The sequence below is a fragment of the Canis aureus genome, chromosome X (assembly GCF_053574225.1).
Source record: "Canis aureus isolate CA01 chromosome X, VMU_Caureus_v.1.0, whole genome shotgun sequence".
In the NCBI taxonomy this organism is placed as follows: Eukaryota; Metazoa; Chordata; class Mammalia; order Carnivora; family Canidae; genus Canis; species Canis aureus.
In genome coordinates this window covers 90319980-90391390 of record NC_135649.1, presented here as the reverse complement: position 1 = coordinate 90391390, position 71411 = coordinate 90319980, and the positions used below count along the sequence as shown (strand labels likewise).

At 51.1% G+C, this 71411-nt stretch overlaps 1 long non-coding RNA gene across 3 annotated transcripts; it reads right to left on the bottom strand.

The window, feature by feature from the left end:
• Positions 1-31184: 31184 nt before the first annotated feature.
• Positions 31185-69310, bottom strand: LOC144307827 (uncharacterized). 3 transcript variants are annotated; one of them, XR_013374527.1, is made up of 5 exons: positions 69125-69310; positions 61561-61718; positions 58572-58639; positions 54879-54924; positions 31185-32076 (listed from the first exon to the last, which is right to left on the bottom strand). It is a non-coding gene; the product is annotated as an uncharacterized LOC144307827 (long non-coding RNA). The 3 variants fall into 3 exon arrangements; XR_013374526.1 differs by lacking the exon at positions 69125-69310 and adding an exon at positions 62173-62478; XR_013374525.1 differs by lacking the exon at positions 69125-69310 and having other exon boundaries at positions 61561-62143.
• Positions 69311-71411: the final 2101 nt, after the last annotated feature.

Genomic DNA, 71411 nt, shown 5'->3' with positions numbered 1-71411 from the left:
CTGGCAGCCTCAGAAACCGGATGCCCTTGGCCCCCTGAGAATGGCTTGGCTCACTCTTCCAGTTCAACAGAGACTTAAATCGACAAACCAGGATGACTAATCAGACTAATGCAGAGTGATGCCAAACATTCCCACTAGCCTGACTATCACATTCTCAGCTTATGAGCAAATGACACGGGCAGCCACATTAGCTGACAGTGGCTTGGTGTTTAGAAGGAAGACGGGCTTAATTGGAGCATTAAGGGAGTTGCTGGAACCATACTAGATGGTGCATTCACCAAGTTGCCAGCAAAGTTGCTGAACTAGCCTTGGAAAGCAGGTAAAATCAGAGGGCAGCTGGGGAGCCAGACCAAAGCCAGGGAGAGCACCGGCTTCAACCGCCAACAGATGACACTCAACTCCTTTGATGGCTGCCGTCTGCTGGCAGTGATGTTCGGCCACTGTGGCTGCTGCCAGAAAGAATCCCCAGTCCCCCCTGGCTTCAGATTCCAATCTATGGCAGGTATATCTAACCGGCTGAGCCTGAGTTCACGTGGCCTACCATGAGGCATGTTGGAAAGGCCATCATCTTAGTTTGGGTTTCCCCAGGACATAATTCTGCGATAAGGATTTCAACACAAGTAGTTTCTTTGAGAAGTGACCCCAGGAAGTACCAGTAGGGAAGCAAGATACTGAGACAGGAAAAGGCAAAAGCCAGTCAAGGACACAGAATGAAGCAGGTCACCACTGTGGACAGCTGGGGACTACTCCCCAGGCACCTCTGGGAGGCAGTATAGACCCTCCTGGGGTTGCGCCACTTGAGGGGCGAACCCACTGGAGTCTGGATGCACCAATTCCCATCTGTCATTAGTTGAGGGTGGCCTTACCCCCCAGGGGATATCAACGTCCCCGCCAGTCCAGCCTGCCCTGTATGGAGTCACATGTGCTTACATTGGCACATACAAGAGCCGTGAGTTCCAAGTGCTTATGCGTGGGCACAACAGCATCTGCTGTAGCAAGTGCCATGCATTTTTAGTTCCTCGGAGTGACAGGGGGTCTGCGTCCTACCTAGATTCAGAGAAAGGAGGTTCAGATGCTGGACAACCAAAAATATAGCAACAACTATGAGTGGCTTTAATCCTCCAAATGCCCTTTCACTTGCTTGCTCTGGCAGCTGCCCCACCCAGCCCCCAGAACCACAGGAGTGACCACTTTTTAAAATGGCCACTGGGCTCTGCTAATTGGTCCAGAGTAGCATCTGACCCTAAGAAAAGTGGGCATGTGACATTCTGGAAGTATATGGAGGGGAGTTCTCGGAGTAAGTGCTGGTGGGAAAGTGAGGGAAGCCAAGGCGGGCTGGGCCACGGAGGAACTCGTGCTGCAGTGCCCACCACCGAGCAGAGGGGGCCTCTCAGAATTGTCCCAAGTTGGGGTGAGAGCCTTGGTCCTGTGCATCCCTAACAGATTGGTTAAATGCAAGCTGCCCTGGGGAGAAAGCTGAGGCAGCCCCCACTGGGGCTGTCGGTGAGGACAAGGCCTATCTCAGCTGGGGGAGCCAGTCCTGTGGTTTTGAAGGGGAGCCCAGGCAGCAACCACTACAGTGACCTGACTAGAGATCTGGCAGAAAAGCCTGGGTGAAGACTCTCTCCTAGCAGAGGGAGCATCTTGCCTAGCAAGTCATAACCACAGACAGGCCTTCCTTGCTTTATTGTGCCGCCCATTGTCGCACTTTAGGGATTGTGGGGTGTTTTTTTTGGGGTTTGGGGGGTGCCAAAGTTGAAAGTTCAAAAAATAAAATAAACATTGAATGTTTGTGGGAACCATGCATCAAGCAAGTCTGTGGGCACCATTTTTCCAACAACATTTGCTCACTTCATGTCTCTGTGTCACATTTTGATCATTCTTGCAATATTTCCAACTTTTTCATTATCATTACATGTGTTACAGTGATCTGTGGTCAGCGATTAGGATTCCCCGAAAGCTCAGATGATGGTTAACATTCGTTAGTAATGAAGTATTTTTTGTGTTAGATGCATGCACTGTTTATTAGACATACTGCCATTGCCCACTTACTAGACTATGGTATAGAGTAAACAACTTTTATGTGCACTGAGAAACAAAAAAGTTCATTTGACTCATTTCATTGTGTTATTGGCTTGATCGTGGTGATCTGAACTAGAACCTGCCTTACCTCCACAGTGTGCTGAAGGCTGGGCTGAAGGCTCGCTCCATGCTTAGTGCTCTGCAAGCGTCATCCTCCATTATCCCCGTCTGAGATTGGAACTGCGTCCCTATTTTACAGACTGAGAAACTGGAGCTTAGAGCCTTAAGGAACTGGCTCAAGATCATAGAGCTAACAAGTGGCTGAGCTGAGATTCGAAACACACCTCCTAAGTCTGGAGCTGGTGCCTTTAGCCTCTTTGCCCGGGCTGGGACTCGGAAGAAGCAAGGGAGGCACCTAGGGCCCGCTCACTGTCAAGGGCATGACCCTGGCAGTGAAGGCCTCCGTAAAGCTGTGCCCTTGGTGTGTTGCTCTAGCAGTCCCAGAGCCCTGCTATTGGCCCCTCGGCAGGGCGACCCTGCATACTCGAGGATCCCAAGGCAAGACCTCTTCCAAGAGGAGTTGCTCAGTGATGGAGCAACTGGAGTTGCTGGAGTTGCTCAGCGATCTCCACCATCCTCTGCTTCCAGGTATCATTTTTCTAGAAGTCTCCATGGCTGATGAGCTGCTGCTGCTTCTGTTGCTGCTTCTCCTTCTCCCTCCTCTTCTTTTAGATTTTTTCCAAACAGAGTTAAGATATGGGGTTAAATTTATTAATTTAGTGTTTCCTGATTCCCAATCACATTCTGGGGCTGCGTCCTAGGACATGTTCCTTCTCACCTTAGGTCGGCATTTTGGAGCTCATCCCTTCTCCAGTTGGCCCATCACAGATGACAAATCACACCAGCTCTGTGCACATTGCACTAACCTAACTGGGAGGGCAACCCTATAGCTACTACTTGGCAGACTGGAGGAGATTTCACAGTGGCCCCCGTATATGGACAGCCCCTGGTAATTCCTTTCCTGCCTATGAAGAATGCTCAGACCTCCCTGACGCCCTCAGCGCATCTCACCGTGGTTGTCACTGGCTCGCCGCTCTCCCCTCCGGGCCAGGTCCCTGGGGACCCTGTGGTGGATTGCGCCCCTCCCCCACCCAAGGGTGCTCAAGATATATTTCTTGAATGAAGATTAACGGGCCCTCCTTAAGAGTTTAGCTCAGGTGAAACTGCTGTCCTAGCTGAAGTGAAAACCCTGCCAGGCTTCCATCTGTTTTTAAATGATAGAAGGGCATTCCTACTCTTTGGGGAGAAACCGCAAGGATTTAATGGAATGCTCCAGCAATTGAGGCTACGGATGATCTGTTGACATGGTCTAAAGGGTTGTAGGTTGTTTAATGTCTTCCCGTACCATCAATTCTGCACTTTGTACCGACTCAGCAAATTGGTATGAATTTAGGCTACTGACAAGGACCTTGGAAATAATGTGGCTTCTGCAGGTTTAAGCAAGGGGAGAACTTGAAAGCAGTTCTGACAAAGTCTGAGATCAGAACCTCTGCAACCCAATACCTCTGTGGACTTGGCCCCAGATAGACCACAACAGCACATGTGCATTTCCTGCCTCTGGTGCCCCTGTCCAAGAGTTCCAAACCTGCCTCACGGTGCCGGCCCCCAGAGATTCTACAACCCTCACCTACCCCCCCATACTTCCCTCCAAATAGGAGGTCCCCAGAGCACCTCCAGGCCACCTTCCAACCATGGAGGCATTTATTGCTCATCTCCTTCATCTCCCTCATCTCCCTCATCTCCCTCATCTCCCTGTGGTGGGGCAAGCAGGTCTTGGCATTAGAAGCCTTGGGTGTGACTCTGGCTTGGCTATTGGTGACTATGACTCAACATTTCCCAAAGAAGTTCCACTGAGCAGTAGAATTCTATGACATAGTAAACAGGAATAGTGTATCAGCTAGCTATCACCACTGATGATGATGCTGTGTAACAAGCAACCCCTAAACTCAGTGGCATACAATGACTGGAATTTATTTTTCACTCATGCACCTGCCAGTTGTCTGGGACAGCTCTGCTCCATGTATCTTATTCTAGGGTCAAGTAGGGAGGGCTGGAAGCCCCTGGGGTATGTTCCTCTCTTGGAGAATGGAAAAGCCCAAAAGGCAAATGGAAACATACAATGTCTCTTAAACTATGGGCTGGAAATTGCCACACTGATACCTCCATCCTCATTCCATTGGCCAAAACAAGCACTGTGGCCAAGCCTTTCATCAATGAGGATGAGGAAGTTTACTCTTTCCATAACAGTTTAGAGAGGAAGAGTGGATTTTGTTGTATAATGACTTAATTCACTGCAAGTTGCATGGGAAAATGTTCTATGGTCAGATTAATTGGGGAAACAGGTTTTTTTTTAAGTGAAAAAGAGGGGAACCTGGGCATTTGAGCATTCGACTCTTGGTTTCAGCTCTGGTCATGATCTCAGGGTTGTAGGATCAAGCCCCACATCAGGCTCCAAGCTCAGCAGGGAGTCCTACTTGAGATTCTATCCCTCTTTCTGTCCCTCTGCCCCTGCCCCCCTCATGTGTGCACATCTGCGTGCACTCTCTCTCTCAAATAAATAAATAAATCTTTAAAAAAGTGAAAAAGAATTGAGGTTTTAGAGGTTGGGGAGGGGGTGTCAGTTTCTTTAAGACAGTCAAACAGTTGTCAGAGTCTTTAATGTATGTGCTTATTCCAAAGCTTCAACTGGGATATGTAGAATATGATGCTTTCTGACAGAAGTAATTTTAAGCAAGGTTGCTGGAGATCATGGGCAAGTCACCTAACCACTCTGAGTCCCAGGAGTCTAGGCTGTCTTAACCAGAATTATGATATCTGCCCCAGAGGGTGATCCAGCGAAGCCGTAAGATGAGGTGTGTGCTGCATTATAACACAAGGTTGGGTGCACATAGGTGCACATTCACTCTTCTGTTTGGTTCATCAAGAACCCCAGGGGGTCAAAAGGGGGCTCTTTAGCATGGGACAGGCCAAATCCTGGTCCCTGGGCATCTATGCACTGGGCCAGACAGGCACTAGGTGGTAGAGCTGGCTATGAATAGAAATAGAAAGTCCCCCGGCCTCAGATGATGTAACACCCATGAGGGGGCTCACAGATTGGAGATGAGTGTTAAGGGGTTACAAGGCTGTGGTGAGGTGTGAGGTGCTGTGCCAGCAAGCTGTGAGAAACTCTAGGCCAAGCTGCTATGACTACAGATAGGTCATGATGTTTCAGGGAAAGCTCCAGTGAGACGCCGGCCTGGAGTGACCCCTGACCCTGACCCTAAGGAAAGTCTAGGCCTCCAGATCAGAGATCGAGAGCCCCAGTCAGGTTGCAGAGGGCTATGGGAGCAGGAAGCCGTGGTTGTCATTATACTGTGGCTCTGGAGCATGAGCTGATTTTAGTTAAAACCCTACCTGTTCCCTGCACCTTCCAGAAAAGTGCCTTCTTTTGCATCTGCCTGACCCAAGCCAGTGGAAGGCCTGGTGCTTTCTGGCTTCATGTTTCCTAACAGGATCATCCCTTCCTGTAGCCTCCATGAACAACGAACCACCAGAGTCCTTAGCCTAAGGACATAGAGGCAGAAACAAAGTTCACAGGTTTCCATTCAGCTCAGGTACGAGTAGGAAATTCTCCATGGAACGGCAGGCTTCCCCTTCGTTACACATGTGGTTTTCATTTCTCTGTATAAAAAATAAAAAAGACTCCAGGTGCTATTCCAAATCTCACCCGCACACCCGCCCCTCCTTGGCTAGCTCCCAGCTGCCCAGGTCTGTAGAAGTGCCAGTGCTGGAGCCGACAACTTGCAGCATCTTCCACAACTGCCACAGCACGCCTAGCATTTCCTCTACCAAAAGCACTCCGGTATTTGTCTGCTGCACCTGTCAGGCTTATGACTCCTCCTTTCCTTGCCTGTCATTCTGATGAACAAGAATTGAACAATATTTGCAGGTTTCTTCCCCCTTGCCATTCACGGATCCTCGCTCTGAAGTCCCAGGACAGGTGTCTCAGAGGCCCACAGAGCTGCGCTCTGGGCCCCGGTGTCTCTGAGTCACAAAGATGGCATGAGATCAGCTGGTCAGGGATTTTTTTGTTGTTGTTCTTGTGTTTGCTTTTAGACTTTTTTTTTTTTTTAAGGAAACAGATACCACATCATTTTGCTTTAGGAAAATATCTGGGGAGGGAAATGAAATCCTGGGAATACACAGGTGGCACCGTGAAGCTGAAGACATCTCATTGGGGAGTGAAACTTAGAACCATGAGATCACCCTCTGAGTACCTCTTTGAAGGCAAGGTTGTTTGAATGAAAAGCAAGGTGTCTGGGTACGTAGGATCACCCAGTGACAGGAAGTAATAATGTGTTGTCATATGGTCACATAAGCGTTCTGATGAACACGGCCCCTGCAACAAAGCAGCCTGGGTTGCAATCCTAGTCCCACTACCCACAGCCATGCAATTTAGAGCATCACTCAATGTCTCTGTGCCTCAGTTTCCTGCTATACCAGATGTGGATGCTAACATACCCACCTCGTGCAATTATTAGGACAATTACATGAGTCAGGTTTTGTACAGTTCTTGCTTCGATGCCTGGTACGTAATAACACCGAGGGTTTGAGATAAAACTTCTGAAAGAGAGCTACCCTGAGAATATAACATGTGCCAACACCCAGGACGTGTTGGAAACACGGGAAGCGTTCATCTTTCTTATCATTATTTTGTCCTCACTGACCTCACACCACCTCCCTTTTCTCCACATTCGTATCTCTGCACTAATGACCTCTCACGCTGTGTTTTATATATTCCACTTCCTTCCTTTAAATGAGAAAATGGACAAAGAGAGAATATCCAATTCTAGGTAAGACAGCAGAGAGGACTTGCTTTGTAATGTCAGTGAAAACATGGAGTCAAAGGAATGAATCTACAACTGTAGAATTTGTGGTTGTCAATGAGGGGGGCCACTGGGCGAGGCAGAGGGGGCAGGGGTGAGCAGGGTGGAAGAGGAGGACTGAGGATGGACCTGAAATCCCTCCAGGAAGGCAGCTGCCTACTGAACCTTCCAGAAATGCCAGCCCCTACTGTGTGTTTCCCCGAAGTCACTCCCATTCCAAATGCAAAGCCGCACGTGCCCTGGACTACGGAAAAGGCCCCCAAACATCCCCTGACTGGCACACCACATAAGCCGCATCCCCGCAATAATGATGATGTTAATGGCCTTGGTAATAGCCACAGTGCAGCTGTTACTCGGCCGCATGCATCTTCGGAGCCTCCTAGGGATTGGCAACGTGCTAAGAAGTCGTAGCACAAGCATTCAAGAGCCATCAGCTGGTCAACGTGAACCCCACGAAGTGGGATCCTGCGTGCCCAGGGGGCTCTTAGGTGAAAAGGCAGGGAGAGAGGGCTGCTGAATTCAGGCCTGGGAGACCCTGGCACAAGGACCAGGGAGAGACTCTTCTAGATGATGGCACTCAGAAGAACCCTGCTGTCAAATCCCACCCGTGCCCCGACTCCTGGGGCCAGCTCCCTCACTGACCTCACGGCACAGGGCAGAGTCAGCCGCACCATCTCATGATCGGTGACTGGGGCAGAGAAGATTGTCGGGGGCAGGGGGGGCATTAGACCCAAATAACAGAAAATGCCAAGTCAGACTGTGTGAAGTTTCTTTCTCATGCAAATAGGGTCCACGGCTAAAAGGGTGGCCTCGCGAAATCACGAGGCTGTTGTTATCATCACACAATTCCTCGTATTACTGTATAGTTTGCATATGGGTGGAACACATACGATCATGAAGGTGCGGAGTTTGATGAGTTTTGACAAATGTGTACGTCATGTAAGCAACTGCCCCACCAAGATATAGGACATTTCCATTACCTCGGACAGTTTCTTCGTGCCCCTTTCTGGCTGCCTTCTACCCCTCATAGGCAAGCACTGTTCAGACACCTGTCACCATGGAGGGAGTGCTTTTGCCTGTCCTAGAATTCTCTATAAATGGAATGACACAGTATGTACTCCTTCGAGCCTGGTTTCTTTCACTCGGTGTACTATTTTGAGGGCTCCCCCATGCCGTCATGTATATCAATAGTTTGTTTCTTTCTATTCCTGAGCAGTATCCCATTGTCTGAATACATTACAACTTATATAATCACCCGTGGATGGAAATTGGGATTGTTTCCAGTTTGGGGCTATTATGGAAAAAAAAAAAAAGCTATCATGAACATCTCTCTGCAAGTCTTTGTGTGCACATAGGTCTTCATTTCTCTCGGTCAAATAGGAGTGAGATCGCTGCATGTAACGTAGGTATGTGTTTTGTTTTGTTTTGTTTTTTGGTATGCGTTTAATTGTGTAAGAAACTGCCAGTTTTCCAAAAGGGCTCTATACATCTTGCACCTCTACTATTCTCTGCATATGACTTCTGCCTCATGGTGTGATATGGCTGCTTGAACTCCAGTCATCACATCCTCATTCCAACCCAAAAGAAGGATAGTGGAGGAAATGTGCTTCTCTTGCTTTGATGGCACTCCCTGGAAGCTGCCCACAATACTTCTGCTGACATCCCATTAGCTAGAGCTTTGTACATGGTTACATCTAGCTGCAAGGGAGGCCGGGATATGTAATTTTTACTCTGGAGATTCATAAACCCAGCTAAAAATCAGGGAGTTTATTATTGGGGAAGAAGGGGATCTTGGATGTCGAGTGGCAAGAAGCGGCTTCTGCCAACACAGGTAGCTAGAAATTGGGTAGGGACCACTTCTGTCTTGTTCACAGACGCTTCTTCAGAACCCAGCCAGCCTTGGCTCACAGTACGAGTTGAGTAAATGTTTGTGAACAGGGAGAGGTGGGGGGTGGGGGTGGCCGGGGGGAGGAGGGAAGAAGAGAGAGAAAAAGTAGCCATAGGCAGCCAGCCCTACAACTTGAGAAAGTTCTCTAGGATCATTATGATCGTCTGACAAGAGGGTTGTTTTTAAAAGCCTCTCACAATTCTTCAATTTCTGAAGTTGTTTCAAAACACCTCTTGGATGCAATTAGATGCCATTGTTGAATTGTCAAGAGAGTCCTGCAGTGGCCCAGTAGGTAGGTAAGGTACGTTTTGACTTCTTTGTCGGATGGAGATAGTTGGGAGATTGTTACTCATTGTAGAGGAGGTCATGTGTGTGCCCGCATGCGCGTGCATGTGTGTTGGGGGGGCATGTGCACATGCTTGCACGCGCACAGCAAGGTTTCCTTGCACCTTTTCCTGTCTTTGTCTCACAATCTGTATAGTGATGACCGTGTTGTCATCCAGGGCTTGTGCCTTGGATATTAAAATGAGGACCAAAATCCCTAAGGGGAGGGGGAAAGGGAGCCAGGCGCAAGGTGGTTGCTGAGCAGAGCTGCAGACAGGCAGGCAGCGGGAACTTTTGCAAGAGGGGCTCGGTGTTTCCAGCCCGGTGCCCCTTCAGCAAACGAGGGGGTCACCGGGTTATGTTATTTTACGGTACAAAAGCAGATACGGTCCACTGCCTCCGCTCTACCCTGATAATTTTGTCTTCCTGGCGGGTTTGCCATCAAGGATCTGACATGCCATTAGGTTTTTATCTCTGTTGCCCAAGGAGGGGCAACGGTAAGCGAGGGTCTGCTTTTCATTAAAGTGAGACTGGTTGCACGAGCACTTCTTTGAACAAAACAACCACGGTTCACGACAAGGTTAGGGGAAGGCGGGGCGGAGGGAAGGTTATTAGTTATTACCTCTGCTTCCTTAGCCGGAGTGGGGGCTGCTCTCCTGGGGGGGGGGCGCGTGGCTGCTGAGAGCTAATTCTGTGCTCAGGCTGTGATCCCCAGGCCGGCCTAAGAAGTGGCGTCTTCTGTCCCCTGCCCCGTCTTCCAGCTGATTCTGGAACATCAGCTGTTACCCAGGAGGGAGTCGGCTGACACCGAGGAAAGCATTTCGCTCAGCCTGGGCCTGGGTTGGAGCCGCTTTCCTAGAGGTGAGAGGCTCAAATTCCCTCTGCCAGGGAGGCTCGCCCCATCCTGCCAGGGACACAGGCCTCCCACCAGCTCGGAGCTGCTGCCAGAGGTTCTCACCCCCAAGAAAAAGCGGTATCTGGGAGGGCCCGTGAGGAAGGGGGGAGGCCGGGGAAGAGGGGGCAGCCCAAACTGACTCTGCCCCTCCTGGAAGTGCCTGGTACATTCTAGGTCTTTCATCTTCATTGCTTTTCTCAGAGCAGAACAAACAAAACAAGCAGAGTCATCCATTCAGTAGCAGGTACTATGGTGGGGAGAAAAATCCTGCAAGGATTTCCATTGTTTCCTTTCAGACGCAGGAGATGATGTTGGTGTGAGGAGGGGTCCCAGCTGTTTGTGCTGCTTTCATGAACAGGCCGACTGACTAGTCATTTCTGATGAGGCCACTTTAGTCACCCCAGGTGCCCCAGGCCACCTTTTTTGGGGTTGTTCCCATCAGCAAAGTTACCCACTGTGCCAGTGATCAGTGTGGCACCTTGGCGTCCCCTGAACTTGTCATCATGGCTTAGGGAGGGTGGGATTGGAGCCCTCCTCCCCGGCCCCTGCCCCCATCCTCTCTCCTCCTCCACACTGCCACCCCACCCACTGCTGGGTGCAATTGAGAAGCACGGAAATCCCGGTAATCCCTGGGATATGCGGCTTACTTCACCCAAGAATTCCGCGAGCTGCGTCCTCTCCCTTGCAAAGTGAATTATAACACGAGCATAGAATATTGATTCCAGGCGTGTGGGATTTTAATCCTCAAGTTCCCATGAAGCGCTCCTGTCCATGGCGAATGGGCCCACCATCTGGGCACGTCCGAGCAACTGAAACAGACGAGCCCCTCCGGCCTCCGTCACTCACAGTCATTTGGGGGACCCCCGAGCGCCCCGCACCTGGCTCACATGCCTCCGCATCCCTTCTCCAGTCCTGCTGCAATTCTGGTTTGTGTTTCTGCGGCGCCCAACAGCAATGGGACGTCTTAAAATCCACCCCCCACCCCCCCACCCCCGCAGGCTGTCAGCAAAGCCCAAGCCAGGCAGCCGCCTTCAAAATGTCACCAGCCATTAACCATGAGCAGGGATGAATTATGCTCGTCGCCACCGCCAGGTGCACGGGGACGTGCAACCCGGGGCCGGGAGGGAGTTTCCAGCCCCGCCGCCCACCCCGCGCTGTCCCAGGAGCGCCAGCCGGGGGTTCCACACACACTGCAGCTCTCTTTGCAATTAGCTTGGGTTTTATCGGGTATTAAACGCCTGTGAGATTCCAGGCCTCGCACCCAGCCCCGTGATCCCAATAATTCCCCTTATTTCCTGGTTGCAGGTGACAGTTGAGAGGCTCGGAGCTGGTGGGTGCGCTGCTCAAGGTCACACGGCTTGCGCGGGGCAGGAACATGCCTGCTACAGGGATCTGCCTCCTATTTCTGACACCATCACACCCAAAAGCGTCTCTGTCGGTCTCCCACACAGCTTTGACGGCATGGCCCGGGCATATCACCAGGGGCCCAGCTCTTCATGATGAGAAACAGCTGGAGCCCAGAGAGGTTAAGTGACTGGCACCATAGACACGCAGCCTTGTCGTTGGCGGGACAGCGGGCCTTACACCTGGAATGCCACGGATGTTTATTGAGTGTCCGAGACCTGCCAGGTTGGCGCTGGCTTTGGGGACCCCCAGCAGAATAAGACACGGCCCCTGCCCTCCGGAGACTGACGGTCACGTGGGGCAGTCTGTGACATATGTGGTGAAATGCATTTCTAAGTGTGGAAAATGATCTTGCTGCACACGGTGTGTGAGGAAGGATCCCGGGGCTTGAGTGACAACTCCTTCATGGAGCAGGTGACATTTGAGTGGTACCAAGAGGATGAGGAACAATGAACTGGCAGCGAAGGCACTTCTCGGATGGCGCACTCGCCCGCCCCACGGGCCTTTCTGCGGGGTGGCCACTTGGCCGTATACATCATCGAGGGACCGTCAAGCAGCCTGCCCCGGCCTCTAACTCAGCGCTGTCCAACAGAACTTTCTATAATCATGAACATGTTCTAGAGCTGTGCAGCCTAACATGGTGGCCCCCAGCCACATGTGCCTACTGAACACTTGACATGTGGCTGGGGAGCCTGAGGAGCTGAAGTTTTAATTCTCTTTATCTTTAATTTATATTTCAGTGTAAATAGCTACGTGTGACTAGTGGCTCCCACAGAGGCCCACCCCCAGCAAAGAGGTGGGCGTGCAGACTTGACTTTGCCAGGGGATGCCAGACCGACCTGTGAGGGCAGTCACCCGACAGTTCTCTAGCGCCTGCAGACAGAGGGGCAGACGCACGGACCGGGCCCGGCCTTCACTGGTCTGTTCTGACTGGTCAGCGTTCCCTAGGGTCATATGACCTTTGGGACTAGGCCAATTGTCACCATGTCACCTCCTCCTGGCCCTATCCTTTCCTCTGCGAAACTGAAAGACAAGGTGCTATGAGAGACCCAGTCCTCATCTCTGCTCCAGGGTGACCAGCCCCCCAAGACACTCTCCTTGGGGGAATGGGCCCCTTCCATCTGGAGGCCAGCAAGAGGGCTGGATGCCCGTCCATGGTATGAAACCCTCCTATCTGCCCTAGGAGAGGCAAGGTGGGGGTGTGGGGCCCAGCTCTGGCAGGTAACAGGGCTGCACATGGTGCCCCAAGCTCAGGGCTCCAGGAAGGCACCAACTCCGTGTTGACAACAACCCATTGAGCACCCCACCCCACCCCGGAATAAATGCACCTAGCTATGCCCACTCTTTTCCCCTACGTGTTCACTGGGGCAATGTGGAAAACACAGAAACGAGAAGGGAACGGATCCAGAACCTGATTCCTGCTTACCACCTCGACCACTGGTGCCCTGCTCTAACCATCTGTTTTCACAACAGCCTCCTGATCACTCTCCCCGCTCCTGCCCCTGCACCTCTGTAGCCCATTCTCAACAGAGCGGCCAGAGGGATTCTTGAAGCCCTAAGCCCAACCTGGGCACTCCTTCCTCATAACTCTTCAATATCTCCCATCTAGGCACAGAAGCCGACATCCTTACAACAGCCTGTTGTAGCCCATACGGTCTGCCCCACCCTCCCTGGCCTCTCTGACTTCATCTATTACTCTCCCCATCCCCTGCCACAGATCTGCCCCAGCCACGCTGGCTGGGCCTCCATGCTGTTCCTGGAACATGCCTGGTACCACCTGCCTCAGGGCCTTTGCACTGACCATCTCCCCTGCCCGGCACACCCTTCCTTCAGATAATCGCTTTATTCAAGTGCCAACTTCTCAGTGAGGTCTTCCCTGGATGTCTACTTAGATTTGCAATGTCACCCCTCCCCCAACTCCCCATCCATTTCCCCTGATCTCTTTACCTTCCTAGTCTTATCACCATCCGCCATACGAGATTTTATTTACTGGGTTCATTACCTATCTTCCTCCTCTCGAATGTGAGCTCTACGAAGGTGGAGGAGGGGCGGGTTCTGCTGTGTACTCTGCTCCACTTTCCATGTCTAGAATGGTGCCCAGTGCAACATAGACCATCAGTAAATATCTGGGAAATAAAAGAATGAAGGAATAAATGGATGAAAGCTGCCCATATTTCATCACCCAAAAATAACCACTACTAAGGGTTGGCTCTATTTCCTTCCAGACTTTCTTCTACGGAGCCTCCTTTTGAGTGAGTTAAGTAGAAGTGTTGTGGTCTCCAAGAAAGCACTGAAGAGAGAGGAGGGAGACAGCTCCGTCAGGATCTGTCGCTGCCTGTGATTGCCTTGGGGGTGGCCTAGGCCTCATTCTGGATGGTTCAGAAGTCTATCTTTTTAGTTCTCTCAGGGATAATCAGACCCACTCTAACCAGACTCATAAGAACCTAATGAATAAGACCAAGGACCACTTCATTAATCCCTACCCCTCTCCAGTGAGCCTGCCATCAAAGAACACAGAACAGTACACTGGAAATCAGGGATTTTCCCAGAGGAGGTGAGCTTTGTTGATTGCCCACAGGGCTGCATTGAGATTTCAGGGACCTCCAAGCTTTCAAAAGATTATGATGCCCAGCACCATCCTATGTGTTATTTAGAATAAAAGAAATGCTCAAAAAAAAAAAAAAGAAAAGAAAGAAAAAAGAAATGCTCAACTATAAAACAGTGAAATTGCAATGAAAACAACATTCCAATTTTCCCCCTTATGACTTCAGTGCTTTTAAATATAGATATGCATTAAAAATTGAATTACTCCTCTTAACAATCACCTGTGTTCCTCCTGTTTTGTTGGTGGCTTAGACTTATGCTTGGGATTCCTGTGGGACAGTCCAGCTCTGCTTGTCTCCCCAGCATGCTTTTTTTCTACCCAAACAGCAAAAGGACCCTGATTTTTCCTATGGAGACTCCTCCCTCATTTTTAGCCAGCTTCTTCTGTGGGGACAGACTTCCCCTCCACCTCCAGAGACAGGGACAGTGAATTGTGAGGAGAAATTTGGTGGGGTTTCTCAGAAAGCCTCCTGGGCAGTGTGATGTGAAGAAACTTAAAAATCTGGTGCTGGGGAAACATACTATTATCATAAGGGGAGTCCTGCACAAATCGGGGCCATCATGTGGGGTTGGAGCCAACATGACATAATTCAGAGAAAACAGATAAAGAGAAACCAGGTCTTTGGTGCCATGACTCGTGCTACTAGGTCAAACTTTGCCTGAAGTCCACCTTTCAGTTCAATGTTTTTTTTTTTCTTTTCCACTTACGTGAGCCAATAAATTCTGTTTTGGTTTAAGTCAGTTTGAGTTGAATTTTCTGTCACTTAAAACCAAAAGATTTCTAACAGATACACCTTGAAAACAAGAATCATAGCATAGAGAATTGAACAGACTTTAACACCTTTCTAGATGTATTAAGACTGACACATTCTTATAACTTTTCCAAATCTATGACTATTGCTTCCTTTCTGTTAAGAGTCATATCATTTTGGTTGTGTTATAATTAATTAGTCACTTTATAAACTCCATGAGAACCAAAATGTTTGCCTGTTTTGTTTATTGCAGTAACTTAAAATAATGAGGGGCCCTTAGAAGGCACTCCATGTGTATTGGTTGGGTGTCTGAATGAATGAATGAATGAATGAAGAAACAGAGAAGAGACATAGGGCTAGTCTTCAAAATAATAAGATGGAAAATTCACCATATAACTTCAGCAACATACTTATAAACATTCTTTTAAAAAAAAAAAGATTTCATTTACTTATTCATGAGAGACACAGAGAGAGAGGCAGAGACAGGGGAAGCAGGTTCCATGCAAGGAGTCCAGTATGAGACTCGATCCCAGGACTCCGGGATCACGCCCTAAACCGAAGGTATATGCTCAACTGCTGAACCACCCAGGTGTCCCACTTATAAACATTCTTAATTCACTTATAAACATTCTTAATTCACAGAAGAGAATTAACATTGGCTGTGATCCTTCCTTAGGCTGGGTACAATTTGGGAGTGTTCATAGCCACAGAAGCTTTTTTTTTTTTTTCAGAAGCTTATTATTACACATGAACTCCCCACCACAAACACACACACACACAATCAAGAGGTGAGTATTAGGGGCACCCAGGTGGCTCAGTGGTTGAGCATTTGCCTTCAGCTCAGGGCGTGATCCCAGGGTCCTGGGATCGAGTCCCACGTCGGGCTCCCTGCGAGAAGCCTGCTTCTCCCTCTGCCTGTGTCTCTGCCTCTCTCTTTGTGGGGTCTCTCATGAATGAAATCTTAAAAAAAAATAAGAAGTGGGTACTATTACTCTCATTTCACAAATGGGGAAACTGAGGCACAGGGCTTTAAGTTACATTCCCAAGATCACAAAGCTATTGCATGTTGGGAAACAGCTCAGTTGAGAGGGGTTCCAACAAGGAAAATACTTACAGGAGTGCGTGAGATGTAATAAGCTCTCAGAAAATTCTGCAGATAACCGAACTCATGTGTACTAGGTAGGTTTTTATTAGATTCTGTTTCCAGAGACCTATACTGTGATCTAGACCCTCAAATGTAAAGGAGACGACCTTCCCTGCACAAATGACACATGGTGGACGGGTGGGAGGAGAACACACAACAGCGTTACAACTGTGGTGTCATAGTTCATGCAAGCTATGTGTTGGTACAGGAGGGTGTCAGCACGAGCACTCCATATATAAAAGTGTGTGTGTGTGTGTGTGTGTGTTTCACATAGAGCTACAGAACTATTATTTCTGCAACCTGCCCTGATACAATGTAGACACATCACAATGAAGGAAAGTGATAGAGTCTTCTGGTCACATCTAACCACCCAGATGTCTTCGTATCATGGCCATAATTTAATCAGACACCGCAATGCAATACTACTTCTCTGAACAAAAAAAAAAAAAGGCAGAAGAGTCTGGGCATTAATGTCTAGGGGAACTCGACATAAACCAAAACAGAAATTTGACCCTTCCACCTTCCACTCCAGAAGTGCTAATCCACACACCTTGGCCATTCTAGTTGCTTTCCTTGGCTCCCACCATGCTCATAGGGGCTTCGATTAGTAAGACTTCAAAGGGCCGTGGGGGTGACACCAAGCTCAGTTCTGTGGGACAGGCCCCACGGGGATCAGAAGGATCCCCCATGACACTTAGCCTTGGCACCCTTGGAAAAGCCTCTCAACTCTCCCCTCACACCCTGATTCAAGGAAAGGGCTGGTGGATGTGGGACGTCTAAGCAACCTCACTGCCTGGCACCAAAGCAGAAGCTTCCAGCCACAGAGATGAGAAAATACAGTGGCTGTGACTTTTCCAAGCAGCGGGGGAGACTGGGATCTGGTTGGAATCATCCTCCAAAGGGCACCTGGAAATCTGACAGCAGCCCCAGGCCTCATCCCACTTTGCAGGGAGAAACAAAAAACCCTGCGGGTGTATGTGTGTGTGTGTCCTCGTGTGCACTCCAGAGCACGTGTGCATGTGTGTATGTGTACCTTTTCTTAGCTCACGCAGGTCACGGGAAACTGAGAAAGCAAACATCTAAGAGAAAGTAAAGATTTCTCTCCTTTGTGTTTTTCCTTCTGCGGAGCCAAGTGCCCCCAGAATGTATCGGGAGAGGCGGGGCCTGGGGCCTTGGGAGGGAGCAGGGTGCTGTTAACACTCCCCTCCTGCCTTTGAAGGTGGCCTGGCCTCTCTGTAAACACAAGTGACTTCTGACTTCTCACGGCTCTAAAAATAATCAGAGTGTGGGGGTTCTAAATCAAGAACAAAGAAGAAACAAAGGGTTAATGAGAGGACACACGTCTGAAGTTTCGTTGGATAAACAGAGAGTCACTTAGGAGCAAAGGCGCCAGGGGCTGGCCTTCGAAGCTGGGAGGTAACAGGCAGAGCTTTCAGTCCTTGAAATGTCTGTGCATTGCTATTCCTTCCTCACATTTTAGAAGGGCACCTCACACTCGGCTCTTTGGACCAGCCCCTTTCAAAACCATGGCAGTGAGAAGTTGGCCCTTCCCCTCACCCTGATCAAAGCCTTACTGTAAAATCTAATTCATACTAACATGTAAAAGGTTGATACGGCCTCAGCAGCCCCAAAAGGTAGCAGCTCCCATTTACTGCAGGGCTCACTTTCTCCAAGCCCGGTGAGGGTTCTCCTTGCATTCTCATGCACCCCTGAGAGGCATCATTACCATGACGGAATTACAGAAGAGGGGATGGAGGATCACCTTAAAGTCCCCACAGCCCAGATCCAGGCAATCAGATCCCAGAATCCAAACCCTCCGCCCTCACTCCTCTGCATTTCAAGCCGGGGTGGAGGGTGGGGGTTCCCTATGAGCTGTGAGACCCATGGTCCACAATGCAGGACAGTCATTTCCCCATGCGTCTTAAAAGATCCATCACCTCAAAAGGGAATAGCTGTCATTGTCCAGTGGTAGTGAACTTTGGGGCTGTCTCCTCCCCCAGCCTGACTCCAGCTCCACAGACAGCTCCAGGCACCTTCAGGAATTCCACACACACCCCCATCTAGCTTTCGGCAGCCCAACGAGTAGGTGCCTGTCGCAGCAAATGTCACGCGTTCGCGATCCTGATGTGGGTGGGCCGTGTGTCGCCGGGTGGGGGAAGTAAGGAGAGAAAGCCTGCGGGGAGAGCCAGGTGTCTCACCACCACTGCATGCCTCTTTCCTGACGCCACTTACCCAGGAGGTCACGGTTCCTGGTCCGGAGGAGGTTATTTGTTGAATGAATGCAGAAGGGTGTGAATGAATGAATGAACTCCCGAACAAACTGTGTCCTTTAAGATGGTGGTGGTGGTTCCTCAGCCTGCCCCTCGGTGCTGGGAGGCTGGATTCTGATGGCAGAGGTCTGAGGTGGAGCCTGGGGTTGTGTGTGTCTCACCAGCTCCCAGGTGAGGCCGCCCCCACTGCTCTGAGGGCCACAGTGCGGGTAGTAAGCTCCAGGTCTCAAAAGCAGGGACCCTCGTCCTTCCCGGGGACTACTTGAATTAAAGCTCCCCCCTCCTTTTCATCAGTGCATGTGTGTTTGTTTTGACCGTACAGTCCGGTCTGAGGTGCATGGTGCTGTGTGCAGGGACTCCAGGTGAGCCGCCTTTTATCCCCGGCTCGTGCAAGGAGTGCATGTCCTGACAAGTAACGAAGCCGAACCTTCAGGATCCTCGCTCCCTTGGGCCCGGTCCCACGTCCTCAGGCACAGAGATCCGTATATTCTCACAGTTGTGCATTTTTGTATCTTTGCAAAAGTAAGGGAAGTATTGTGCATTTGTACAAATCTCAGGCTCTCCGTAAGCCAGACCTCACCCCTGCACTTGCCTTGTTCAATTTCTTAGCGTAGGTAGATCCTTTTCTCCTTCCCATGTCTCTATCAAAAAGGAAAATGAAGGAAAAGATGCCCTCGAGTTTTCAGAAAAATGTGAACGAGCGTAATTCTTGGAGGAAGGGAAAAACGCACCTGCACATTTAAATATGCGAACATCTTGTCCTGATTTATGATTTGTGCTGCCCACCTGGGCCCATGTAGGCATCTGCATTTGCAACCACTAATCCGACCTTTAGTAAAGGAAAACATCCCACCCGTCTCAGCCTGTTTTCCCAGTAAAAGTCTGTGGGCCCATCAGCCTTGGTGTCCTGGAGAAACGGGCTCCTCACCTGTTGAGCCAGGGGGCCGTGACTCTATGACTCGGTTGCACAGAGCTGCCCACCATGTCAGTGAATTGCATTTGCTCTACTGAACGGATTGTCACAGGCGAGCTACGTGGGTGACAAACCTCAGGCGAATCGGCTGCATGTGTGAAGCCACGTGGAGCCTTCTACCAGCTCTACTTACCCTTGGTGGCTCCTTGGAATCACCGGGGGACCTTTAAAGACTATTTTTGCCTGAGTCAGACCCCCAAAGATTCAGATTTTAATTGGTCCAGGGTATAGTCTGGGTTGATGACACTTTCTAAAGCTCTCCCAGGTAATTGCAAGGTGCAGCCAAGGGTGAGCATCATTGCCCTAGATCATCAGATCCAGAAAGGAGCCTCGACCCTGACTATTCACACTGTGGGCCTCAGACCAGCAGCGTCAGCATTACCTGGTGGCCTGCAACCAATACAGAATCCCAGGCCCCACCCCAGACCTACCCATTCAGAATCTGCATTTTTAACAAGACCCCAGGGAGTGGTGCATGCCCGCTAAAGTTTGAAAAACGCTGCCTTAGAAATCAGATTTTGGATCAGCCTCCTCTATTTCGTGATGCAGAAACTGGAGCCCCATCCCACCGAAGCGATCTGGTCAAGGTCCCCAGAAGCATGCTGAAGCCCCAGATCTCCCAGCTTCAACCAGACTTCCTCTTCCTCAGCTGGACTTCATGCCACCCTAGAAGGGCACTGAGAGTCCTCAGAGATCCCAGGTGTGGACAGCCCCAAGTCGAGGACATGGCTCTCGTCTCAGACTTGCAGAAAGCACACAGTTTACTGTAGAAATCTGACTTTTCCTTGCTTGGGGAAAAATATGTCTCGGTAAGATCCATTATGTATTCCGGGTATACGCAATGAGTTTGTCTTGAGACATATTTATGCCTGAGAATATTATGTATTCTCTTTATATACCATGCAAGGTTAAATTTTTTGAAAATTTATATTTGCTTTTTATCACCCAGACATATAAGCGATTTATAGCTAGGCCTGATGGATTGGAATCAGATGGAAAAACCCGGATTAACCCCATGGATCCTGGTGGTCATTGGTCAGTCCTTGCTATTAATGATATTTCCACCTGAGTGAATGCATTAAAGACTTTCCTTTGAAGATAAATATGCAGGTGGGTATCACTTTTGCAATGCAGGCACTTCCTCTTGCTGCTTAAGTTCATCCAGCATTTTTTTTAAAAGACAGACATATTGAAACAGTCATACACTGAATAATTCATGTGGAAAAATTTGGGGGAGAGCTAAATAGAGGTGACTCGTGGTATATTCTTCCTTGCGGGTGGTTAGAAGGTGGAGAGTTTCTGCATTACATAATTGCTATTCCCCACAAACGCAGTGGTTGGAGCAGCTACGGACCCTTCCCATGGCCCCCTTTGCACCAAACCATCAGCCACTCAACCAACTCTTTTAAGATTGTATTTATTTATTTATTTGAAAGAGACAGAGAGAGAGAGAAAGAGAGGGAAGGCATAATCAGGGAGGAGGGGCAGAGGGAGAGGGAGAAGCAGACTCCCCGCTGAGCAGGGGGCCCGATGTGGGGCTCCACCCCAGGACCCTGGGATCATGACCTGAGCTGAAGGCAGACGTTTAACTGACTGAGCCTCCCAGTTGGTTGAGCCTCAACCAACTCTTGATAGTCTTCTGTGGGCAATAAAAGGCGCTCAGAGGACACTGGCCCAGCCCAGGGGAGGCCGGGGAGCCCTCTGGTAGGAGGAGCTTCCAGATGAACTCAGGACCCCATCACACCTGCAGCGCGTGGGTGCACGTACATGTGCACACAGTTTTCCGCCAAACCCGAGGAGGGTCTTTTTGTGCAAATCCCTGGCCGAGGGTGGTCCTGCACAACTGCTCAGCATTCACCCAGGTGCAAAAGGCAGCCAGAGGATGAATCATTATTATTTTTTTAATCAAGTAACAGACCCAGGTGTAGAAGCTGCCCGGCTTTCTAATATCACTGTGGCTTTGATAAATATGTCCCATTCCTTGATAACTTTTCCAAATCCTTTAATATCCTGCAGCTCAGTCCCTGATGTCTGGCTGTCGCAAAATGTGTGAAGGGAGACCAAATGTCAATAAAATCTCCCTGCCTGCCTCAACCCAGGACATAATCAGCTCCAAGGTAAATAAATGGTAAGTTAGTTATCTGCTCCAGGGAGGGGCTGGCTCTGGGCTTATCTGGCTTGCATTTTGGCCTTCCTGGGGAGCTGACCAAAACATCTTATTCCAGTGTCTTCTGGGGGAAGGTGTTGGATTCCCCCTCCCCCCATTGTTTCTTTTTCTTTCTTTCCTTCCCCTCGGAGGGACAGCGTGCTCCGCTGTTGTGAAGCGGCTGTCCGCTTTCTGCTTCGCTCTCCTCAAACTCCATTAAATCACCTTTCATCACATTAAATACAGGTCTTCAGGGTGGTCAGAGAGCTTCGCTCTGAGGGATGATGTTATAATGAGGGCGACGTGTATGAAAAATCATTTTTCAGTTCAATTCCAGGCAGGCCACGGGGAAGCCTGCAGGGGAGGGGCAAGGCGCCCAGCGTTTGTCATCGTAGACAGGAGCCCCATTCCCGAGAACAGGTTTCATTCATTCGTTCGGTCGCTCATTCATTCATTCATCAAACATGGAGAGAGAGCACTACTCCGTGTCAGTCTTTGGGAAGACGTCGCTGAACAAAAGAGACAAAAAGAGCCCTTCCCTCATGGAGCTTCCGTAAGTAGAAGCATTTGAAAGCCTCTTGGGGAACTCGCTTACCATGGGGACTCATAGAAAAGCCAAAGGGGGGGGGGCAATCTGAAGAGTTTCCGGAGCCCCTGCCCGTAAATTACTCCCATGCCAATGCCAAAGAGTAGTATTCTTCCAGAAGACACTCTTTCTTTTGAGCTAAATCGTCCTTTTTCCATGAGCAATTGCCCTTGGAAGGGATTAACTGTTATCACTCTCTGGCACCTTAGTGTGAATTTATTTATTGGATCCTCTTCCTGCCTAGATAGGAGGGCCTCCGGGGCTGCCAAAGACAGGCAAATCCTGAAAAGGCAGCGGGCAAGGGAGACTGAGGACTACTGGGGCCAGCCTTCTTCCTCAGAGGCACCCCTGGAGCCACCTGTTATGAAGGGAGATGCCTCATCCCCATCTGGTCCCACTGAGTAGGGTCCCACTCCACATCCCAGAACCCCTATAAGGGGAGGGGGGTCTTCCCACCAGACATCCCAGAGACTCTAAAGGACCTCTTTAGAGAAGGTCATTGGTCAAATGACATTGAGGTTCTCCAAGTTCAGATCACTTCTAACTGCCCTTCCTAGTGGTGAAGACAGCTCCCCACTGTTCCTCAGCTGTAAGGACTGCCCTGTGCTTGGTTGGTGTCTTTAAACCCTGGCCATGCCATTGTAAAGAACCCCTTTATCAAGTACACACCTTATCTGAGCATGCCATCTGTTTACTGCTCAGACACAGGGGGCAAAAGAAGCAGAGAGATTGAGTCTAGAACTGGGACCTGGACACACATAGAGGAAGAAGGGATGCCTCCAGAACCTGATGTAAGGCAGGTACTATTTCACATGTAGTAGATGTGAGAAGGTCCAGAAAACATAGATTCCCGCCTCACAGCCCTTTCTGACCAGGCCTAGGAATGGGGGTTTCTAACAAGCATCTAAATGACGCTGAAGCATATGGCCTGTGTACCACCATTAACTACGTGTTGATTTAGTAGTTCCTAACTCAGCACGGCTACTCCTTGTACTAAAGTGACAGGCTCCTTTCTGGTTTGTCCAAACTCATACTATCATGGTCGCTAACAATCTGAGCAATAGATGAAAAGAACGAAACTCCAGAAAGCTAAAGACCTAACAAAAAGAACTATTTGGTTTTCAAACAGAAGTCAGACAAAATGTAAAGGAGCCCAAACTTGCTGGGTTCAGATAAAAACAAACAAACAAACAAACAAAAAAAACAATTCTTCATCCCTCGTCTTTTCTTGCAAAAGAGTCTCAATGTAGTAATTGACATCCAGGCCACCAGTAAAATGGTGCCTCGGGGTAAGATCAGATAGAAGCTAAAGCCATAAGACCCTTTGTTGAGTTCTCGAAGGATTTAACACAATGGCTGGTGGACCCCCTCATGTAGACAGAATGTTTTCTAAGAAGCTTATTGGTGTTGCCCTATAGCCCCGGCTTGCCACCTGAAATAGAGAAGAGCCCATCTCAGAGGAATGTGTGGATGTGGCTTCTGTCTCATGGAGTTCATCTTTAAACTTGATACAGAGGAAGCCCACTAAGCTTTGAATGGAATTACATTGGCTTGGACTGAAAGGACAGAGATAGTAATAAACAAAAAGAGGTCTCTGAGCCTTCAGCTTCCTCAAGGGGAGAAGCAGACTTGATGGTGCTACTCAGATTTAGACATAAATACTTACGATGGAAAGGGAGAGGCGACTCGGAGGACAGAATCAGAGCTACGGGGAGCCACTCTCAGGGAGAAAGCCATACAGCTCTGACTTTTATGCTCTGGGGGAAGTCAGCTGCCACGGAAGAAATCTAGCTACCCTGTAGGCCAGCATGCTGTGGGCAAGCTCAAGCTAACCACATGAAGAGGCCACGTGTGGGAAAATTGAGGAGCCAAGCCCCCAGTGAGAACCTGGGCCCCAGACCTCCGAACCAAGTCAAGCCATTTTTTGCAGAATTCCGCCTCCTCGAGCAGGTCTTGCTGCTGCCAGGCGGTGCAGAAATGAGCTATTCTGACCAAGCCATGCTTGACTTATAGTATTGTGAGCAAATAATAAACCGTTGTCTTAAGTCACTAAGTTTGGGGATATTTGGTCGTACAGTGATAGGTAATGAACAAATGACCTTAGCATTGTACTTTCGTAAGGAGCCCTTGGGGACTGCTTGTCCTGGAGGCTGGGCCCTGCTAATGTGAATGTCTCCTCATAAATATACACTCACTGTCACAGGCATTGCCATGCACGAGGGCGTTTGAGTTGTTGCCGGAAGAGGGAAGAGCACACAAAGGGAGAAAGAAGGAAGACGAAGCTGGCTCTGACCTCTGATCTCTTGTTGGCCTCTCAGACTGAATAGAGGTATGAACCCAAAGCCAAACTCATCACACAGATAAGAGATGGTGTGAGTCTGGATGAGGGCTGAAGGCCCAGGCTACCAGAACCATCCTGAGAAATTTCAGAGCCTGACCTTTCCCGAGACCCAGAGCAGAGAGAAAGCCATGCTTATCACCCCCATATGTTCTGCTCAGCCTGGGTCCCTCCCACTACCATATGACAGGGATCCCCCATACCCACACCTAACCCTGAAGTACAAGGTGACAAAAAGAGCTCAGAGAGGTTAAGTGACCTGCCTGAAGTCACAGGCAGGTAAGTAGCAGTGGTAGAGGCAGGCTTTGAACCCAGACAGACATACTGACTCTTATCCACTGACCCAAGACCACCTATGGACTCCTTGAGAGAGACTGGTGCCCCTGTTAGTCATCAAGGATTTTTAATTCATTTCATAGGAATTTTATATGAAATTCATATGAATTTCATTCCTATTGTTTATTGCAAAATTCTTTGCGATTTTTACCCTGTCAAAGAATGAATGGAACCAAGACTGGCGCTCCTCACTTTGCCCAAGTGATTTCATGAACTGTCATGGGTCCCTTACCTACTTCAGGATGGTGTTGGCCAGGGGTAGGAAGGAAGGCCCTAGGCCATACAGTTCCCTCCCTCCCTTGCTGTCCTTACCCGTGGACCACTCACGTTGGCTCTGCCACCAGAGTTGTTCTGTCACTTCTTGCTCCGGGCATAACAAAATACTCCAACACCTAGCAGCTGACAACAGCAGTGGTGTCATGATGTCATTCTGTGGCCCCGGAATCTGGGCAGGTCTCAGCAAGAATGGTTTGTCTCTGCTCCAGGATGCTTGAAACCCCAGTGGAGAAGGCTTGAAGGCCAGGGGTGACTTTCACCTGTTGGAGGAAGTTCATGGAGCTTAGGCTTCCTCCCAGCGTGGCAGCCTAGGGATCATCAGACTGCCCGCCCCGCTGTTCGGGGCTCTGAGTGCAAGTGATCCAGGGACAAGCTGGAAGTTGTGTGGCCTTTCACAACTCAGCCCTGGAGGTCAGCCCCAGTCTCACTGTGTGCTATTGATTGAAGCAAGCCCCCCACCCCACATTCAAAAACATAGACCCCATCTCTCAATGGAAGGTGTGCTAAGGTCACCTTGTAGGAGATGCTGGCCACCACCTTTGGAAAATACAGTCAGCCGGCTCTCTGACCACAGCGATTCATATCTTCTTGCCTGTCCTCCCATGCCTAATCCAGGCCCCCTCTTCTAGGAAGCCTTTTCTGATCACTACAGTCCACTCTAAGCCCTATCTCCTCTCTGTCAATTCTACCTTTTATCACAGCACAGTGGAGTAGTATGGCTAATATTATGAGGCATGGAACACTTCATGTATGTTAACTCATTAAAGCCACACAGTTAATAAATGGCACAGCCAGAGCTCGAACCCACACAATCAGTCGCAGAGTTTGACTTCTTCCCGCTTCCTAGGCTTCGGGTCCGTGCCTCTGATTTACCGCAGTTGACTGTCCACCAGCTACTGTGAAGCAGTCACACTCCTTGGCGCTGCCCCAGACCCTAGCATGGTGCCAGGCTCACCCACGCTCTTGGTCTAAGGATTTCTAAATGCACGTCCGTCGATGTCAGCCACACTGAACCCCAGAACCTAACACATTTCACAAGTACCAACATGCACATTCGTGCGACTGGCCTGCTGACCCCCACCTGGGCCAGGCCAGGAGGATGCTATTGGCAGAGTTTGTAGAAGAAAATCATTCCACACCAGAGCCCCTAGAGCAGGGCAGGGCACCGGGGGCTGATGGCCAACAGGGATGTGTACCGAGATGGCAAAGGGAACTGTGTCACTAGATGGAGGAGGAAAAATTAGATCTCAAGATGGTTTTAATTCTGGGCTCTGGGAGTCCTGGGGATGAGAGGGAGAGAGAGAGAGAGAGAGAGAGACAGAGACAGAGAGACAGAGAGAGAGAGATGATTTAGAAGCTCAGGGTTTTTATGACGGCAAGGCCTCTTTCAGCTGGAGCAGGCAGATTGAGAAATCCGTAAACAGCCAAGGAGCAGGCCCGAGATCGAGCGTGGTCTAATAGGCAGAGCGATAACAGCGTTCAAGCCCAGGGAGGTCCTGAGCCACATGGAAATGATTCCGGGCATGAAAGACTGCGCCCGGGCGCTTTGTATCTGAACAAAAGCATTCCACGGGCATGCAGAAGTGGCTTCAGAAAAAGAACAGGTCTTCCTGACCTGCCATTCTGGCCTATAAATCAATGCATCAGCCTTTTAGCTTGGAGCTGCCTTGGCCCTGTAAGAGCCAGTCTTGGAGGTGAAGTGGGGGGCATTGAGTATTAGCCAGAGTATCAGCAATTGTTGGCTGCTGAGTGCCTGAAAGCATGTCTTCCGTCTGTGTGATTCTGGCCAGTTTGTGTGACTCCAGAGAAGGAAAAGGCAGTGAGGGCAATGGCCTTGACCTTAGGCCATGGAAATGGGCAGAAATGCGGAGGTAGGCAGATAACTTTATCATCCTTAATGGGCCACTTACCTCCTGGGAGAAAGGGTTGAGGAGCCCCCAGTGGCTTGCCTCAGATGGCAGTGTGGGCTGCCAGATACACTGCACCCCGGGGGCTGAGTCCGGGTGCCCCCAGAAGCTGACCCCAAGACACAGAAATGAGTGCAAGTCATTTATTTGGAAAGCAAGAAACACTGGGAGGGGAGCTGGAGAGGAAGACAGGGAAGGGAAGGCAACCTGTAACAGGTGTGTCATGTGTGTCATCGTGCCAGCTGGCACAGTGGGCAAGTGGCGCTTCATCTCGCTGGGGAAACCAGGAAAGAACAAGAACAGTGCTTCTCAGGGTGTCTGGGTCAAGGACCAGGCTGTTTGGTGTTGTCACCAATCTATTGTAGATTTCTTCTGTTAAAGACAATACAAATGTCACAGCAATGTCAGATTGCTCTCAAACTTCCTCAATGTGGATCCTTCCTTTGAGTACTTATCTGGAAGTGGATGAGTAATAAACGTTTTGCCACTTGTCGCTGGTCCAGGGAGTTACTTGGAGTAACACCGGTAGAGAAACACACCTCCGAGTTACACGTGTAATTCCACCCCACCATGGAGCAAGGCTATTTTTACATCGACTTGGGCTAGTCATTGTTTGAAGGTGCGTGTGAGGGTGGGGGGGTTCTCCACACACATGCGCAGAGTGGCAGGGAGCACTTTCTAGAAAGCCATCAAGTAAAGAGGTACTGGCAGATACTGGCAGTTGAGAGTCGGGTTGAACCCACCAGGGAACAGAGAAGGGCGTCGACAGCGTCTGCTACAGAGGGGCTCACCCTGTCTTTTCCCCCCATCTTGCCCTGGTTGGCAACACTCTGGAGTTTGCGGCAAGAGGAAGGCAGCAGCCGGATGGGAGTGCCCAGAAAGCAGGGAGCTCCGGACCCCCACATGAGGGCTTCACCACAGCTGGCTGTAAGCAGAGAGGCAGCATTGGGGGGGCCCTATTTTAGCCGCTCAGCGCAGCATCAGAATTCAGTGTCACACAAGCAGCTGAGCCACAGTTAAAAGAAAAGAAAACCCAAAGCAACCCCAGCACCCTGTATCAGTTTGGATACACCCCGAAAGGCAGAGGGGTTCTCTTCCCCTGACCCAAGGCTGTTTTGATGTGCTCCTGTGTGGAGCTTGGTTCCCCGTGCCTCTGTTGCTGCAGGCTCGTCTTCTGGGGGACCCCACACCTATTTCTGGTCCGGGGCCCAACTCTTGGTCTGCAAGTTAGAGGCAGGCGGTGACCACAGGCGTGACAGGTGAAACAGGGGACCGAAGTGTCTGTTGCGCTGCCCGGGTGTTGTCAGGGAGAAGCCTGACCAGCCTGGCCGCTCCGCAGTCTGCATGGCTCCTGGGACGGCTCGTTTCAGGGCACACAGGTGGATGAGACTAGGGGGGTGGTAAAGCAGTGAGAGATCAAGAGCGAATCCCTCCGCACTCCAGCTGGGCATTGACCTTCTGCTGGGCCCTCTATGCACACTCCCTTCCAGTTCTGGGGCCAGTGCTGGGGCGTGGGTGACAGTGACTGGGAGCAGTGGCTTAGCAATCATGCCACCTAGGTCTGGATGCTGGATTTCCCGCCACCAAGTGGCATAAGTGCGTGCGTCCCAGCCTCCTCACCTGTCAGCGGGGTTCTGGTTGCCCCCATCGAGCTGTTCATGTACCACATGAGCCGATATCTGTGATGTGCTTAGACCAGGCCGAGGTCTACAGTCAGCGCCCAGAACCCAGGAGTCCTGCGCCCACCTGGGGTAGGCCCCCGGAGCCCCCAGCTCTCCAGGGCAGTGACTGGTAGTGTGTTGCCTGGCCTTCCTGCAGCACAATTTCCCCGTGGTCACGCAGATGGCAGCCAAAGAAAGGAGTGTGACTAAAACTTTCCATTTTTGACTGTGGGCTCAGTGATGACACACAGGCCCCAGACCAAGCGCTTCTGCCAACTGCAGCTGCTGCTTCTATGATTGCCACCTGGGAAACTTCCCGTGCTCACTGCCTGCAAGGCCGGTAGGGTTTTCTCCTCAGGGGACAGACCCCGGGGTCGTGGTCGTGTCTCCTCCTCTCTGGGCTGTGTTACTCCCCCACTGTCTTCACAAGCTCAGCGGTGTAGGGTGCCCAAGGGGATGATGGGATGCAAGCCGTTCCCAGATTAGATAGGTTAAGGGTTAAAGGTTCACAGATCTGCCTTATCCAGCCCAGAGTCACACAATCCAGACCTCCGTAATCATTTCCAGTTTCCTAATTAGTTCACCCTTATTTCCAACCACAGTTCAGGTTGCCAGATAAGATGCAGGACACCCAGTTAAATTTGATTTAAAGATAAGCAACGAATTTTATTTAGTATAAATATACTCCCAATAGTGCATAAGACATATTTATACCAAAAAAATGTATCCATTATTTATCCAAGATCCAAATGTGACCGGGCATCTTGTATTTATTTTCAAAATCTGACAACCCCCAACAGGGTCACAGAGAGCTCTCTCAGTATCATCAATAAACCTGGTCCCCTCCCTTGTCAGTTTGGGTGTGTCTTAGTCCATTCGTGTTGCTGTAACAGGATACCAGGGACTGGGTGACTTTTAAACTATAGATATCTATTTCTCACAGTTCACAGAGAAGTCCAAGATCGAGGCGCTGGCAGATTCAGTGTCTGGCGAGAGCCAGCTTCTTGGTTCCTAGACAGTTGAATGCTCATATGCAGGAAGAGGCAAGAGAGCTCTCTGGGATCTCTTTTATGAAAGCACTAATCCCATTCAGGAGGCTCCAGCCTCCTGACCTAATTAGTTCCCAAAGACCCCACTTCCTAATACCATCACACCAAGGGTCGGGTTTTTAGCATATGAATTTGGTGGGGGTGGGGAACGCAAACATCCAATCCATAACAGGTGCTCCCAGAAGGCAATCCCGAGAAAAAACTCAGATGCAGGTGGTGTGATCAAGAGAAGATCCGGGAAGCACAGCAAGGGAGCAGGGAAGGGAGAGAAACCCATAAAAGCTAGTTCTGTTAATGACAAAATTACCCCCTCAGGCAACTGGGACTCAACCTCCTCCCCCACCCCCAAGAACCTCCCAGAAACCATGCAAAATATGCCTTAGAATCCTCCCACCAGAGGACAGGGCGGCTGGCCATTCATCCACTGTCTGGGCTTGGGTTGCCATAATGAAATACTATACACTGAGAGGCTTCGACAGCAGACATTTATTTCTTAGGGTTCTAGAGGGTGGAAAGTCTAAGAACAAGACACCAGCATATTTGGTTGTCAGTGAGGGCCCTCCTCCTGGCCTCAGACGGCCTTCGTGGTGTGTCCTCACATGGGAGAGACCTCCGATCTCTTCTCTCCTTATAAGGACACTAATTCCATCATGGTAGCCCCAACCTCATGACCTCATTTAAACCTAATTACCTGTCAAAGATCCCACCACCAAATACCATCACATTGGAAGTTAAGGCTTCAACATATCAATTTGGGGAAGGACACAAATATTTAGTTCATAACATCTACCAACTCCCAACCTTTGTGGCTAAGGGTTGCCCTGAGGATATCAATTTCCCCATACTTCCTGGTTGCACCAATGCTCAAGTGAGCATGCTCAGGGCAGAGAAGGGGGGAGAGGCAGGTGCTGGAGGGGAAAAGCTGTCAGTGAACTAGAAACTGTCTACCACAGCTGTGGGTGAACAGCCATACACCTGAGCCGAGACAATCAGCTATGGGACATTCGAGCACTTGCTTCATTTTCCTTTGTCCAAGGCTGACCCCTCAGTTGTAGGAGGATGGAGGAACTTGCTGACTTGGCCTCCAAGGGCTGTTGTCAAGGTTAGATGAGATCACGTGTATGAGAGGCTATTAGGAACTGAATATCTGTGTACTCATCCCCCACCCAAAAAAATTTGATATGTCAATGCTAATACCCAATGGGATGGTCTTAGGAAGGGTCTTTGGGAGATGATGAGGTTGTGAATGAGATCTGTGCCTTATGAAAGAGATCTCGGAGAGCTCCCTTGCACCTTCGTTGTGTGAGGACACAGAACATGGCCGTCTGGGAGGAAGCAGGCACCCACCAGACACCGAATCCGGTAGTAGCTTGATCTTGGACTTGCATCCTCCAGAACAGCGAAAAATAAATTTCTGTTGATTATAAGCCAACCAGTCTATGGTATTTCTGTAGAATTATAGCAGCCCAAATGAACTAAAACAGGGGGTATTAAAAACTGTAAGATGCTACAGAAATTGAGGTGTAGTAAACATTATTTGGTTAAGAAAGAAAGAGAGTGAGCAAAAGAGAATGCAGGGGAGGAGGAGGAAGAGGAGGGGAAAAGGGAGGGAGAAAAGAAGGAAGAGAGAGAAAAATACACTGGTTGCTAACAGCATAGAATAAGGCCCAAGGAGATAAGTTCGTTTTGTGCATTTGACAAGTTTTTATTAAGCATCTTAGTTTGTTCCGGGCCCTATTCTAAGTGTCAAGAGTCCAGTGGGAACCAAATAATCCAAATTTTTCCCTTCATAGAGCCTACATTCTAGCAGGGGAGTAAAAATATATGGCAAGTTGGTAAAGTGCTGTGAAGAAAAATAAAACAGGAAGGGGGCTAATGAGCGTAGGGAACAATGGGGTTGCAGTAATAGAGTGGTCTGGGAAGGCGTCACTGAGAAGGTGACTTTTGGGTCAAGCCCTGAAGAGGAGGAGGGAGAGCGCTCCAAACAAACAAAGAGCCAGGCGAGGGCCCGAAGACAGTGTCTGGCCCACTGGGAGGCAGGCAAGGAAGTCACGAGGCCTTGGAGGCCACTCGGAGGCTTTGGCTCTACTTGGGGTGAGATTGGGGGCTGTTGGAAAGTAGCGAACAGTAAGTGATGTGTCTGACACTTTCTAAAGGAACATTTCAGGAGCCGTATTAAGAACAGGCTCTAAGGGCAGTCACTTGGAAGGCCACTGCTATAATCCAGGTGCGAGTAGGTAGTGGCCGGGGCAGAGCAGCAGCCACGGAAAGGGTGGGGGCTGGCGGCCAGATTCTGGGTCTATGTTTTAGGATACTGCGGACGACAGGACTGACAGCAAGAGTGGCTGAGAGAACAGTTAGTGATGAGCTGAGGTTTGGGACCTGAGCAGCTGGGGGACTGGAGCTGCCAAGTGGAGATACAGAAGGCTGGGCGGAGGGGCTTGATCCCCGGCCGATGCGGAGAGTGGCTCCTTGCGACATGCCTTTCGGGGTCCCAGTGGAGATGTCTACCATGCAGACAGGAATGAGGCAGTCCCCGGGTAGAGATTCAGTGCCACGAGACTGGATGAGGTCACCTGGGGAAGAGGTGTAGACAGAGAAGAGTGCTGAGTGAGTCCTGGGCACTGGGAAGGTGAGGGATTGGGGTGGGGGCCAGATGGAACTACTACAGGAGCCTGAAGAACAGCGGCCAGAGGGCTGAGCTAAACCAGGAGACGAGGGCACCCTGGGAGTTGAGTGAAGAATGGGATGACCTTAGGTTGAAGGCGTGGTGGGCTATCAGGGTAGCACAAACACAGATGCTCCCCCCAACAACAATAGAAATCCTTCCAGGGAGAGCAAACCCCTGGGGGTCTTTCTGCCTGGCTCAGCACTTTCCTGACCTCCCCTTGAAGACAAAGCTGCACTGGGGCTCCCAGCTGCCTGCTCCATGTTTCTTTCAACATCTTGGCTACTTGATCACCTTCCTGCTTCCAGGCCCGACTTCCATCCTGACCCTCTGATATCATCTCTCCTGGCATCTGGCCCAGTCCTCAGCCAAGCACCCATGAGCCCATGTGCATGTGTCCATCCCAGCTCCACTCTGGTTGTCACCTCAGTCCGAACCCCCTACACCTCCACCTCCATCCCCATATCAACACCTGCCAAGGTTGGCGCCAGCCTCATGCCACCTGGTGGCACCTTCACAGCGCCCCCTCCAGGCGTAAGAACAGTTTGTGACTTGTGCTCTGGCCAACATGTTCTGTCCATCTATGGCAAGCCTCATCCTTCTGGAAGCTCTCCAATAAGCACAATTTCTTTCCTCCCACTTGGTCAACCCCAAAGTTACCCAGCATTAAAAATACATGTAAGTAGAGCCAACTTGGTTGTGAAGAAGCACAGATGCACCCGGGCATGCACACATGCACAGGTGCACACACACACACACACACACACACACCACCACCACCACCACCACCATCACCACTACTATCCTTTGCAACCAAATTCATTGCCGAACCACTCGGCTGTCAACAGCTATTGGAATCATGACTGAAGAGGCCAAAATTGCGTGTGCACATCTCTTCTCTTCTTGCCACTCCAAGGCAGCAAGAGCCCTTAAAAACCGATTAGAACATCCTCCCCTCCTACAGAGTAAATAAATGCTGGTCTCTGAGGAAGGAGTGGGGAAGGGAGGCTGGGAGGCATTGGGTGGGTTTTTCCCTTGTTACAGCAACCTCTTCACTCATCAGAGGCTGGCTCAGAGGTTTTAGAGGGAGGCAGTGCCGTAACTCACGAGATTAAAACATGCCCGCTTCTCCTCAGACATGTATTCTATATGAAAATGTGGTTTATGGGCATCAGGTCCACAAATCTAAAGCCCAAGCAATTCTACCTATGACCATCAGTCACGGAAGTTACACTCACGGAGAATGAAAATTTACACGACCACTGTTAGCCCATAACCAGCGACAGCACGTCCCCCCCTCCCTGGGAGCCAGGTCTCCCTGACAACAACTATCTGCCCCGTTTTTACTGGCTGGTACCCAGACTAGTGGCAATGACTCTCAAATGTGAGTATTTATCATGAGACGCTCTCAAGGCCCATCTCTTCTACTTTGTAGAGAGGGGGCTAGATTAGGAATCAGAAGAAAGAGGTCGATTTCCATCTCTGCCACTTATACCACCCACGTGAAGCTCGGCCACTCACCGTCTCTATCCCAAGATCATCCTCCGCCTACCTCTGCCCTGACAACCTCATTTGCGACAGTTGTTACAAGAATTATCTTAATTCAGCATGGCACGGTGGCAAAGCCCTTAGGCTCTGGAGTCGGGCTCGCCTTTCAAATTCTGACTCTGTCACTCACTCTGCAACCTTGGATGAGTTACTCTGCCTTTCTGTGTCTCCAGTTCCTCCTGTGTAAAAGGAGGATGGTGACAATACTTGCCCAGTAGCTAAATAAGTTACATCAAAGATTCGTTCAACAAACATTTGCCAAGCACTGTATCCGTTTCCTGGGGCTACCATAACAAAGTACGGTGAATCCAGGGACTGCAGACAACAGAAATGCGCCCTCTCACGGTTCTGGAGGCCAGAAGTCCAAGATCAAGGTGTTGGCAGGGCTGGCTCCTTCTGAGGGCCTCAAGGGGAGCACCTGTTCCAGGCCTCTCTCCTCTGGCTTCCGGTGGTTTGCTGGCAGTCTTCGGTGTCCCTCGGCTGGTAGAAGCATCACCCCCATGTCTGCCTTCACGGTCACGTGGCCTTTTCCCTGCCTGTGTGTCTCTGTGTCTCAATTTCCCCTTTTTATTAGGACATCAGTCATATTGGATTCACGCCCACTGTCATGACCTCATCTTAACTCAGTGACCTCTGTAAAGAACCTACCTCCAAATAAACTCACACCGCGGGGTACCAGGATTTAGAACTGCAGCCCGTCTTTTCTGGGGGACATAACTCAGCCCATAACAAGCACCTCCTAAGGATCAAGTGCTTTGCAAGGCTTCGAGAATACCAAACTTAACGAAACGCTGGTCATGCTTTAGGGAGTTCGCATTTGAATGTGGGGAACAGACTTCCATGCATTAACTCAGTAAGTATTGCAGCAGGGAAACATACAAAATACGAAGACAAAAGGAACAGGGGCAATGGCACCAGAAGAGGGATTTCAAAAGGCTTCACATGTGTGCTAGGCCTTGAAGGATTAGCTGGGTTGACGTGCCCCAAAGGGGTAACACCCGATCAGAGCCACAGGAGCCTGGAAGCACATGGTGCTTTCTGGGGACGCAAGTCCTTGATGTGGCTGTAGCGTCAGATGGAACTCAGAGAAAGATGAATCCGGAAACATTGTTAGGACCAGATTTCAAAGGGCCTTGATTTCCAGATTTAGGAGTTTTCGTTTTATCCTCTGTGTTCTTGTCTTAGGTCAAGGTCCCCAGAAGCAGACTCAGAGACAAGTGAAAATGATTTATTAGGAGCTGTTACCAGGAAGAGCAAGAAGGGGAGTAGGTCAAAAGATAAGTCAAGGGTCCGTACCAAGTGCAGTCCCTCCAAGGGCAGCATTAGCCTGATCCTGCAGTCACTGGTCCCAGGCTGTCCCTCAAGGCACACTGGTCTGTCCACGCGTGGCACAGGTGAAGTGGCTCTGACCGCCCGGGGGCAGTCTCCCAGCAAAGAGGCACTGGCTGTCAGGAGTAAAGGCCCACTGGAAGCCGATGTCCACACAAATGAGACATGAGAGGGTGAGGCACTGCTAGTGTCCGCTATACTTCCAGAGAGTCATGTCACTGTTTCCATCAGGGAGTTAAGTGACCTGATCTCTGTGTCAGAAACCTAACTGATAATGGTGTAAACCGGTGGAATGGCAGGGAAGCAGGCTGGTGGCAAGGAAAGGACCTAGAAAACCATGCCAGTGGGCCAGGCAAGGAGCTACTGGGGACCTGAACAAGGACTGGGCAGGGGATGGGAGAGAGACTGGACTACAGAGGAGGGTTGGAGAACAACCAGCTTTGAGAGGGATAAGGGACATAAAGCAGGTCTACCGATGAAGGTGGAAGGATGGCTCTGGACACGGCGAATATCTACAGGATACCCAGCTCGAGATGCCCAGTAAGCTGGAAGCGCTATGGACCTGGACACCGGGAGAGAAGCTACAGCCGGAGCTATACATTCAGAAGGCATAGGTGCCTGGATGAAAGATGACGGGAGGAGCCGGACAGAAAGAGCAGAGTCTAGAGAAAGATCCAGAAGAGGACTCCAGAGTGAGGACCTCTGAGACATGCACGAGCAAGGCCAAGGGGAAGAAAGAACCCTAAGTTAGATTCAGAACTGGAAGGGCGGTGTAACAGGAGGTAAAGAGGGAAGAAGTGGTCAGTGACATTTAACGATGCTTAGATGTCAAAGGAGGATAAGGAATGAGCAGGAGTCATTAGATGTGACTGTCTGACACCCATGGGAGAGGGAAAGATCTCATCGTGCTGGGGCCGAAGAGGAAACAGAAGAGATGGGGGTAACGTATAGAGCAGTGCTCCCGAAAGCCTGATCCACAGACTGGCAGCGTCAGCAGCATCCGGGAGCTCGTGACAAACACGGATTCTCGGGCCTCACTCCAGACCGACTGAATCAGAAATCCTGAGGGTGGAGTCCAGGAAACTGTCTTTGACAAGTCCCCCCACCACCCCACCAGGTGGTTCCGATGCAAGCGAAGGTTTGAAACCCTTGATGTACACGACTTTCGAGATGTTTGACCGTGAGCTGAAAGCAAGGTGGCAGCTACCCACGGAGGAGCTGGCGCCCAGGTAGGATCCAAAGTCACAGAAGGAGGTCTCGAGAGAACACAGGGACAGCCCACTGGTTTTCTAGCTAACGAATGCCATCCGGATGGCAGTTCTCACCTGGGTCCCTCACCGCATCTTAACAAGCAGACCGGTGGCCGCCTGTGGCCTTGGGTGCCCGGCGCTCATCCGACCGTCAGCCCACTCAGGAGGAACGATTAAACCTCTATGTTTCTAGAGGCAGATAAGTAGAGATGCTAAAGGAGCCCAATTACTGTCACTAGCCCCGTGTTTCCGCAGACCAGCTGGGCTCAGCCAGGAGAGTATTGGTGGCAGGCCCACGGTGGCTGACCCTGGTGCGTCCTCTCGGAAGCTGGCTTGCTCGACGTGGGTCTAGCCGTTGATGCTGGCAGTGAGCGGGGATCTCGGTGGAGGCCGGTGTCAGCAGCACATCTCCCTTGCGGCCACGCCAGGTCACCTGGGCCATCTCGTGGCACAGTGGCTGGGCTCCAAGGATTATATCCCTAGAGAGAACCAGACTGAAGCTGTGCCGCCTCTTCTGACCCAGCCGCAGAGGCCACGTAACCTCACTTCTGCTGTGCACGATTCATAGAGGCAACCGGAAGGCCCGCTCAAGTTCACGAGGAGGGGACGCAGACTCCACCTTTGCGTGGGAGGCAAGGCAAGCTTCCAGAAAAGCACGTAGGAAGGGCGGAAAGTATTGTTTTAGCCATTTGTGCAAAATAGTCTGCCACGGGGCAATAAATCCTCGATGGTCAACCCCATTATGACCTTGCTCACTCTGGCAGGTAAGCTCCAGTCCATGTCTAATTACCCATGACCAGGCTGATTCGTCATTGCGGTGACCTTCCTCCAGAGGAGGGCCATGGACCGTTGGAAGGCAGATCCTCACAAGGCCTCCATGGCCAGAAATCCTGCCCCCCACGGCCGGCCTGGAGGCTCTGGCAAAGCCCCCTCTCCCCCACCGGGAGTCCCTTCCTCCTTTAGGAGTTAACCCCGGGAAGGGTGTGGCCGCTGGAGGGACAAAAGGAATTGCTCAGCAGCCAGAATTACATCACCCCCTCTCTTTGTTCATTTTTCATTACTGTGGTTCCTTTTCCTGTGTTTAATTCCCCTCCTTCCCCACTCTCCCCTAGGACCTCCCCCTGAGAGATGGGGTTGGGGGCTTTGATTGATTGGTGCTGAAAGCAAGGGAGGTTGCAAGTAGAGAGATCACCTTACCCCAGATAGTTACCATGGCAACAGGGACAGGTTGGTGGGAGGGGCGGGCAGATAAGGGCCCCACTTTGGGGTTCGGTGCTCTGTGGAGGCTAAGGCTAGAGTGTTTACGGAAAAACAGCCTGTTCAGCTGGGTCGGGCAGTGGAAAACAGTATTCGGAGACAGCTTTGAGGCTAACCTCTGCTGACCCCTCCCCCTCCCCTCTCCCCTCATTCCTGACCCAACAACCCCAGCGGGGGCATTTGTGAGCCTGCCACCCCTGTCCTGACTTGTAGCCATGATTTCCTCCAAGAAAAGCTCTCTCCTCCTCCTGCGCTCTGCTCTCACTTCGTCACAGCAAGCCCAAGTTCCAACCCACTGAGTCTTGGGTGAGGGAGACATCCCAGCTTACTGCTGCACCTTGGGTGGGGGGGTATCTCCTGGCCCACCCTCCCGCCTCCTACAACGAACGGCCTTCACCTTGGCATCGTTCCTCAGGGAGCCGGAGGTCACTGGGAAAGAAGCTGGGGGAATCATCGAAGGCCAGTCATTAGCCCCGAATACACAGGAAGCCCCTAGTGCTGGCCACCCAGGCACTGAGCACCCTGCTCTTCTCTCAGGGCGCTAATGGCCCCACGTTCAAGGCCTGTACCACACATCAGTGCTCTCTCCTTGGTTCCTTTAGCCCCCGTTGGTTTTCTCCAGTGTCCCTTCAGGAGCAACAGAAGCCTCTCAGACTGGCACATCCTACAGTAAATGCCCTTCCAGTTCCCTGCAGGAGCGTGCAGAGTATGGAAAAGCAAAACGGCACTGCTCCAGCCTGGGCTGGCAACCCAGGGGGCGCGTTGGGCCTCAGTAGGCAGGCCCAGTGACTCAGGCCGGGACTGGGACACACAAGGGCAGTGTCCAGGGAACATTTCCCTCAGGATCTTAAATGTCTCTTCCCTGCCTGGCACATGGAACAGCTTAAAAAAACACATGTTGTTCCTCGACAAGTTGAACACAGATCTACTGTGTGAGCCAGCAGTTCCACTCCCAGGCAGATACCCCCAAATTGCTGACAGCAGGGACTCGAGCAGAGGCATGTACAGGAATGTTCAGAACAGCATTATTCATAATGGCCAAAAGGTGGCAACGGCCCAAGTGTCCATCAATGGATGAACGGATGAACCAAGTATGCTCCATCCATGCAATGGAATATTATTTAGCCATGAAAAGGAATGAAATTCTGACACAGGCTACCACACGAATGAATCTCGAGAGCATTGTTTAAGTGAAAGAAGCCAGACACAAAAGACCACATTGTCTCATTCCATTGATAGGAAATGTCCGGAAGAGACAAACCTATAGAGATAGAAAGTAGATTAGTGGTAGGCCAGGGCTGGGGGTGGAGGTAGTGGGGAAATAGGCAGTGATGGCTAATGGGGCCTGGGTTTCCATTCAGGGGCATGGAAAACTTCTGGAACTAGACGGTGGTGATGGTTACAGAACACTGTGAATGTACTTATTGTCACTGAATTGTAGACTTTAAATGCTAAGGTTTTGGACATTTGTATTTAAACCACAATTTAAAAAATTCATGTTGTGGGGCACCTGGATGGCTCAGTGGTTGAGGGTCTGCCTTCGGCTCAGGGCGTGATCCCGGAGTCCTGGGATGGAGTTCTGCATCAGGCTCCCCACAGGGACCCTGCCTCTCCCTCTGCCTGTGTCTCTGCCTCTCTCTTTGTGTCTCTCGTGAATGAATAAATAAAATCTTTTAAAAATTGCACATTGCAATGATGCTGTGCCTCTCAGCAGCCAGGGCCCCAGGGACTTGGAGCTGTCTGCACTTAAGGCAAATAACCAAAAGCATACCTGTTCTCCCCCGCCCTCAATGACCTGAGGACTGAAAGCCCCTCCCCCGGGGCCCAGCGGGCAGCTCGCTGACTCTGTCTGCACTGGTGTCCTGCTTCCTCCTGTCTGTGGGTGCTGGGGCTGTCTGAGTTTCGGTCTCCTGCCCTGTGGGTGTGCCTCGAGATTAGATGGGATAATAAATAAGAACACTAATCACAGCCAACAGCTACAGAGCACTTACTATGCTGCAGGCACTGTTCCCAGCCAGAGCTTCTCGCGGGCACATGAACCCCCTCTGGGTCAGTGGGTCTGGGACTGGGCCTGAGAACCTGCATTTCTAATGAGCCCCTGGCGATGCACAAGGGGCTGGTCCGTAGACCTCACTTGGAGTGCTCCGGGTTCCAAATTCTGTACAGATGTTAGTGCATTTAATCCCCCATTTCACCCGAGTGAGGAACTCTTGGGTCCCCATTCGACAGACAGAGCCGGAGGAGAAAGGAGATTCGGTGACCCCCCAAGGTCACATAGTCGGGATCTTGCAATCAAGCCGGAATGGGAACCCAGGGCAGTGGGGCAATGGGCTGTAGCACACTGTTCCCCAGCAGCCATAATGCGGGGAAAGGATTCTGCACGAGGCCTCTATCGCGACCTTTCACAGAAGAGTAGCTATTGTTCCAAGTTACTTAGAAGCCACGTTGTCCTTGAGAAAACCAGTCATCTTTTTAGATCCATCAGGAGATTGTGCGATCTCTGTTGTCCCTCCAGCTCTCATCTCGTCTACAGGCAAAGGACAGCCCTTCCAGCCAGGGGTGCAGATGGAGTCTTCCCTCTCTTGTCTTTGCTTGTCAGTAAATTGTGCAGGACTCCCCGGGAGCAGGGACCCCCAGGGACAGGCTTCCGCTGGGCTCTGAGTCTTCATCTACACACTACAGGGAAGTGCAGACTGCCGCCTTCTCATTCGCCAGTAAGCCCTCCACCCTCCCAGGGATCAGAGATGATGACTTCCTCATATTCATCATCCCTGGTGCCCAATCCAGAGCCTGGCCCAAGTGCTCAACAGACACCAAGTACCTGTTAGCTAGCTGTGCCTGTCCAGTTGCACTTTCCCGCTCTGTAAAATGGAGGCGTTCATCCCTGCGGAGAATTCTAGACAACGGAAGAACAAAACTCTATCCCAGGAAATCAGACAATTGAAGCCTAATCATTTTCCACTGCATTGAGGAGGATCTATAATTAAATACCTAGTGTGTGTTTAAAACTATGGTATAGCAAAAGAGAAAGAGAAAGAGAGAGAGAGAGAGAGAAGGAGGGAGGGAGAGAGAGGGACATTGGAAACAGAAACCTCTCTGTCCCCCATCTGGCACTTTTGTGATTTCTCACAGCAGATGGTTCTAAGGGAACGGGGAATCGAGAGGCGGACTGCATAGCACAATTGAGTGCTCCTCGGTGTTCTGACCAGGGTGTGGGAGGGAGCCCAGGACGGCTCTGTGAGAAAAGGGGAGGACAGGCTTGATCTGGGTCTTGATCAAAGTCCAAGAAAATATTTGGACTTACAGAATGGAGGAGATTTCCCCAACCAGAGAAATACCAGGAGCTGACAGCTGTCACCCCGTCCCCCCGTAGGCCCTGTTCAGTCTCCCGACTGCTCTGGTCTGGGAGGGCAGATGGGAGGGCCTCCCCGGGCTGGGCTCCCTGCAATGGGTTTGTGCCAGCGGGGGCTGTCCTGAAGCGAGCCCCTCCCGGCCAGGCAGAGCCGGAGCCCCTGCAGCCTTTCCAGCCCTTGCTAACCACTCCCCCTCCAGCCCAGGCCCTCCATAGGGACAGCTTCCAGAGGTCTCCCTGAATCCATATGTGGGTTTTGGCTCTTCCTGTTTTTGGCTCTGCTCGGCGGCAGGGGATTTGAGGGGCGGTTGTGTGATTTGTACAGCTGTCATTAGGGTAATTGCATGATATTTTCCCAAATTTCTCCTGCAGCTTCGGGCTGGGTTTCCAAACTTCCTGCCCTAACAGGGGCTCTGGTGAGAGAGGGCTGGCTCTGAGCCTTCCCAGCAGCTGCCGATGGCGCCCAGGGGCAGCCCTCCCCACAAGTCCCCATGGGACCAGGCACCAGGCCATTGCTAATTGTACCCAGTGTCACCTGCCCCCCCTCTCAAAATGGAAACAGATACAAATCGACCCATGTCTTTTCTGAAACAGCAAAGATGCCGTCTCCTGATGCCAGGATTTGGAAAGTTCCTTCACCGTCCTCCAAGGAGGGTGGCAGACCAGAACCCCGCATCCTGTTTCTCAGCAGCTTATTGACTCGGCCATGACTGAGGGTCCCGAGCTGGCTGGGGCCAGTGGCCTGATAGCGTGCGTTGACGGAAAGTAGGGGGTTGAGTGTGCCTGGCACAGGTGGAGAATCCGAGCGCTCGGAGCAAGGTGAATTAATGGGTGACGGAATGACCAAAAGCCAGCGACACGTTAGGATCTGACAGGTGAAGGATCACCTCCCTCCCCTATCCGCTTCGCACTCAGCCTGACAGGTTAATACTCTGGACTGACTCCTCCAGCCTTCCAGAAAACATCGTGAGATGCAGCCCCTTTTCTCTGCGTGTATGAGGGAGCTAGGGGTGCAAGGAAGCCAGTCCGAAGCCAGTCCACATTCTTCCAGAAAGGAAAAAAGCACTGGGGATAAGGCTCCCCAGACCCGGTTTCCCGGACCACCCAGGAAAGATTCTCTGCTGTGGGTCCTCTGAGGCCGGAACAGCCAGAGAGAGCCTGGGGCATCTCTGCTGGCTTCAGGCCCCGGGGCTCATGTTCCTTCTGACCTGCCGGCTGACGAGGGGGACACACCACGGAGAGCCTCGTCACTTAGCATCGCGTCTGCTCCAACACGATGCCTCCGAGTAATGTGATTTATATTTCATGCACAATTGAAGCAGCTAATGGTGTAATTCTCCAAGGGGGAAACAAGTTGTTATAGTGTTAATTACATTGCAGGCATGTTCCTTCTCCTTTGGCCCCCAAGTGCTCCAAGGGAAGATACCAGGTAGCAACTGAATGGGTGTCTAAGACACTGCCTTTGATGGGCTCCACTCGTGTTAGGGCTGGGCAGTGGCCAGAGGGCCAAGAGCATCTTCTTCTTCCCTGCCCAGGGCAGGAGGAGGTCCTGGGGGTCAGACTTGGCTTCCACTGCCTGGTGGTCTGGGTTTCCTTGTCCAGCCTGACAGTGGAATCTTGTGGGGTTGGGGATTTTCTTTCTGTTCATGGGGACACTCACTGCTAGGAAGGGGAAAGTACTGATGATCCATTCAGGAGGGAGAGGAGGGAAGACACAACAAGACCAAACCAAATCCAGCTTCAAAGTTGAGGAAGACACCATAGAGTGTGGTAGTGGTAGTGGTAGCACTTGGCCTCCGAGGGCCACCCTCGGGGATCCGAATCCCAGCTCTGTCATTTGTAATCTGGGAAAATCCCAAGGGAGATGGCTTGACCTTCGTGTTCCTCAATGTTCCCAACTGTAGAATGGAGATGATGAATCACTGGCCTCATAGGGTTGCAGTGAGGATTCAATGAGTCGGTATGTATGTGGTGCGTGGGACCCCAGCACGCAGCCTGTGCTCAGTGGATGGAAGTTATTAGGGCATGAGGAAGTAAATGGAGTTAAACTGCTAGAAGGTTCTGTTAGTTTCTCTGAAGTGGTCAAAGTACATATTTTTTCTACATTCGTGGAAGCTAAATCTACTGAAAAAGAACAAATGTCTTGCTTTTCAAAAAAAAAGGGAGAAATGTAGATTTGAGGAATTATAGAACCATACAATTGGAAATGATTCCTAGAAAAAAAAATTTAAGTCGACTGTTAAAGAGGTGGTTTTTTAATTCCTGGCAAAAGAAAGAAGGAGGCAGGGGCAGACGAAGGGAGGGAGGGAGGGAGGACCATTGAGACCCAGCATGGATTCATTATATACAAGTAAAGCCAAACTTACTCTATATCTTTTTATAGATAAATCAGAGTAAGTCACCCAGTAGATCAGGGAAAAGTAATACACACAATGATTCTTAATTTATGCAAAGCATTTTACAAAATCTCACAGCTTATCCTTATGGAAAATGTGGACAAAAGTGGGTTGGTTCGTAGTATAGTTTGCTGAACCGTAGCTGATTGAATAACCATATGTCCTTGTGGATTTGAATCCCACTTTTGGTACCCATTCCGGTATCATTCAGGGTAGGCCTCACTGCAACAAACACCCCCAAGTCTCACTGGCTCAAGCAACAAAATTGCTTGTTCACATCAGAGCACAGTGTAATCAGCAGGAGGGGCTTTGCCCCTCACCCCTACCCCCATGCCAGAGTCATCTGAACACGTGGATCCTTCTGTCTTATGATGCTGCCATCTTTAATTTCTGGCCTCCAAGGCTTCCGGGGAAGGGGAAGACAGGAGAATCTTGTGTGGGAGAATTTTGCAAGCCAGGACTAGAAATGGGATGTCTCATCTCCACCCACATTCCACTGGCCAGAATTCAGTCACATGGGACCATCTGACAGCAAGGGGCTGGGAGATGGGATTTAGTCCTATAGCCCGGAAAAAGAGGATAAGGTGGATGCCTGCCGGTGAGGGCTAGCAGCGTCTTCCACAGGTATGGATATGCATTGAGGCCAGTCTTCAGGAAAGCCTCTGGTGATGAGCCAAACTCCATCTCATGCCCGGCCCTAAGCGACATTACTTTTTCCAGTGACGTGGGTGAAGACCTAGAAGGAACCTTATTACCCTTTGGCACGTAACTCTCTCAGGTGACCTTATGCAAAGGCAGCTCGCTGAGGGTGTCCAGGAAGAGAGAACCATGTGGCCAGATCTCACGCTGACTGGATTATTGCTTGAATAAAAGCATTCGACACATCTGTGGGGGCTGGTTATCACATAGACCATCTTGTCTCCCACAGGCAGCAGGGGTTCACGGATCTCCACTCGATGCCGTCTTATTCGTGACTCAACCACTCTCCCGGACTCGAATGTCCTTCCCCTTCCTCTCCCCCCACCAGGCGAACAGTTCTCTAGCCCGCTCTAATACTCTAGCACATCTAATTTGTTCAGGGAAGGCTTGTGATCCCTGCTTACTCAGAGGGTGAGCTTTTCACGCCAGATCCCCTTAGAGGCATTTGGGCAGTATGGGACTTGGCTGACTCTGGACAGGAAATCAGGCTTGTTTAGCAAGTTTCCAGGTAAAACAGAACTGGAAATAAAAGCTATTATGATGGATGAAAAACTAAGCCTCGAAAAGATTTCACTGGACGGGAGTGAGGAGCTGAAGTCGAGAAAATTAAACTATATCTGTCAGGGACCCAGCGGGAACAAAGCACATACTCAGAAGGTTTAATTGAAGACAGCGTAACCAAGGGGCTCCTTACAGACGTGGAGGAAGGGCTAAGGGAGCTCATACTGAATGGTGACGCCCCCAGGGGCCAGCAAGAGCAAGATGCTGGGACCACTCCTGGGCCTGGGCTGTAGACTGCATATTGGTGTCCCCCCAAAATGCATGATATTAGGAAGCGGGGCTCCCAGGAAGTGATCCATCAGGCCAGGAGAGTGGAACCCTCATGAACGGGGTTAGTGCCCTGATAAAAAGACACAAGGGAGCTTGCTCTCTCATGCTGTGCTCTCTACCGTGTGAGGATACGAGAAGACAGCCATCTGCAGACCAGGAAGCCGGCCTCACCAGACACGAGATCTGCCAACGCCCTGATCCTGGCCTTCCCAGCCTCCACCACCGTGAGAAATAAATGCCCGCTGCTTAACCAGCCCAGATCGACTAAGACAGCCTCAAAGGGCAAGGAGAATGAGTGGTTTGCCACAGTTCAGCATGGCAACCATGGCAGAAGGGCCACAGGACACAACAGCTGTGTCCATAGGTAGAAGAATGCGGCCACTGCCAATAATGTGACCTGGAAGAGAGACTTGGGGGTGCGATAAATACCTAAGCTCACCCCCTTCCCCACTCTAAGCTCCCACGGGTGCCTCCAATTGGCCATAACTAACAGGGAGCCAGAGGACCAGGGAGCCCAGTGACGACATTGATAGAGGTCAGCCTCCTGCAAAAACAGAACAGAGCAAAGATCAAAGAATGGATATGGCGGGGGAGGAGAATAACTAGCACAAAGAGGAACAGAAATACATGTACAGTGTTGCATTCAGTTTAGAAAGTCAGTTGGATAAAAATGAGATGGGACATATTGCAATGTGAAATGAGACCCGTTTCACGTAGAAAAGTTTCAGAAGCGTGACTAGCTCTCTGTTCTGTGAGAAACAACTGTGGATGCATTAAGAGGAGCAGGGGGTCTCATTCAGGGGAAGTTATGGGAGGGGAAATGTGCCCACTGCTCTCTGCTTGGATCAGACCATTTGGGGTTCTGAGCTAGGATGAGTCTTACACTTTAGGGGGAACATTTACAAACCTGTTTTCAGAGAGGCACCCAACATGCTGAGGGGTCTGAAAATCAAGTCTAATGGGGAAAGGCTGAAGAGGATGGGGAGCAACACTTTGGCTGAAGAGAAGATGCCTTAAGGAAAAGACTATAACTTTCTTCAAGTATTGGAAGGGCAGAAGGAGGACTCCATTTCGAGACAGGCCCTCCAACCGTCAATGCCCCGAGATCATATGCACCACTTCTATGAGCTCCCACAGTTTACTGATTTTTCACAGACTTTTCCCACCCAAATTGTCCATTCACTAGTCTGCCTTTCCTACTGAGGACAGATACCTTTTCATCATTACACCCCAGTACCTACTGCTTGGCTCCTGAGTGGTGCTCTGAGTCTTTGTTCAACGAATGAAAGTGCTCCAATGGGAGCCGGACGATACCCTGCAGGAATGTGGAGAAGGGAATACATGTGGGGAGGATCCCTTCCAGCATGAAAGCCCACGACTTAGACATGTCTGGACAGTTATGGGCTTTCTCGAAACCTCAGCTCTCTCGCTGCCTCTCAGGGTGCTTTGGAGCCTCCAGGGGCTAGCATATTTGTAAAGAGCTCAGGACTTGACAGGTGCTCTGAAAATGGCTGTTGCTGTTATCATTCTTTGAACAACTCAGGCTGGTGTCATTGTCTTAGGACAGATTCCTCAGAAGCAGAGCCTGAGACAAGGGTTCATGTCAGGTGCCTTCTTAGTGAATGTTCTCAGTAAAACCCCGGAGGGAATTAAGGAAGTGAGACGTGGGACTAGAGAAAGAGTCAAACAAAGGTGTGATGTCAGGTGAAGTCCCCTGGAGGCTAACTTTGGGGACAGGAAGGGTCACACTTCATCCCCACCAGGAGCACGGGAGCTGGAGGACTTACCTCACCCTCACACACACCCATCAGTTCCTGGGCAAGGGGTGTCCTAGGGGGACAGATTCTCTGGAACTTTTGCTTTCCTTGCCCACAGGGGCCTAGAGAAGCTGCTGAGAGCAGGTTGGGCTCCTGTGGGGCAGTACTCCCTGAACTGATTTTTCTGAAGCCATTTCTTTCTTTTTCTCATCCTACATGTGCGAGGGGATGATACCTCTGGATCCAGTCCCATCCCTACCCCTCTGATTACATGTGACACACTCCTCTGGACCCTGGGGCAGGGCTGGTGGTCCTGGGAAAAAGCAAGAAATCATCAGGACACTGCCACCCCCACTAGCTGAGGTTCTTTAAGATGGTTTCTGAATTTAGGAGGCCACACAGCTTTTGCTCTGGAGCCCCCTACTTTGGTGAGAGGGGAAGAAAAAAACCAGCATTCCCAGAATTCAGGCAACCTGCACCCCAAGGAACATTGATCCAGACCCTTGAGCTGCCTCCAGCAATCTCAGGGCCCTGAAAGATGTGTGTTATGGACTAAACGTGTGTGCCCCCAGAACTGGTACTTTGAAACCCTGACCTCCAACATGATGGTATTTGGAGATGGGGCCTTGGGGAGGTCATTAGGTTTAGATGAGGTCATGAGGGTGGAGCCCCCATGATGGGATCAGTGTCCTTATAAGATGAGACACTGGTGTTCTCTCTCCCAGTCCTGTGAGGACACAGGAAGAAGGTGGCCATCTGCAGGATGAGATTAACCCTCATCAGATCCCGGTTCTACCAGCAACTTGGTGTTGGACTTCCAGCCTCCAGAACCGTGAGAAATAAATTTCTGTTGTATAAGCCACCCAGTGCGTGGCATTTTGTTACCAGTCCAAGCAAACTAAGACAATGTGTAAAGTGGGAAGAATGCCTCCTGCTTTCAGGGGGGCTCAGGATTTCTGAGGTGCCATGCACTGAGGTCACTTGATACCCCACAGGTATCTAAAATTTCACCTTCCACTTCCTTTCCCACGTGTGGTTGGAGCAGGAATCCCCAACAGCCACACAGACTTTATAATCTACCTTCCCTTGTACTTAACACCCAAAAAGCGCTTAGGACAGCACCTGGCCCACAGTGAGGCCTGCCAATAGTGTGACCTGGGAGAGAGACTTGGGGGTGCTGCTGGAAGAGAGACTTGGTGGTGGTGGTGTGCTGCTGCCACCAGGGACGTGTGGGCCAGGAGTACTCAACCATCGGCGGACACCAGAACCCCCCGCAGGGCTGGTTCCAGCTTTCGGTGCTGGGCCCCACCCCCTAGAGCATCTGATGCAGCAAGTCCAGGGCCAGGCCCCCAGATTGGCTTTTCCAGCAAGGTCCCACGTGATGTTCATGCTGTTGTCCCCAGGAAGGACAGTCTGAGGCTCTGTGAAGCCAGGGTGACTGGAGCCCTGTGGGTGAGCCGGAGTGCCCGCCAGAGGTGGAACATGAGTCTGAAGATGTCCACGGGGGCCAGATCATGCAGTGCAACTGCCCCACATTTGGTGTTCAGTCCGAAAGTGATAGGAAGCCGTTGGAGGTTTATAAGTACGTCAGCGCTATGGCTATATTTGTATGGCTCTCGCTGCTTTGCAAAGAAGGGTATGAGTGGATACCAGGAAGCCAGTTACACAGCCCCAGGCTTACAAATGCCCTGATGAGTTTTTTTTTGTCCACTCCCTGGTTCTGTCACCAAGCAAGTTGACTAGGTCCCATATCCCTACCCTTTGCCCGCAGAGGCAAAAGCTTTTGTTGCCGTGGTTGGCTCTAGGGTGCAGGTTTTTCTCAGGGGCTAGGCTTACAGAGAAGGCATGGCCTCTCTCCTTAAAGGGTCTCATTTTGTGCTGTGCCATTTGGCATCTGTCCCAAAAAGTAGCAAATTGAAGCCCAGAGGCTGTGAAATGTAGGCTTTTGAAAACATGAAAACCACTGCAAAAATCAGTACAAGTTGACATTCAGAGTTGATTTCTAAAAATGGAGTGTTTGGGGAGGGATGAAAGTCAGTGATTCTAATGCTGGGGGATGGGGATCACTTCCACGTGTTCCAGACCACATGTGGGAGGATATTGGGCATAGCATAATGGTTATGAATGGGAAATCTGGAGTCAGTGTTCCTGGGTTCAGATCCAGGCTCTACCCCTTACTCACAGTGTCCCCTGGGGAAACAGCCCTGTCTCTGCCTCGGGTTTTCCTATCTGCAAAACCAGGGTCCTCTTGTACAACCAGGCGGAAGCTGCCTTCCAAGGACCTTGCCTGAGATCATGCCTTCACCTGCGTCCTCTCCTTCCTTTTCCTGTAACCACCCCCTTCACAGTCTCCTGGAGCACTTCCTTCATAAATTTCTTTTTCTTAAAGACTTTATTTATTTATTTGAGAGAGAGAGACAGAGAGAGACAGAGAGAGCACAAACTGGGAGGAGAGGGAGAAGCAGGCTCTCCACTGTGCAGAGAGCCCGACATGGGGCTTGATCACGGGACCCCCGGATCATGATCTGAGCTGAAGGCATACACTTAACTGTCTGAGCCACCCCGATGCCCCCCTTCATAAACTTCTTACATGTGAATCCTCATTTCATGGTTTGTTAAGGAGTGGGGGTGCTATGCGTGTAACCTCACCCAAAACAATTAACTTTTTAGAAAGGGGAACCAGGATGAGAATTACCAGGCCATCCAGTCTGGATCAAGGGGGGTCATGTGTGCATTACATGGGTAGACACCAGTGCTCTCAGGTTACATAACTACAGGAGGCAGGAGGAAAGAATCCAGTCCCCACAGCAGAGAAATGGGCAGCGCAGCTCCGGGAGGCGTTGCCTCTGGGCAGGCTCATACAGGTGCCTGTCTCTGACCTGCTTAGAGAACTGACTCCTCACTGCCTGGCTGGGGGCGGGGTGGTGTGGCTGGGGGGTGCAGGGTGGGAGGCAGGAGGGTCTGAGTGAGCTGCCTAGAAAAAGAGAACACAGCGCTGGGTCGGCTGGTTCCACAGTCTGCTCAGGACCCCCTCTCAGGCTGTGCGCTGCCACCGGGTCTGAGACAGACCGAGAAAAAGCGAGAGAGATGGAGAAATGGAAGGAAAGAAAAACAGGCAAGGAGACTGGCAGAGAGGCAGAGAGACAGAGAGGAATGGTGGGAGGGATGAGGAGAGCCAGACAGGGATGGGGTAATAAGACAGGGAAAGAAAGACAGCAAGAGAAAGACAGAAGGGATTAGAAACAGGGAGACAGGGGATCCCTGGGTGGCTCAGTGGTTTAGCGCCGCCTTCAGTCCAGGGCATGATCCTTGGGTCCTGGGATCGAGTCCCACAGTGGGCTCCCTGCATGGAGCCTGCTTCTCCCTCTGCCTGTGTCTCTGCCTCTCTCTCTCTCTCTCTCTCTCTGTCTCTCATGAATAAATAAATAAAATCTTAAAAAAAAAGAAACAGGGAGAGAGAGAGAGAGAGAGAGAAGTAGGAGATACAGAGAGAGAGACCAGAAGTAGGAATCACAGAGGGAGAGAGACGGAGTGAGATAGAGATGGAGAGACACACAGAGGCCAAGCACTGTGAGCACACACAGATGGAAGCAGAGTAACCCAGAGACAAAAGGAAGAACAGAAAGAACTAGAAAAGCAGACAGAAGAGGGGAGCCAGCCACCAAGGAGATAACCAGAAGGCCACAGAAGGACACCCAGAAATGCTCTCAAGGGCTCAGGAGGGGTGTGAACAGCCCCAGGGCTGGGTGTGGTGACTGCTCCCAGCCTCCCCCCGCCCCTGACCCCTGGCCAAGGGACAAGAGGACTCCGTTGTGGCTCCCTTGGAATCAAAGGGGAGGGTCCCAACATCCACGAAAATCCGTCAGGGCCCGAAGGACAGACTCCGCCAGGGGCTCAGAGGCCCCCACGGGCAGTGCCCCACGAGGCACAGAAGTGCAGGGCGCGCAACCTCCCGCTAGTAAAGGCCTCCTTAGCACTGGGGTGAGCGGCGGAGAGAGGCCAGTGGGCCGGCCAATTGTCAGGGAGCTTGTTTTCCCAGGAGCCGTGGCTGTTCAGATGTGCCATGAGCAATTGCCACTCTGCGCGCCTTCCCCTGGCAAATTATTCCGTTGGAGTTTCTTCCGGCATTCGGAGCTGCGCTGCTGTAAATGCCAGAAATCATGTACATGAAGCCCAGAGTGACGGCAGGCTTATGGATGGATTTACCTTCAGACAGAGGCCGCTGAGGCGCCCGGCGTGGGGGGCAGCACTTTATGGATGTCGCTCTCTGCTTGCCGAGGCCTTAAGCGGTCAACTTGGCCATGTAACCAATTTCTCATGTAGGCCTGGCTGTGGGCCACAAGGTCCCAGGCAGGGGTTTGGGATGTTGCCCCTCTATCCACATCCCCCCCTCCCTGAGACCTTGGCCTCTCCTCATCAGGAGATGGCCTGCCCCGGGTGCTGGTAGCAGGGGGCCACACTGGAAGAGTGACACCAAGCCAATTCGGGCAAATGCCACATTCCAGGGCCTGCCATCCCTCCTCAGAGCTCTTTCCCCAGTGCCCCTTTGCAAGGGTGGCAGCCATTGTCAAGGCTGACTCCTCATTCACAGCCCAGCCCCCACTCTTTTGCCCCCTCCCTGTTCCAGAGCTGGGCCCGGGCTCTCCATAGGGCAGCGTGAGCTCAGCCACTGTTTGGCCTCTCTGATCTGTGAGGCTTGGGTCACGGGTTTTGCTGTCCTATCACTTGGCTCATCCAGCCTCTTGGGACCCCTCCCCTCACTGCCTTCCTCCAGCCTTGACCTCCCAGGGCTCCTGCTCTAGGCAAGTCTCCATTCAGTACCCAGTTAGCATTGCTGGGTAGTCCTTTTGGGCAGCCAGGTGGCGGAGGTGTAATTATTGGGGACACAGCCTGGGTCAAGAGACCCCTGTAGGGCTCTCACACTGCCCTGGAGCCCCTGCCATATCCCATCTGTGGCATATTGTATTTTCTGAGAATGACTCTAATTGGAGACTTGGACATTCCTTCAGTGGAGAAGTGAGGTCTATGTTCCCTTACCTTAATAACCATGGTGGAGATGACCCTGTATGACTTCTGAGACTAGGTCATAAAAAACAATATGGGGACACCTGGGTGGCTCAGCGGTTGGGCGCCTGCCTTCGGCTCAGGTTGTGATCCTGGGATTCGGGATCAAGTCCAGCATCGGGCTCCCTGTGAGGATCCTGCTTCTCCCTCTGCCTGTGTCTCTGCCTCTCTCTCTCTCTCTGTGTCTCTCATGAACAAATAAATAAATAAATCTTTTAAAAAAAAAAAAAACAATACTTCTGTTGGGCTCAACAGGACACTTGGGCCCCAAGTGCCAAGCCACCTGTGTCTCGCTAGCCTGAGGCTGCCATACTGGAAGGAAGGCCCAACCAGCCCATGCTAAATGACCATGCGGAGAGGCCCCAGACTACAGGCAAAGAGAGAAATGCCTGCTCAGCCCCCTGTTATCGGGTGTTAGTTCCCTTCCAGCTGCGGCCACATCAGAGACCTTGGGCACAACCACCCGGCTGAGCCCTTCCTGAGGTCCTCACCCACAGAAACCCTCAGAGATCATAAAATAGCTAGGTTTATTGTAGCCCACTAAGTTTCTGTGTCCACAAAACCGGTTTTCCAAGGTCAATGAGTCTAAATACAATAAAAATAGAAGACATACAGTAATTACCAAGACAAGATTAAATGACCCAATCTTTCTTTGATCTTCGAAAGGCATTCAGAGAGCTGTGGAGCATGGCATATGAAGTGTCCACTCTCTCTGCCCATTGGAGGGCTGTCTAGGTTGTGGTGGCTCCCAGATCCTACCTGGATTTATACACTGTCGATTTATATGCTTCACCCCTGGGAACTAATGAACAAGCAAATGACAAAAAGGCAAGAATCGCTCTGGAAAGTAATGCCAAAGGCCCACATATAATCCATTCAGCATTTCTAGATGTTCTCTCTGGTGCCAAGAACTATGTCTTCTACCAACTGCAGGGCTTTTGGTAACTAGTAATCTGGGACATGGGGTATCCTTTTTTTTTTTTTTTAACATGTGGAGTAGATTTCCCCAGGATCTGGTGCTCTGCGATACAGCCTTTCCAGAACTCCACTCCTACATGGGGCTTAGCTTTACATTTTCTTCTGCAAGGCAATTACAGACCCTGTAGTCGAGTGGGTATGATTAGGGCTGCCACTTTCGGCATAAATTACACGAAGCAAGTGACCTAGCTCCTCTGTACCTTGGTTTGCCCCTCTGTAAAGTAGGAAAAATAGTGACTTTCCCCATCAGGCACCATCAGGGTTAATGAGTTCATACATGTAAAGAACTCAGAACAGGACCTGCACAGAGTAAGTGCTTTATTATTATTATTATTATTATTATTATTATTATTATTTGCATCATTTGGGGATTGTAGGTTACTGGCACTAACAGATTCTGTTCAATTCATTCGCAGTGACATAACTACCAGCTGAGAAACTTAGCATTGCTTACACTATCCCCCTCTTCGATGTCAAGCTCTCCCCCTAACGTGTGCGTGCACACACATGCATGCGCGTATGTGCACCTACCCACACTCAGTAATCAGTGCTGGCTTGCCACAGGCCACACCATGGTAAAGTAGTAGAGCAGGAAGAAACAAGCCGCTTTATCTTCCTCTCCAGGCACAAGCACGTGCGCAGAAGACGGATGCAGAGCATCTGCCTCCATCAGCAGAGGAAACCAGGTCGCGCCTGGCTCGGCAGCCTCCGGAGAAGCAGGGCAGAGGCTGCCTCCAGGGGCTGGACCTCCAGAGTCCTGAGGTCGCCGCTACTTTTCTCCTAATGGGAAGCCCAGTCCCCTGGCTTCCAAAGCCCCCTCCCTCATCCGGCTGTTGTGTCTGCTGCACGCTTTCTGCACACACTGTCTAAAGGGATGACGTGCTGCCTGGGGGGCAGAGGGGCAGGGAATGGAGCGTGCCACAGTGATGAAAGACAGACGGGCCTTTCCCTCTAGAAGCAAGAAAGCCTCCGCTCGGATTCCTGTCTCGTGGCAGATCTGACCCCAAGGTGGCTCTGCTGGACCAAGGCTCTCCCCAGAGAGGTAATCCTGCAGAGCTGAGTAGCCCACAACCAGCAGAAAAGGCCCCAGCCTCTCACCCCGGAGGACTTCCATGGAGGGCCGCACCAGGCCCTGGCCATTTTTGCAAAAAGAGCTTAATGGCACAGAAGGGAAAAGTTTCAGAAATAAAGGAATCAATCTCATTTTGAGGGTACATTGAGCAAAAGGAAAACAAACACTTCAGGACCGAAGGATCTGGCTTCTACTTGTACAGTCAGTCAACAAATATTTATAGAGTGGCAACTACATGGGAGGTGCTGCAATTGGCTTGGGGCCCCTGTCCCGACAGAGTTCAAGGTCTTTCCCCTTCCAGTAGGCAACTTAGTGGAAAGCCTCACCTCACAGCCCTCCAACGCCGGGAAAGAAACCACACCAGGGCCCCCGCCCCTGAGCTCTGAAATCTAGCCAGCGCTGGGCCAAGGCTGAGCCACGCCTCCCACCTGCGGGCTCCAGCCACTGACCCTGTGACACTTGGCACTAAGGTGGCCGTGTTCCTGCAAGAAACGGGACTTCTCTGATTGCTGACTGATTTGAGGACATTCAGTCAGCCTTGTTGAACCTTCCAGAGACCTCAGGACAGTCCAGGCTTCTGTCCACCTCACTGCCCTCTCTCTCAGGTCAGAGGGCATCACTGGCTCTCAGCGGCTCTTGCCCAGTTCTTCCCTGTTTCTTGCCCAGAAATGTCCCCCAATAAAATCCTTGTACATTTTATCCTCTCTGGCACCTGCTTCTTAGAGGACCAGGACTACCCCAGAAGCATTACCATGTCCTCCTCCCCTTCCTCCACCCTCTGCTCAGCCCTCCCAGATGGACCGTTCTGCCTCTAGCCAATATGGACCCCTTGCAGACACCCAAATTGGCTCATTCCTTAGGAGTCTCTTTAGAATGTGGCATCTCCCTGGTAAGTTCTAAGTTCCGCAAGAACTTAGGACATCCTTAAGGCTCCTGACTTTGGTGGTCCTGAGAGGTGTTGCCGACCCATGGCAGGTAGGTCCTTGCCACTAAGTTCCTACATCATATTCAAGATGCCTCTCTGATTTATTAATATAAGCCACAGTAACCGTTGCACGATGAGCCCACAGCACAACAATGAGCTTTTTGCATGCATTACCTCATTTAGTGCCTCCCTCCGCATCCCCCGCCCCCACCCAGAGAACGCCCCTTCTTCGAAGACAGCTCCATGACTTACTCTCACTCAGCAGTGCCGCCTCCTCTGTGAATCCAGACCAAGACATCTGTAGGCAGAACACAGAGATCTGATCTTATAAAGTGTGAGCATTTTGCACGAGACAACCGATACTCGGGTTGAGCGATTCCGGGCACATGGCTTAGTAACAAAGTCCAGCTTGGCCCAGGCTAACGGATGATATAGTCCACGCCTCTGTTTGATCCTGTCCTGCTTTATGTACCCCAGCCACTTCTTTCATCTGTGCGCCTTGGCTTCTCAATGCCCCAAAACAAGGCCTCTGGGCTCACACGCAGGACACACCCCAGGCCTTTTCTGACCCTCTGAACTTGATCTGTTCCCCCCCAACACACACATTCACAAATGTTCTCGAACTCAGCCCGAAAAACAGCCCTACATACAAAACAGAAAGCCCAGAAAGCCGTGGGCTGGCCGGCCGGCGGGAACCTCACACAAGGTACTTGGCATCTGTGAGCCTCGCTTCCCTCGGCTCTAAAACAGGATCATTGTGAGGACTAAAAGAGAGAATGAGTTTGAAGATTGCAGTGCACCCTTACTACTTAAAGTGTGGTCCTCGGACAGGCAGGGGCAGCGTCCGCAGAGCCTCAGACCCCACCCAGATGTGCTTAGTCAGAACCGCTGGGCTCGTGGCACCCTTTTCCTCCCAGGGGATGCGTGTGCATACTGAGGTGGGCAGGCTTGCTCTCCAGCTGTAGACGTTCACCATTCTTCTCCCTTCCTGGTGAGTACCCCAAGGAGGGAGCTCTGAGCCCATCCCTCTGCCTTTGCCCAAGCCTCCTGGCTCCTTAGGGCAATCCTCGTCTTTCTCCCCCCTCCTATTCCCCTCCCCAGCCCCTTCCTTGTGGAGCCCTCCTCTCCATTCTGTTCCATGGCTTCCTCTCCTTTGGTCAATGGCACAGTCGGCACTCCCCAAACCCACGGTTTCTACTGCCTCAGCAAACTAGGGAGCACAGGAGGACACTTGGCCATATACACGTGCTGGGAGGGGGCCACTCATCACAGCTTCATGGCCTACAAGGCATAGAGGGAGGCCCAGAAATGCACAAAGGGGCCCAGCCAGGGATAAAACCCAGGGCCAGCTGATGCATCCATTCACCCCGGATTCCAGGCCCCACTGGGTGGTGAATTGCCCCCATTCCGTGTGCCTGATGTGTAATATCTTTTCTGTAATTATGGTGATGCCGTCTGTGTATATGTGAAATGACTATAGCAGTTAATTATTTGTGGGTAAACAAGGGATGCCTCTTGGCCCCAGGAGAGCCTGAAAGACACCCGCTTAAAGAACCACAAGATCAAAGAGAAAGGGAGGGGGCAAGTAGGAAGAAAAGTCATTCTTCCCCTGGGAGCTTCTGGGAGGGAGGGAGGGAGGGAGGGAGGGAAGGAGGGAGGGAGCTGATTTGGCCTTTAAGTGGCCTTATAGCAAGAGCTAGCTATCCTTGCGGATCTAAACCGAGGGGGAGAGATGAGGGATGAGGGGTGATCGCCAAAGACTGGCAGGAGTGCCCCCAAATGCCAGACAGTCCACACACAGCCTCTGCCCTCCCTGGGGCTCCAAACTGCTCCGGATAGTTTTGTGGAGGGTGGGGAGCCACACATCCAGAGCCTGCTAGATGTTGCAAAGATCCATCTTCCTCTTTTCCCCGAAATATAAAATCCTGTTTTGCACTGGATATGTGCCCATCTACCCCAGTAAAGACTATACGTCCCAGCCTCGGCTTGCAGCCATGCGTGGCCATGTGACCAAGTCTGGCCGATGGGATCCAAGCAGAAGCAACTTCTGGAATGTGATCCGGAAAAAAAAGAAAAAGAGAGAGAGAGAGCATGTCCCTCTTTGCTCTCTCCTCCTTCTTGCATGCTAGGAAAGAGATACAATGGGGAGCTTGAGCAGCCATCTTGAACCACGAGGTAACTCTGGGTCCAAAAGCCATGTTGTGCCAGCAACAACATCAAAGGATCCTGAGTTACTCCCACTTAGTCCTCACGCCAGCCATCTTACCAGCCTGGGACTTCCAACCTCTAGACTTGTATGTGAGAAATCGACTTCTGGCATATTTAGGTCACTGGTCACTGTTATTTTGGAAGTTTTGTTATCCACACACTACCAAAATCAGACGAGAAACATAGGTAACATGGTGTCTTAAATCAAGTTCTCCAGGAAGCAGACTTTGAGATGGACATTTGCATGGAAGGGTGCCTGGGTGGCTCAGTCACTGAAGCTCCAGACTCTTGGTTTCGGCTCAGGTCATGACCTCTGGGTCATGGGATTGAGTCTAGAGTGGGACTCTGCATTCAGTGTGGAGTCTGCTGGAAGATTCTTGCCCTCTGCTCCTCCTCCCACTCGGACACTCTCTCTCTCAAATAAATAAATGTTTTAAAAAAAGAAATTTGGATGGAGGAAGGTTGTGGTCTCAAGATCAACACTTGCATGCACACGAGGGGAAAAGATTGAGCAGGGGAAAAGCTGACTGGCAGTGTGGTCACAACAGCAGCCTTGGTGGATCCCACAGTGACGTCAGGAGTAGAGGGGGCCCTTCAGACTTCAGAACTGAAACAAGAGGGATGAGCCTTTGGACCCTTCCAGGCTTTGGTTTTCTTATCTTTAAAGTAAGTGTGTTACTGATCTTGCTTTTGTACTGAGGATAAGAAAAAAAAAAATATGTGTGCAGGGCCAAACTCACAGGTGAACAACCGTGAGACTTGAAGAAGACTTGGAGAAGACTTGAGAAGTTTGTCCATGTCCTCTGGGGGCCCATGTCTATGTCTCAACCAACTGACAACCGGGGAAGTGTCACTTCTCCAGAAACTTCTCTAACACTGTCACCTTCTCCAGCTGGGACAACACAATCTCCTGTGCTTAATACCATCAGGGCTCTTACCACATTGGACATGGATGCTCTCTTGGGGCTCTGAGCTCTGAGATCACTTCTGTATCTCCAGCTTCCAAGCCCAATGCCAGGCGAGCAGAAGATGCCCGATGTACAACTGTTCAATCCATGAGCTTCACTGAGGAGGCCCAAATCCTGGTCATGCCAAGAAGACAAAGACTATTTCCCTGAAGCCAGGAGATTTACTTATTGCCTCCCAAGCCCCAGTGTTCTCATCCATATCATGAGAATAATAATAACAACAAATGACAAAAATGTTGAAATGATCTCTTAATTTAAAAACTGCAGACCACGATGTAGATGTTGTGGTATTGGGCAGGGAGTGCAGGAGGCTTTCATCAGTTGAGTCTAAGGGACTCTGAGGGATTGTTTTCAGCGTGTACAGTCTGGCTACAGAGTTCTGCAAATTAGGCAGCCACCAAAGTGTAGAACCAGGGACAATTGGCCACCTCCCAAGGGTAGCCCTACCACCAGCCTCTCTTGCCTAGAAATGCAACTTGTTCAGCCACCCAGGCCACCGAGTGAAGGCTCTCCAGTGGGGCAGGGCCCTGGAAGTACAGATTCAAAGGGGCAGCTAAGACAGGGCAGTTAGATTGGACATCAGGGATCGGGGCCTCTTCGCACCCCACCCCTGATGACAAGGAGGCCCTGGGCATAATGCACACAGGACTAGGGGAAGGCCAAGCTCTCTCAGGGGATGGTCCAGTCCTAAGCTGGGCTCTCTGGCTGTTCCACAGCATGCTCAGGTGAGGGGCCCAGCATAAATCCAGGACAGTTGAGATACACTTACCTGTACCAGTCTGGTGGGAAAAGGAATTCTCATCCCAAGTAGGAGGAAATCAAAGCTCCCTGGAGGAACTGGAAAAACAGTGATAAAGCAGTAGCACATGTAAGAGGTGGTAGGGCAGGGCAGTTAGGAACAAGCATTCTGGAGCAAGCCAGCCAAGAGTCAAATCTTGCCTCTACAACTCATTAACTATGTTTACCTGGGTGGTGTTCTATGACTTTTCCCTGCCTCAGTTTCCTGAGCAGCAGAACGGGGACAGGCATCATTCCCATCTCAGATGATAGTAAGGACCAAGCTGGCATAGGTAAAGCACTTAGGGCCTGGCCTGTAGCAACCATTCCCGGAAGGCTGGGAACTGTAAGGTGGCTGTGGCGGGAGGTCATCTGCCATTTTGTCAGTAATGATCACCTACGGGCCACGCTGGTGGCACATGACAGACAGGTGCCACCGGCCTCCAGCACCCACGATGCTGAATCGTGGCCCAGTGAAGGGTAATAGAAGCAAGGGTCTAGAGTTCTCAACAGAGAGGGGTTTCTCAGGGCTGAGGCAAACAGGACTCTTGCTTCTAAGGCAGAGAAATGCCGCTCAAACTGGCTCAATACAAAAAAAAAAAAAAAAGATTGGCTCAGGAAGCCAACATGTTAAAAAGTACTTGGCTTCAGGCGTGGCTGATTCCAGGCACTTATCCCAAGTGATGACAAGATGTCCATGAGCAGTTTAAGACTTACATTTTATTAGTAGAGTAATCATGATTTAGAGTGGGTGCCTTGTCCCCACTTTTGTTCCAGAAAAATCCCCAGGGCTGCTGCTGCCTGGCTGCAATTGGCCAGTTTGGGCCATGGTCCACCCCAGGACCCTGGGAGCATGGCTGTCTTCACTTAAACCATGGGGGCTGAGGAGAAGATGGAAGGTGGATAGTGGCCGCTCGTCAGAATATCAGATCTCCCCTCAGAAGATCTCCCCTCAGAAGGCTTCGCTAGACAGGTGAGACCTGACTGCCCCCCCACCCCTCCTACTCTTGTCGTTGAAATACTAACCAGCATTTGTTCAAAGCCACAAATTGCAAGGGCCTGGCACCCACACCATTTACTGTCAACTCACTGGAATCAATTCTAGGCCCAGGGGGATGAGGAAGGATCTGGGCCCCTGGCAGGAGGTAGAATCTTCTAGCAGCTGTGTGTAGGAGGGCTCAAAGGTCAAGAGCCCAGTGGGGGTGGAGGGCATTGTTCTCAGCCTGAGGGGATGGGGCCCATTCCTGTCTCTTTCCAGTTCAACAGTAGAGTCCCAGGGTGGCCAGGCGGGGGGGACGAGGAGAGGGAGGGACAGAGGACTTGTACAAGGACCTGCTCCAGCAGGCTTTGAGGGACAGGTGGGCGACGCAAACAGGATTCTAAAGTGTGGGCTGACTGAATAGTGACACATGTCGCTGACACCAATGGGGAACCCTGTTGGAGGAAAGAGGGTGATTTGGTTTGATTCATTTGAATCAATAGCGCTACAAGAGCACCCAGGTGAAGGTGACAGCAGGCTGAGGACGGAGCTGTGCATTTCAGGGTCCCAAAGTCACCATGTGGCACTCAGTGACCTGCTGCTGGGGGATTGCTGGAGCAGAGGGGGCAGAGGGGAGGCCGAGAAGCAAGCCTTGGGAGATGCCCACATTTAGGGGATCGGGCAAGGGTGTGCTTCGCAGGTGACAGTGGGAGCTTGGCAGAAGTAATGCCAGCGGCAGCAGAGCCCAGCACGGCCAGGGTAGGGCCACTCGTGGGAGGGCCTAGTGGTGCAGAGTGAATGCCTTCCCAGCCCCAGCCATCCCGGGTCCTTGGAACGAGGCAGCTGCTGGGCTTCCTGCTCTCACGACCACTGGGAGGACCATGGCTCAAATGACTGCAATGAGGACATCTGAGATCAACAGAATCCGTACAGGCCTGGAGGAGGGGGCAGAAAGGGGTTTCATCAATGCTTTAGTGATAATGAGAGCAAGGGAGAAAAGGAGGGCACATAATGAAGGGAGAAACGGGAGGAAGAGAGGAGCTGTGGCGCTTCTATACACACATACACACACACATTCATATACCACATACACACACCCATACAAACATGCACACACACACACTCATACAGAGACGCACGCCCCATACACACAGCCATACAAACAGGTGCACGCATTCTGGCGCGTGCGCGTACACACACACACACACAGGCTTGAGAAGGTAGAGAAATGATTTCTATTCTCAGAGAATTCCTTGGAGAATCCTCCCCAGACGCCATCTTCTCCTGAAACAAGGCTCTCCCACACGGGTGTGCGTGCACACGCTCGCAGTCACACAGAGGTCCACGTGTCACTGGTGGGAGAATGACAGGGCGGTGCGCGGGGAACGGGAAGAGGCCGGCTGGGAGGGGGGGAGGGGGGCCCACCGTGTGTCGAGGCCTGGGCCCGGGCGGCTGTGAGTGTGGGTAGACGGGCGCTCCGTCCTCCCTGCTGGCAGGCCTGGGCAGGCGCCGTCCCCAGATGTCAGCGCTAATGCCTTGATAAACAGGGAGCTTGCTGGAATGTGGCTGTTAATTGGGGAAAGAGCCGCAGCCTTTAGCTCGGGGAGCAGTGGTTAATGACGGGCCCGCTGGGGAAGCCGCACACTGTTGCCACTGTTCGCGTTCTGTCCTCTCCGCGCTTTAAACAGCAGTTTATCTCCAATTGAAAACACTTTCCTGGGAATAATTATTTCTTGGAAGCTACAGGAGTGCTCTCAGATTCCACAGCCTGCTGTCGGGTCGACCTTCCAGAGGCCAGGGGGCAGCTGCCTTTGGGGGTAGGGGACAGCTTTGCTTCTGCTCTTCCCTCTCCCCTCCTCCCGTCTCTTGCCCGAGTCCCCACGGTACAGCCACTGTGGGCATGTTGGAAGGGGCTCTGGGACTAATTTGGGGCTGAGTGGGAGGCCCACTGAGTCAAGGGGGGCCTCCGAAGGATGATGCCTCTAGTGTTGTCAAAACCCACCTGGAAGGGGATCCCTGGGTGGCTCAGCAGTTTAGTGCCTGCCTTTGGCACAGGGCGTGATCCTGGAGACCCGGGATCGAGTCCCACGTCGGGCTCCCGGTGCATGGAGCCTGCTTCTCCCTCCGCCTGTGTCTCTGCCTCTCTCTGTCTCTGTGTGTCTATCATAAAATAAATAAATAAATCTTTAAAAAAAAAAAAAAACCCACCTGGAAGCCTCGGGGTGTCTGTGTTGGCCTCCCCACTTAGGCGTGCCCTGGTCTGCCGGGAGGCAGAGCGTCAGGGTAAAAGGGCCTGTGGTGGCCAAGAGACCCGTCCCGTCCTCAGAAGCCGTTTCCAAAACGGGGAGCGTGCAGCAGGCGGCCCGGCAGAGCGAGGTCCGCGGACGGCGCCCCTGGGCCAGAGCGGGCCTCGCCGTGCACAGCCGGGTCCAGGAGCAGCGCCCCGGGAGGTGACGTGGGACAGGGGTGGCAACCTGTGCCAACAGCTACCCCGCGCGTGCGTCCTCCCGGGGTCAGCCCAGGCCAGACGGCGGCGGGGCCTGGGCCTGGAAACCTGGCAGCGGGCGGCGCTCTCCTTGAACGCCCAGGGCAGGGACACAGACGCTCAACTCACCGCGCTGGCCACGGGCCAGCCCCCCGCTTGGCAGTTACACGCCGTCTCCCTCCGCCTCTCCCCGTCGCCCCATCACCTCCCTGTCAGGCGGCTTTACTGCCGCTCGCCTCTTCCTGTCAGCAAATGTTTGTGTGTGGCGTTGCCGGGCGACAGCTGAACGGGCCTGCGTGTTCCCGGCCCCGGGGCCCCTGGCGGAGCCTCCCCTCTGAGGCCTTTGTGGGTCTTTAAGTGTCAGCCCAGCGTGAGCCGCGGCTCCCAGAAGCCGAGGCCCGGCTCCGGGAGAAAGGGCTGCTCCGGCCAGATGGGCTGAGGATCCCTGCAAGGTGGAGCCAGGCCTTTCTCATGCTCCCAGCTCCTCGGGGAACTGTTCTCTTAGTCCCCTTCACGGGCACATCTGAGGAGACTGGATTCCTTTCGCCAAATGCCGATAAAGACAGGAGCCACCACTCCACCCCTAAGTGAGGTCACGTGTGGCCCCCTGCCCGTGGGAATCTGGACGGCAGGATGGACCACCACGCATTCTGCAAACACCTCGTGTTGAGGGAGACACGCGGAGGGTTCGAGGCCAACTTAGCTTCCGAGGCCGCCTCTGCCCACCACCCCCTGTGTGGCCTCGGCCTTCGCACACCGCCTCTCTGGGCCTCCGCTTGCTTATCCGCACGTGGGGTGGTCCCAATAAGCCCTACCTACTTTGTTCAGAACCAGTGGGGCTTCTTTCTCACTGTGTGTCCTGAGAAGCCACCGTGGGAATGCCAGAGTGGGACAGAACTCTCTATACAAATAGGGAAAATGCAGGGAGATCTGTGAGCCAGGGTATTCAGAAGGAAACAGCACGAAAAAGGAAACCATATAATGCAAAATGTTTCTCTGCGTTGGGGGTGGGGCCTGAGAGACTGGCACCTAATGGGAGAAAATGCTGGGGAAAGGCCGGGTGCTGTGAAGCAACAGAGAGAACTAGAGCGACAACAAAGGCAATTTAACGGTACAGCTTCCAGACAGACAGGACTGCTGGAATGGGTGTCAGTGCCGTGCCCACGTCCACTCGCCCCTGTGCACGAAGGTGGCCAGTGAACACCAGGGCTCATCTTCTGGCCACAGGAGCCCCCTGGCCCATGTACAAAGGCAGCTGGAAGTGCCAGGGACTTAATGCCCTCAAAAGCAGCTCTGACCGGTGATGGTCAGGCAGTAGATAGATAAATGCCCCAGCTCCCTCATTCTCGAGTGGCTACCTTAAAAGTATGTTTCACACTATCTTCCAGAGATCCCCAACAGGATTCAGCCTCCGATGCCCCAAGGGTAACTGACTCAATACTCTAGCCATCATTGGCCTCTCCCTCATCCCTGCCTCACTTCCCCACTCCCCTACATGTGCTCCCGGTGATCATCTTACAAATAAACTACTTACAACCAAACCCTTGTCTCAGGATCTCCTTCTAGGGACACAAATCAAAACAAATAGTGAGGCTTCAGGTCTGGCTAGTTCTAGGTACTTAAGCAATAGCCTCAGGAATGCATTCTTCTCCAGCTCTCAGCTCAGCTTTTCTGCTTACCCCCATCCCTGAGGAGGATAAGACATATTCAAAGTGTTTACAGAAAGACGAATATAAATCTATTTCAGCCCTGGGGTAGAGACAGGGCATCCTCCAGAACAAGACCTGGAAAGGGAAGACAGCCAGCCAGGAAGGAGACAGAAATGAAGGGTTAGGCAGAGGGCTAGGGTGGCCAGATTCTCCCTCCAACACCTGGCTTGAGGAAACACACCAGGCCCCTGTAAGGCACCGGGCAGGGGGCAGGAGCATTTGAACTCATAAAGAGCTAGTTATAGGAGGGCAACATAATCATAGCCTAGGGACAGTTGTGAAAATGCAGTGTGCCTGTGTGTGTTTAATGGGAGCAGAAGATGCCCTGCGAGCTGGCACATGCTCCCTGAAGAATGCAGATTCGGAGCAGGTCCGAGCCAGCCTACCGACATGGAGCAAACACACTGAAAGAGAACACGATGCAACATCCAAGATATTTTAAGGGAAATGCCTGTGTATCTAACAAAATTTTAAATGTCCTTACCTTTTGAACCAGAAACTCTACCCCTACGAGCCTTTCTTCCAGAAATACCCATGCTCACACCCCAAAATATATGCACGAGGAGCTCTATCACAGCCTCACGTGTCACCTTGAAAAATCAACAGCCCCATGATTATCCAATAACAGGACTGTAATAGGGAAATGGTTAAGGAAATCATGGCATATCCATACTGTGGCATGCTCAACACTTAATAAACAGCAAAAGGTGTTTCTCAATTGTCATAGTTTCGGTTCTTACAGAAATCTACCCTGAGACAAGCATTAGAGGGCAAGTTATTTTTTCAGGAGGCAGCAGAAACATGGGAGAGGCGTTTGTTAAGTGGGAGGTAGAGAAAGTAGGGAAGGGAGCAGGGCAGGGAAGGCAGGCAAGAGGAGGTGTGCTCTCCGGGGGTGTTTGGGCGGTGGGTTAAACATTGAACCCTTGATTTCAGCTCAGGCCGTGATCTCAGGGTCATGAAATCGAGCCCCATGTCCGGCTCCACGCTCAGCAAGGAGCCTACTTGAGATTCTCTCGGGCCTTCTGCGGCTCCCGACTCCCTCCCCACCTGCGTGCAAGCACATGCTCACTCTCTCTCTCTCTAAAATAAATAAATTTTTTTTTTAAGAAGATGTGCTCTGGATCTCAAGCTGGTTACCCCTATGGACAACTGGAGCTCATTCCTGCAGCGGGGTCTCAAGGAAATGCCTCCAAGCTATCGCCCAAGAGCAGGGTTGCTGGCAGGACTATTCACCAACTCCTGAGAGTCCTTGGTTGAGGGCTGCTTCCTGAGCTGTTAATTCCCTGGCGCTTCCAGCCTTCCCTGCTTTTGGCATTGGAGACAGCCCTCGAGCCCAAGGACGTGGACGCTGGCAGCTAGACGGCACACCTGCAAGTAGGAAGTTCCAGGGATACAGCAGGGCACCAACAGCCTCTGCCAAACGTTTAAGTGTTGCTGTGCGGTTTTTCCCAGATACGCTGTTTATGTGGGGGTGGTGCAGGGAGGCTCTGCAAAGAGTGATTGTGCTTTTATTATTAAAATGTGGGGGCACCTGGGTGGCTCAGTCAGTTAAGCAGCTGCCTTCAGCTCAGGTCATGATCCCGGGGTCCCAGGATCAAGCTCTGCATTGGGCTCCCTGCTCAGTGGGGAGTCTGCTTCTCCCTCTCCCTCTATGCTCTCTCTCGCTCGCTCTCTCATAAATAAATAAATAAATAAATAAATAAATAAACAAACAAACAAATTAAAAAAATGTGTGTGCCCACATGCATTTCAGGATACACTCTACACGTGTAGAAAAGAAAAGAAAAAGGCAATAGGCAATACAGACACAGAGCCAGGACGAGGAGCAGACACGGGGGTCCCCTACTTCCATAGCCTAAAATTTTCCACACAAGTTTTACCTTTTTAATTAACAATAATTACAGTTAGGATTATTCTTTGCCAGGAAGGGGAAAATTTTTTAGAAAGTGGAACGCATCATCTCCAAGAGGAGAAGGAGATAAAAGTCCCTAACCTGTCCTGGACCCCTCAGGCCCGATGAGTCTCTGGATTGAGAAGTTCTTGTGCATTAGGATGGTAAGACGTGCAGAAAGCAGGTCTTCTGAAACATCCCCTGGCGGGTAATCAGACACATTAATATCGCCGTGCCAGAACATATGAAGAGTCATACAAAGTGGAATAAATAATGACTATAAAAAGCCTCCCAGCAGTTCAAACCAGGTTTTGCTGCCAAATGCCTTTGTGCCAAACTTAACACAAAATCTTCGGATTTCTGTGGCAGAGAGGCGATTATGCAGATGGGTAGTAAGAAAGGGACAGTTTCTAACACCAGAGGTGAGGGTGATGGGGTTGAGCAGACGGGATGACTAAGACCTCACAAGATAATACAGCCGTGGGTCCTTCTGTGCAGCTGCCACCCCGAGTGCCTCTGGGGGCCCCTGCTTCCTGACCAAGTACCTACTGCCACCTTAGCACGCCTCTTGGTGTCACAGCCTAAACACTATGGATACATGAGTCCTCTAGGGATCTGGTGACAAGGCAGGTTCCAATTCAGTGTGTCTGGGATGGGGCCCAAACATCTGTTTCTTTCTTTCTTTCTTTCTTTCTTTCTTTCTTTCTTTCTTTCTTTCTTTCTTTCTTTCAATACCTCATGGAAGGAGTTCACTTTTTTTTTAGATTTTATTTATTTATTCATGAGAGACACAGAGAGAGGCAGAGACATAGGCAGAGGCAGAAGCAGGCTCCTCATGGGGAGCCCAATGCGGGACTTGATCCCAGGACCCCAGGATCATGACCTGAGCCAAAGGAAGATGCTCAACCCCTGAACCACCCAGATGCCTGCATCTGCGTTTCTAGCACATTCCCAGATGGGGCTGATGTCACTGGTCTGAAGACCTCACTTTGAGCATCTCCATCATAAAGTCAGTCTGATTGAACCAGGGTGGGTCTCCATGCCCCTTGCACACATCAGTCATGGTGGCCACAAAGAGCATGTCAAATCGTATAAGTTGTCAAGTTCCTTTGATTGGTGCTGGCAGGGAGAACGTGACCAGGCAGGGCAGTGGAGATAGGAGGGGATAGGCACCCTCCCAGGGAAACCGTGCTCCTTTAGGAACACAAAGAAGCCTTGAGAGATAGGGAGGCCAGAACCAGCAAGGAAACAGTCTGTGTAAGAGAAGAGGAGGACCAGTTAGCTGGCCAGGTGTGCCTAATGCTATTTTTTTAAATTTTTTTAAAGATTTATATTTTTATTTATCTATGATAGAGAGAGAGAGGCAGAGACACAGGAGGAGGGAGAAGCAGGCTCCACGCTGGGAGCCCGATGCGGGACTCGATCCCGGGACTCCAGGATCATGCCCTGGGCCAAAGGCAGGGGCTAAACCGCTGAGCCACCCAGGGATCCCGCCTAATGCTATTTTATGACCTGGTGCCAGGAGGTTTGGGCTATGCAGGTGATTGGGTGCTGCTGAGTTCTGATCAAGCTCAGCAGGAAAGTTCAAGTTTGGTCACTCCTCTACCCTACCCTGGATACCGCAACCTTGTCTCCTAGCTCTCCTCCTGCCTGGATACAGTAGACAGGGAAAGGGAAGTGTTACCCCAAAATACCAGGCAGAGCAGAGGCCCGAGGCATAGGTGCCATTCAGAAGAATCTGGGCGACCTGAGAAAACCTGCTGCCACAATGGTGGCAGAGGCGAGACTCACGGTTACTTCTGGGCCTGAGTGTCAGTAGAATACAGGCAAGGGGGACCCTTCTGGGTGGGAGTAGGGGGCCCGAAAATGTTCTCTAACTGGATCTGAGTGGTGGTTACATGGAAGCAAGATGTAAAGAGTCATTGAGCCTCACGTTGCAAATGTGTGAACTTGACCGTGTGATCGTCACACCATAGTTAAAATTAGGAAAAGGTGAAAATGAACCTCGGCCCTGGGATGAAACAGAGGAGCCAGTCCTGGGCCCTCTCAGAGCTTTGCCCAAGAGGCTGCTGGGCCACAGGGGATGACAAACAGCCTCGGAGGCCATAGGAGGGGAATATGTGCCTTTACCCAAGCTGAACTGATGACCTGACGCAACTCCACATCAGGTATGATAATTCAGCAAATAAGACATATGCAAAGATGTCTCATGATTTCACCATCACATAATGTGTTTGTGAAAGACCTCATTTGGCAAAGATCCCAACATCCATTCTGCTCCCCCTCCTTAGTCAGAAAATTTATTAGAATATCAACATGCCCAGCTTTTCCTGAGCCACCCGAGCAGGTAGGTGTGTTCTGTACCCAGAAGTATGGCTAATTTCAGACCAACGAGATGTCAGCAGGAGTGAGTGAGACTACTGGAAGGCCTCCTTGAAGAGAAAGATCATTCCTTCTTCTCCTTTACCCCCATATTGTGGCCTGCAGATGTGACGGGTGAAGCTCTAGCAGCCTTCTAAGACCCTGAGGATGAGGGAGGTTGTCTGAGGGTGGTAGGCATCGGTGAGCTAGAAGAAGCCTCGGTCTCTGATGATTTCATCAAGGGTCTTAAACTGCCTGTTGAACCTGAGAGAACTTTCTATCTTGGTTAAACCCACTGTTATTTTTGGATTCTTTTTTGCTGTCATACACACCCCAGACATGGTCCCTTTGCCTGTGTGTAACGGTACCCCAAATCTCTCACAGAGTAGTGCTCAACGGTCCCATGCTGCCTGCGTGCCCTGGATTGTGGGGCAGAGAGGAAGAGCATGAGGGAAATGTACACCAATGAAGAAGTGGAATGGAAAGGCGGGGAATCGAGAGTGGTAGATGACAAAAATGACTACAGAGGATTTCCCTCCTGATATCCTTGTGCCTACAAAGTGACTTCATAGCTCCTCCCAACAAGGATTAGAGGCTATTTCCCTACCCCTTCATCTGGATTAGCCACGTGGCTTACTTTGGCCAATGACATAGGAATACGAGAGACCCAGGCAAGGGTCTGAGAAACACTGAAGCATTGGGACTTGCCCTCCTGTTGCTGTTGGAACCCTATGATGGCCATGTGAACAAGCCCTGGCTAGCCTGGCAGTGGGTGAGAGAAGCCCCTGTCAACATACCAGCCTGCTGGGTGTATGAACAAGCCCAGTGGAAACCTAGAGCTCAGCCCAGACCAGAAGAAGCATCTGGCCAAGCCACAGACTAATGAGAAATAATAAATGGTCCTTGTTTGAGGTCACTAAATCTTGGGGTATTTTGTTAGACAGTGACAGCTCAATGATATAGAGTTTGAGGCCCTTGCATGGCGATATTCCCACCACCTTAGCCAGGGGTGATGGCAGGTGATACACATCTGGAAAATACAAGACCTCCCAGCCCCGTCTTACCCCCAGGATTCCTCCCCTTGCCCTTGACTGCTCCCATCTCTCAGCTAGGCACTTACCTCCTCCAGGAGCACAGAGACCAGTCCTGGCTGACCTCTCCATTCCCAGAGTGGGAATAGCAGGTGGCCACAGGAGGACCGCCACAGAAGCATCGCTTTCCTAGGGCAGAAGGAAATCTCAGCTCTGGGAGCCGAGAAAGGAGTGGGGGTGGAGAAAGACGCAGCCCTTGGGGCTAGTTTATGCCTTTAAAACATGCGGACGTACAGAGAGAACGAACGAGTCTTTTCTATTATAAAAGATGTGCTTAGCATATTTATGTAATAGTTTCACCACGTGCACTGAATCAAGTTACTGCATTAAAGGAAGGAGGTTTTCCTCGCTGGTTTTGACAGACTTTGGTATCTCCACAGCCTTTACGCAGGTGGTCTTCATACACAAAGGAACCCTGGTGGCTGGTGGGGGGGGGGGCGGGGGAGGACCAGGGGTGGGGGAAGTGGTCCACAAACCACACCCGGCTTCTAGCTCCACTTTGACGGCTTCTTGTATGTTGTTCCTATGAAATGCACATGCAGGGATGTGTTTTCTGCATGGAGCCCCATGTAGGCACTGAGGGGTGGCCCCAGAAAGATGGGGTGCTAGAAAAAAACTGGTTTCCGGAGGAGCTGAGGCCAAAGGATCTGAGATGCGGGGCTCAGTCAGCAGAAAAGACCAACCTGGCTGACATGTTTAGCCTTGTCCCCCCTTCTCCCCCACAAAATCCCTTCCAGTTTTCCTCCCTCTTTTACCACTTCTTCCACTTTCCTTTTCTCCTCTCTTGCAATCTCTTCCCCCTTAACTTTTTCTATCTTAATTGGCCATAACTTGGAAGCGAAATTCTTTTTATTATCTACTATATTTATTGAATACAGTTTTATGTTCCTTGCTCTTAATTTTTAAAGTGGATGAGCTGAACACTTTATGGTTTTCTTTCAAAAAATTTTATATCACGGCGGTAGTCATTAGGGCTGTTCACAAATATTCCGGTTCTCCTTTTGGGCACGCGGCTGGACCGCAAGGTCCTCCCACTACTTCCAATTTGGCCGTGTGACTTGTTTGGGCCAATTAACTCCAGCACTCCTGGGTGGAGGAGTGACTGCCAGTGAGCTCTGGAGCCACCTGGTTTTCCTGCCTCCATGGCAACTTAGGGGGAGATGAAGACTTTCTCAGTCCCGATGTGTGAGTGACTGCTGTGGGACATATTCCGGTCGGCCTGTTCTGGGTTCAGATTGTGAGTACAGACTAAACTCTTTAAAAAAATATTTTATTTATTTATTCATGAGAGACACAGAGAGAAAGGCAGAGACACAGGCAGAGGGAGAAGCAGGCTCCCCACGGGGAGCCCAATGCAGGACTCGATCCCCGGACCTGCCCTGAAGGCAGACACTCAACCACTGAGCCACCCAGGTGCCCCCAGCTCCTTTATAGTAAGCCACTGAAGTTGTTACCAAGGCATGCTCTTACCTATGCTGACTGATGAAACCATTTTACTACAAATCCTCTTCTTTGAGTCTCTTCTCTAATAACAAAGCATTTACTGTGAAGGTAAGATCATTAATTGTGCCATTGGTTTCTCTGTCTTTTGAGAGGGGGGACATCGGGATGCCTCTGAGAATCTGGAGAAACAATGAGCTCGCTTGTCCCCAGAAAAGTACACGTGCCAAGTACTTAACCATCACCGCTCCCGCTGGGCATCCTCAGTCTGCGATGCCGACTGGGGTGAAGTCTTCCTTCCTCCTTGTCCACGCTGCTGCCTGCTGTCCTGAAACCACTGCAGGCCCAGGAGTCTGCTGGTTCTAGCAGCGTCCTCATGACAAGAAACCATGCATCATTTCAACCGCCGGAGCCATGGCAATCATTGGAATATGGCTAACTAGGTTTCCACAGACGTTCCCTATGGTGGGAATGAACATCAACAGGCAGCAGAGAGGGATCTGGGCACTTCTGGGGCTGCACTCCAGAAACTATCCCCACTGCCCCTGTGAAGGTAGAACTGAAAATAAAGGGTAGCAAGGGAGTGGGGAGGGGGTGGCAGGGTTCAGTGACAAAGCACTTGACCATGACCCTGCATGATTGTCCCCATGATTTCTCTATATGGAGAGCGCTTCCTTGATCTGTGACACTGTGCTCCACATCTAGAAGAATTACTTGTTTTTCATTATGACCCACGTGACACCTTTTGCCTTCCTGAATGTCACTTTTGTCAGTTGCACAACCTAAATGGCTAAAAAATAAATAAATAAACTCATGGGGCACGTGCGTGGTTCAGTCGGTTAAGCGTCTGACTCTTGATTTCAGTTCATGATCTCA